Source organism: Bombina bombina, chromosome 1, assembly GCF_027579735.1.
Source record: "Bombina bombina isolate aBomBom1 chromosome 1, aBomBom1.pri, whole genome shotgun sequence".
NCBI classification, from domain to species: domain Eukaryota; kingdom Metazoa; phylum Chordata; class Amphibia; order Anura; family Bombinatoridae; genus Bombina; species Bombina bombina.
In genome coordinates this window covers 1,349,375,937-1,349,448,025 of record NC_069499.1, presented here as the reverse complement: position 1 = coordinate 1,349,448,025, position 72,089 = coordinate 1,349,375,937, and the positions used below count along the sequence as shown (strand labels likewise).

Genomic DNA, 72,089 nt, shown 5'->3' with positions numbered 1-72,089 from the left:
GTGTTTTTGTGTGTGTTTCTGAGTGTATTTCCGAGTGTTTGTGTGTGCATCTGAGTATGTTTTTAAGTGTGTCTGAGTGTTTGTATGTGTGTGTGCCTGTGTTTTTGTGTGTGTCTGCTTTCTGGGGGGGGTGACACCATAACTTACCGCACTGGGTGACACCAACCCTAGTGACAACACTGTGCAGAAGCGCTAATCACTTTAGGGCACTGGTTTACTGGATTACCTTGGATGAGATAAGGTAAAATAACCATGTTAACTAATCAGCTGATTGTTTCACCCGAGCTCCAGTTCAGATAACCTCAAAATGCGGACTGTTAGGGAGGCCTGAGAATAGGTTTGTAAACCAGTGCTTTAGGGCAATGCCATACAAAAGGACATTTTAAGGGCTATTGTAATTTATTTTAGTGTTGGTTTTGGGTGTTTTTTTATTTCATGGGGCATGTAGATTAGTATAATGGTGGGTTTCTTATTTTGGATAGTGTACTTTGTTATTTTTGTAACTTATATATTTTTTTATTATAACTTATATTAATTTTGTTTTAGCTTGAGGTTTAGTTTAGAGGGGGGGGCTAGTTTTAATGGGGGACAGTTAGTTTAGAGGGGGGGTTAGGTGTTAGTATAGTTCTAGTTTGCGTTGGGGGGTCGCAGTTTAGGCCTTAATCTCCTAACTGTATGGGGATTGATTAGTGTTAGTTAGTATTTAGTAGGCCTTAATCTGTATCGGGGTTCATTAGGTGATTATTGATGATTACTATTTATTAAGCTTAATCCCCTAACCACCCCTCATATCTGTATAGCGGTTGATTAGGTGACTATTGATGGTTACCATTTATTAGGTCTTGAACTCATAACTTTCGCTCATACCTATATGGGGGTTGATTAGGTGCAAAAAAAGTCCAGCAGCACCACAGTAGTTTATCTTTCAAACTTTATTAGTACCTGGAGGTAAGAAGATGACGTTTCGGGCTCAGTAGCCCTTAATCATATGACCCTCATGCTGTATACAACATCCTTAAATACCCCACACCACAGGTGTGTACAATCACATTATCATCTAACTTATACCTGCAAGAATTCTCTAATACTATCGCCACCTAGTGGTGTATATCAGTTAATACATAAAAAAAACTTTTTAAAAAAAGTCTAACAGTGTTACATACTCGTATTTCAACTGCATCTTACATTTCATATCAAAATCACAGAACAATACACAATTTAATATTTACAAAAATAGTAGTGAGGGATAACTCTTCATCTTGGTCCTTCATATCTAGGAAGGGAAATTATTGTAGAATCTGCAAAATCACAAAAAGATATTAAAATCAATTTCACGGTTCATTCCTTTTGGATGCAGACAATCTAGCCTATAAATCCACATAGATTCTCTCTTTTTTAAGATCAGTTCTCTGTCTCCACCTCTTCGTGGGACAGGGACATGATCTATAATTTGGAATTTCAACTGTGCAATTGAATGACCAAAAGTCAAAAAATGATTGGAGACAGGGGGATTAAAATCTTTACACCTAATGTTGGATTTATGCTGTATGATTCTGTCCCTCACCCTTTGGGTGGTCTCTCCAATATAAATCCACCCACATAGGCATTTAATCAAGTAGATTGCATAATCTGTATTACAGGTATAGAAGCCATTAATTTTAAATACTTTACCAGTTAGAGGATGTGTAAAGTTACGGCCCTTAGCCATGTTATTACAATTAATTGACTTAGTGTGTATTCCCTTTTTATAATAGACATTATGTCTCAATTCTATTGCAAGAAATATGAGTGCATCTTGAATAAATGCTCGCTAGATATTATAGTGCTCACGGTGGAGTATTTACAAAAAGATCTTAATAGACTGTTTAGGACTGTTTAGGAATATTAAATTGAAATCCTTTTTTTCCAGTAATGAATTGCAGATGAGTTAAACATCCGAAAATTTGGGTTAAAAAACAAAAGTAATTTTACACCTAACAGCTATAATCATTGTGCGGATACCTATATAGATTTGGTATGTAAGGATATTGATAAATTGAGAGATAATGTCTATTATAAAAAGGGAATACACACTAAGCCAATTAATAGAAACAACCTTGCAAAAGCAGAGAGAGAGGCCTTAATAACATTAAAGGATAAAAATGACACAATATATAAGCAGGCGGACAAGGGTGGTGCCTTAGTGGTACTTAACAAAGGGTATTATGTAGATGAAATAAGATCACAATTATGCAATACAGAAGTATATCAGCTATTGAATTTTAATCCAACATGGGCAATACAGAGAGAAATTACTAGTTGTTTGGAAAATGCTATTAAAAATGGGTTAATTGTTAATGAAACTAAAAAGTTTTTGTTTGTAGAAAATGGGATAATACCCGTTTTTTTATACTTTACCAAAAGTACATAAAAAACTAGACAAGCCACCAGGGAGGCCCATTGTGGCCAGCACAGAGTCTATCTTTTCCAATATATCTATATACTTGGATAAAATCCTAAGGGGATTTGTTGAACAGTCCACTTCCTATATAAAGGATACTGGAGATTTCTTGGATAAAATACAGAACCTTATGGCACCAGATAGATGCATATTGTATAGTCTTGATGTGGTCAGTCTATATACCTCTATTGAACATGAAGGCGGATTGGGCGCTGTAAGAAATGTTCTGGCAACTAGTGGTGTATATACTGTCCAACAGCAAGAATTTTTGCTGAACCTTTTGAGTATAATCTTGTATTGTAACTACTTTCTCTTTGAGGACAATTTTTATATGCAGGTTAAAGGTACTGCAATGGGATCCAATGTCGCTCCTACCTATGCGAATTTATTTATGTCAACATTTGAGGAGAAGTTTGTTTATCAGAATAAGATGTTTCTTCTATATGGCGCCACCTGGTGGCGTTATATAGACAACGTCTTTGGAATATGGTGGGGCGACAATGGATCCCTATTGGAGTTTGTGGAGGATTTGAATAGAGCCACAAGATGTATTAAATTTACCCTTACTTGGGATGAGCAATCTATCAGTTTTCTAGATACCCTGGTATATAAGGAAGGTGGTGGCCTTAAAACAGATTTATACAGGAAGACTACAGACAAGAACAGTTTACTACACTATACAAGTGCACACCCACTCTCTCTAATTAAATATTTGCCTAGAAGTCAGATGACTAGGGTAAAAAGAATTGTATCAGATGAACAGCTTATTGGAACTAGATTGGAAGAGATGGGAGAGAAATTTAGAGAAAGGGGCTATCCGGTTGATCTTATCAACAATGAAATAAAGAGAGCTAAGCAAGATACCAGTGGTAATAAAAAGAGAGGGGACAATAGAGAGGATAGAATTATCTTTGTTTCAGAGTACAGTAATCAAAGTCATAAAATACAAAGAATTGTAAATAAATACTGGTTCTTGTTAAGAGATTGCCATCAAGATAGTAAGGTTTTTGCTAATGGACCAATGCCAGCATATAGGAAAGGTACCAGTATCAAAGATAAACTTGTAAGAGCAGATGTAGGGAGTAAGAAATTGAAACAAAGCTTTATCTCTGGAAAGAATTTGGGTTGTTATCCCTGTTTAGGGTGTGGCAATTGTAATAACATGGCTAAGGGCCGTAACTTTACACATCCTCTAACTGGTAAAGTATTTAAAATTAATGGCTTCTAGAACTGTAATACAGATTATGCAATCTACTTGATTAAATGCCCATGTGGGTGGATTTATATTGGAGAGACCACCCAAAGGGTGAGGGACAGAATCATACAGCATAAGTCCAACATTAGGTGTAAAGATTTTAATGCCCCTGTCTCCAATCATTTTTTGACTTTTGGTCATTCAATTGCACAGTTGAAATTCCAAATTATAGATCATGTCCCTGTCCCACGAAGAGGTGGAGACAGAGAATTGATCTTAAAAAAGAGAGAATCTATGTGGATTAATAGGCTAGATTGTCTGCATCCAAAAGGAATGAACCGTGAAATTGATTTTAATATCTTTTTGTGATTTTGCAGATTCTACAATAATTTCCCTTCCTAGATATGAAGGACCAAGATGAAGAGTTATCCCTCACTACTATTTTTGTAAATATTAAATTGTGTATTGTTCTGTGATTTTGATATGAAATGTAAGATGCAGTTGAAATACGAGTATGTAACACTGTTAGACTTTTTTAAAAAGTTTTTTTGATGTATTAACTGATATACACCACTAGGTGGCGATAGTATTAGAGAATTGTTGCAGGTATAAGTTAGATGATAATGTGATTGTACACACCTGTGTGGGGTATTTAAGGATGTTGTATACAGCATGAGGGTCATATGATTAAGGGCTACTGAGCCCAAAACGTCATCTTCTTACCTTCAGGTACTAATAAAGTTTGAAAGATAAACTACTGTGGTGCTGCTGGACTTTTTTTTGCTTCTGATGTATGGGAGTCTTTGAGCAGTGGCTCCTCCAGCTTTGCACACCAAATTTATATAACTGGTGCTTGAGTCGTTTTGAGACGGTTGATTAGGTGATTAGGTTAGGGCAGCTTAGGGGTTAATAGTGCATTTATCTACAATTTTTAAAATATTATGCATTCTTATGTACAATGCATATTCTTTTAACTATTGTATATGAATTAATATGCACTTATTTTTTCTTGTGTTTTTAATTTTAATCATAAATATATATGTTACAAAAGGCATTAGTATTACAATCGTTTTATTACATAACAGGCATACAGTTACGTAATACTAAAATTATAATGCAATTTTCTTTTATAACATGAATATCTATTTTCCAACTTGTCAACTCAATGCAGGAGATTCAAGCCAAGCTGGGACCCAACAGGATCACTCACCATGTGTTGTGTGCTGTCCCTGTTTGCGAGGTAGGCCTTATCTAGAGTTGCAGCAGAAGGCATATTAAATGCGTCTCTCATGGTCTCCAAGAAAACCGATTGGTACTGAGTGAGTAGAGTGCTAATCTACTCTAACGATTCAAAGTGGCCTCCTTGCCAAACATATTTAGAATATTGGGCTGTACCCGTTTGATCCTGAATGAGTTTAGGTGTACCCTTTAGCCTCTGAATATTACAGTTATCGATCAGAGGGTAATTTCTCTCCACAAGCAGGTATATCATAAGCAAGCTTCTGTAGCTGTAGTTAGTAACATACAAGGTAGGGAAAGTTCTTGCAGTGTCTTGCGGGATATCACTGCTCAGTAATGAGAGGAGCACACAGGTACCCTGCCGGGTGTTAGACTGTAGGCCGCAATCCTAGTGTTCTTCCGGTAGGCTGGATCTGGTTTAGAATCCAACAATAGTGGTATCATTTAAGAGGGCATTCTCTGCTGTAGAATATGTAGTAACCAGTTTTACTCGATGGAGCATTGGAGAGAAGATTATAGGGCCTATTTATCAAAGCGTCAACTATGTTGCATTCGCCGGTGTCAATATACTTGCCTGTCAGTATATTTATGAAAATCTTAGTAGTGCTATCCAAATAATATATCAGCTTATGGCAGGGTTATGACACAATACAACCAATAATTTTCCTTAAAAATAGAAACCCTTAATAAACATGCATCTACTAGAAACCATAAAATTAATATAAATACCTGAACTCTTTTATTTAGTTAATATCCATGAACATTTTTGAAATATATTTGCAATAAAAGAAATATGAAATAAATTTATATGCGCTTGAAAACTATTTAAATATGCTATGCAAAGTTTATACACGCTTATCTTTAGAACCAACCTTATTTATAAATAGCATTTAACATCCAAGCAATACAATTCTAAACTGTGCTCTTAAACAATAGGATAATATATATATCCTGCTATTTAACTGCAATTTATCCTAATACATAATTAACTTACAATATCAGAACTTGCACAGATGAGTTACTTAACAAATCAGATACAGGTTTAAACAATATATATAGGCTGTGAAATATTAACTTGAAAAACACAGTGCTTCTTTAAATCTATTAACTGTAAAGGCTATGCATATGACTTATCTTACAATAAAACTTTTGTATACATCATAGAATAAACAGCAATCCAGTTTCCAATGTTTCGCAACAGATCCAATTTCACCTCAGAAATTTCAAAATTCGGGGATAATGCATATGGAGTCCAATAGTAGGTGTGTGCTTTAATAATAACCACGGCAGTTATTCCCTTCAGGATCAGCCAACAACAACCTCCTGTTCAGTCTCTATGCTGGTGTTTAAATCATCTGATCTCACCCCTCCCCGTTTTTGATTTTTATCAGTCATTGGTGAATGTTGGAAATGCCCACGGCCTTGTCCCTTGTCATTGGAATATCTTATATTTAACAGCCAAAAAGGCTTTCTGGCTGTAGTTCTCTCATGGCAACACCGGATGGCAGCAGTCATACAAACAAACAAATTCACCTTTACATCTTTCTAAACATTTTTAAACAACTTAATTACTTTTATTAAATGATTAGTTAATCAGACCATAACTTTTTATAGCAATTATTCATAATATTTGTTTTGGATAAGTTATATCTTTTTTTTTTTTTAAATTTAAGTTTTTTTATTGAGGTTTGATATACAATAAAATATAAACAAAACATCAACCACTGCAATGACACAGAAATAAGAATCACAACAGATGTCTTGAGAGAAGTATTATACAATCATACTTATTACATCACAGGATAATTGAAAGTGTGTAGAAAATGAACCTCACATTTTTTCTTTTTTTCTTATTGTGATAGGGCCACTCATGGACCCCTAATGGAGAACCTCTTTCTTATTAATTTTTAATTAGGATACATTAGGGTTGCGATATAGTTGTCAGTATTGGCTTCTGATAGCTTAGAGGTATAACTTATGAAGTAAACAATTAGACAATTAAGGTGCGGTATACACAAGAAAGACCACATATTTAAATCTCCCTGCTAGGGAGGTATATTATGTATGGGGGGGGGGGGGGAGGAGGTGATTACGTAGATATGATAAACTGAAAGAAGCAGTCCCTACAAAAAAAAGAAAAAAAAAAAAAAAAGGAGAGGAAAACACTGTGCCTTGATTGAGAAGGAAAGGATATAAATGTTTAAATACTACTCTATGACATGACCGTGTGGAAAGATTCCTGATCAACTAAATTATTAGCGAGTGTATAAAAAGGTAGCATTAGTTGCATAGTGTTTTTACATTATACCGTGTAAGGTAGAACCTTAATATCTAGGCTCAGAGATCTGGTGTGGTGTTCATATCTCACTGTAAGACATAGTAAGAGAGGGGACAATGTCTGGCATCAAAATTGAAGGACCAACCTGCGCTAAAAGGGGTACTTTAGGATATTTATATTATAGGCTACAGGATTTGCTACTGAGCGGAGCTTTTGTTGAATAGGGGTTGAGAGATGTTTATCTTATACAACACAGCTGTCACCCCTAAATTCTACTACATAAAATACTGAGGCCCAAGGTAACTATGTACTGGTTTAATTAATCTGGGTAATGAATGATAAGATTAAAAAAGATACAACCAATATTATAAAAAAAAGGTGGTGCAAGACATACTGCAGTTTTACTGAGAGTTAGAAGCGATGTATAACTAATAGAGGGAAGAATATCCCAGGACATTGGCAACTCTAATAAAAACCACAAATAGAAGTACCCTGCCTCGGCCGCAGGCAGTGCACCCCCAATCAAGAAAGGCATTAATGGGACCCATAACTGTAATATAACCTTATTCTCTGCAAGTATGTTAGAGGATAGAAACAGCTATTCTTATAAATAGGTAATCTATAGAATTATGTACATGAAAACTAGAGGTCAGTACCACCACCGCATCCCTATTAACATAACAGTGCAAACATAAATTGGTTGTTATATAAATGTGAGAAATGGGAAGTAGTCTGACGCAAATCTGTAGCATGAGGCTCAACATATATATGCTCATACATGTCCAGGAGTTAAAAAACTCATGTGTATCTCATATAGAAACTCTGAGTAATATATTGCTGGGAAATATTTGCTCCACAAAAGATATATGTCCTAAGCTTGCAAGGTAAATGCAGTGAGTTGCCAACCTTTAAAATAAACATAGAACTGTGCATACATTATACTGCAATACGATTCCCAAGCCTTTAGCTATTAAACCTGCAGGGACGTTGAGAGCATAAAACTTAGCGTATACAATGTGAACAGCAAACAATTTAAACAGTAATTTCCCTCTCGTGTCTAGTGAGATAGTATAACTCGCTGTGTATATAGGCACACATACAGTATGTTAAGATCTAAGTCTCATAATCTAATTCATAGGGACATAACATTTATACTAAATTGAACTGTAGATAAGGCAATAAACTGGTTAGACTAAACATTATAAACTGCGTATATTAAGCATGAAGGAGAGTCTTTAGTAGGAAGCTCAAGTCTATAACTTTTGTGAGATCAAAAGTGTAAACCCCAAAGTCGACATTAGTTGGTATGTCCACAGTAGTTGCCACACTATCTGATTAAGTGAGCCTCCGTTGACTATGTACTTCAGGATATTCACCCCACATCCAGTGGCCAAAGTGAGGAAGTCATGATCGGGGCCCCATGTTGAAAAGATAGAGTTGCTGGGACGTTTATCTCGGACTCTGCCGCAGAAACCTTACTCCCCCTTCCTAATACCGGGATACAGCGATGAGGGATGTGAAGTACCTCCGCTTCTGATTGGGGACTTGTCCTTGCCGTGAGTGCCGTGTTCACAGGGTGTCGCACTGCAGTACAGCGGTCCGCTGTATTTGGCGCCCAGGGGGCAATGCTAATGCTGATAATAGTCGAGCACTTATCTGTGGATTGACCAGCAGTATCCCAGCTTGTTATACACAGTGTTGTCGCTGGCAGTGGCTCCCCCTCAGCAATGTTTAGAGCAGTAAAAGTGTAGGCATCTTGTTCTATTTGTTTTGCAGCTTCTGCTTGCCGGGGCGCTAACGCAAACGACTGTTCAAGACTCTCATAGCAGCCATCTAAAAAGTTATATATTTCCTCCATAACGGTCTCCGGAGTGTCCATATTTCGATAATATGATAGTCACCTATACCAAGGGATATAGTAGTAAAGTGTAGGTAGTCTTCTTCTTCTTCTCTACCACTATGTAGGCCACAAGATGTCTGCTCCAAGTATCAATCCTCATGCACAAACACATCAGGGTTATGAGATCTCCTCACTCGCACCTGGTTTACCATGAAATCTGTTATGTATGTCTTCTGGAGTGCCTAGTCTGCGATAATGTCTACTTATTTTTTGAGCTGGGTCGGTCGTTAAACTTGCATTTTATCTCAGTATATCAGGAGCTTTTAGGCTGCGCGACCGATCAGCTTCAGAGTTGGCTCCTCCCCCCCGGATACGTTATATCTTAATGAATTTTCTGATAATTTTGATATGAAACATCAAATACATCTAACATTATATTAAAATAATTTATATTTCATTTAGCCTAACAGAAAATTTATATTTCATAGTCATATCACATCAAAGTATCTTCATCTCACTATATTTTAAAAGATGTATTTAAAACTTTATAAACATTTATTGCACATTCATATGATATGACTTATTTCATCTCACGCAGGCATTCCATCTGAAATAAAGTAATAAGTGTCATTAATTATTTCTTTCCAGGTCCACAAGTATTTATTTATATTCTTAAAAACACAGAGGCTAAGTAAGATCTTTTATGTTTTCAAAACATATATATATATATATATATATATATATATATATATATATATATATATATATATATATATATATAATATGCCATATTTATGTTTCTAATAAGCCCAGGATGTATGAACCTTCTTCATGCAGATCTGAGATTATATGTCTGAAAAATATAAACACTACAGAGGTTATTAAACATTTTTGACTGACTAAAACAGTTACCCCCCAAGCTTAGCAAATACCCATGTAATAATAATTGAGAATTAGACAATTTGCCAAATTTCTATATTTAATACATTCTGTGGCATGCATTTAAACAGAGAGAAAAAAAAAATGTTTATTTGCTGCCTGCTTTCGTGAGCTTCAAAGTCACACCTCAGCATCTGTCTTTTGTTTCCCAAGGCCTTCACTGCCCCACATGGGGTCAATCCACGAGTAGTTGTAAAAGTCTTAAAACAGCATATTTTCTGTCTAGCTAGCAGTGCAAATGTGTATTTGATGTTTAGGGATAACTAACACCTATGTGCATAAAAGCTGTTTCCCTATGATTTTGATCAGTTCCAAAAGGGTATTTCAGACATTTCGTCTCCATATATTTTGTGTGGTGTCACCTATCTGACAATCTATCCTCTTAATTTGCCTTTTATGACTCATCCTGTCTCAAACTGTAAGTTGATTATAGCAAATTTGGTATGGGCCTCATGTTCCATTGTCCCCCCCTGTGTGTTCAGCATAATTTTACATAATGAGTGTGGGAGATCTCTTAGAAATAATCCTTTGTTCTACAGACCATGTGCACATCCACAGATTTATTAAATAAAGATAAATATACTTCTATATATTATTTAATAATATTTCAAATACCTTGACATAAATCCCCCTTTCAAATTCAAAAATATGTAGGATACATGTATTTGAATTGGATCAAAGTTAGTGGTATTTGGTGAGGATGTTGACCGTACACATCATGGACAGTCTTCTATGTAGATAGTCTGTCAATTTTGAGCCTTCATGTTCATCAGCTTGTCATCTTTAAACTACAGTCGGTCTTTAGTTCATTTTGGGATATGACACTTCATTCTCCCTCTATGATTTGTAGTTGGGATCTTGGATGACACGCTCACAATTGATTGATATGGACCCATTTATCTATGAAACTTTCATTTTTGGGGATCCGTATTTTATAGGCCACTGGAGATATTTTGTCAGTAATGACAAAAGGACCTTTCCATGAGGGAAGAAATTTCTTCTCCCTAACCTGATCTCTTCCAAAGTTATAAAGATAAACTTTATCATTTATTTCATATTCCTTTTTGGATGTTTTGAGATCATAATAGGTTTTAGTGGCAGTTGCGGCTCTTTCTAAATTCCTTTGAGCAAATGCAAAGGCATGTTGCAGGTGTTTTCTTAAGTTCTCCACATATTGATGTGTATTGGCAAGTTTTGGTCTGATGTACGGTACAGCAGATGCTGAGGTAGAACCATTCTTCTACCAGTCATCAGCTCAAAAGGTGACATTTTGGTAGCACTACTTGGAGTTGCTCTTAATGCCATTAAGACTAGAGGTAGTTTTACATCCCAGTCTTTACCTGTTTCACTCACAAACTTTTTGAGGATTTTAACAATGGACTGGTTGTAACGCTCTACACCACCACTTGAGGCAGCTCTATAAGCAATATGGAGCTTTCTTTTAACCCCTAGTATTTTCCACATTTTGGTCATCACTTCGCTAGTGAAGTGGGTCCCCCGATCTGATTCGATTCTTTGGGGCAAACCAAATCTGGAAAATACATGGTTGATGAGCAACGCTGCACATGTTTCAGCACTGTTGTTAGGTGCACTAATGCACTCTACCCATTTAGTGAACAGGCATGTCACGGTTAACATGTATTTGTTACCTCTTGATGATCTTGTTACTGGGCCAATAAAATCAATTTGTATATCTAACCATGGCATTACCATCCCCCTTTTCTGCAATGGCGCTCTATGCGTTGGTGCAGTGGGTTGGAACTGTGGGCAGATTAAACACCCTTGACAGTAGGTTTGAACATCTTTCAACATGTGTGGCCAAAAAGCGTAGTCACGTAATATTTCATATGTGAGTTTGGCACCACGATGATCAGATGTGGGAGCATCATGGGCATGTTGAATCATTAGACCTCTGAACTTGGTGGGTACTACCCACTGCTGGATGCCAGTTTTGGAGGTTCTAATTAACAAACCATCCTGTAACTTGAATTGTGATCTAGATTTTATTAAGATTCTAAGATCTTCTTTGCCAATACAATCATCTTTTGAGATGGGGTTGCTTTCAGGATCTTCTATGTGTTTATAGAAGATGCCTACAATGGGGTCTTCTTTTTGACTAGTGATCAGGTCCTCACTAGGAGAATCCTGACTCCATTGTACCAAGTTAGGCTCACTCTGTTGTTTTGCCTGGTTTCTGGTAATGGCTTCTGCCTGAATTGCACCCATTAAGTGGTCAACATTAAGGAGTTCTCCAGTTATGGCTCCTTGTTTGGCTAATGAATCCGCAAGGTCATTGCCTTCCTTATCCAGGCCTAGAACTCTGGAATGACCCTTGGTCTTTTTCCAGTGTATGGTTAAATCATTGGATACCACCAGATTATCAATCTCGCAGAACAACTTGCCATGCTTGACTGGTTTGTTATTGCTTTTCTGCATGCCATTTCTTTTCCAAGTTGGCAGGTATTCAACAAAACTGTCACGCACATAATTTGAGTCAGTTATGATCACAAATTCATGAATACCATGTTCAATAGCCATTTCAATGGTTTTGAAAACAGCAGTTAGTTCTGCAACGTGACTGGATCTTGGTCCAATGTTGAAACCTATAGATATATTTGGGAATCTATTTGCCCCAGTTATACCAATGCCAGCGACTAATCTGCGCTCATTATCAATAGTGGCATGGTAAGAACAACCATCAACATACACCCAAGGTAATGTTTGACAATGGTCCTCATTGTACATTTTATATGGGGAAAGCAATTGTTCATCCAGAAAATCATCTTCTGATAATTCTTCCCCAGGATCTCTAGCAGTACAGTCGTGGAGCTCAGCAAGCCCTTGTGTGACTGGATTCTTTTTATTCTGCTTGTAGCGAATCTCTAATGGCCAGCCTTGTAAGGAAAGAGTCCAGGCTGTTATGCGGCTATTTGACAAATTCCCATCTCTTATTCTTTCACTTTGCAAATATAGCAAAGGCTGGTGGGCCGTTTCTACAATAATTTTCTCGCCCTGTATATAGCTGCGGAAATTTTGTAGAGCCCATACAGTAGATAAGAGGGCTTTTTCGCAATCGTTAAACTTTATTTCTACTGGGGATAGATTTTTGCTCGCATAAGCAATGGCTTTGTTCAAATTATCATGCTTTTGGTATAAAACAGCACTCATGCTTATATCTGTGTAACCTGTCTCTAAGAAGAAAGGTTTACCACTTTCAGGGTACGCTAAGCAAGGTGCTTGAGTGAGTTTTCTCTTCAGCTCTCTGATGGCTGTCTCTTGAGACTCACTCCAGTGCCATTTCACATCTTTCTTTAGAAGAAGTAGTAGTGGTTTAGCTAATTCCACATCATTATCAATGAATTTGCGAGAATAGTTTGTCATACCCAGGAATGATCTCAATTCCTTTAAGTTAGCTGGGTTTTTAGAATTCACTATAGCTTCCACCTTTTTCTTCTGGGGATTTAATCCTTCAGAGGTAACTTCATGTCCCAAGAAGTTTACACGAGTGCGGCACCATTGAGCTTTTTGTAGGGATAATTTGACACCTGCCCTTTTAAGTTGGCTGAGGACGTGTTTAAGCTCTGCGACATGTTTTTCAAAGTCTGTGTTTCTGATTAAAATATCATCAACATAAGATAAGGTCCCCCTTTCCAGTGCATCAGGCATAGCCTATGCATGAATACAGCAAATTCATGTCCAGAATTTATGTATCCAAAAGGAAGTCTTTGAAATGCATATTGAACCTTTTGGAAGGAGAATGCCAGCTTATACTGGTCCTCCTCATGTACCTTGATGGTCCAATATCCCTGTGCACAATCAATGGCAGTGAATATTTTGGATCCCTGCATTTGTGCTAGGCATTGGTCAATATATGGCACAGGCCAGCCAGACATGTATATTCGTTTGTTTAGCTGTCTTAAATCAGCACACAAACGCCATTGTCCATTGGGCTTGAGAACACCTAGAATAGGATTATTATATGAGCTGTGCACCTGTCTGATAATACCTCTTTTTTCCAAATTCCTTATGATCTCTGCAAGAGAATCATACGAGGCTAGGGGAAGTCTGTATTGTTTGAAAAATACAGGTGGTGCATCGGGATCTGTTTGTATTCTTGCAATGTGCAAGTCTGTAGTACCACAGTCATAAGAATCCTTAGCAAAAATATCCTTGTACTCTATCAGGAGTTCTCGCAGCTTTTGGCGTTCATCATCGCTGGAACAGCCATTAGCTAAGGATATTTGCTCTATTTTCTGAAATCCTGGAAATCCTGTTGTTCTATTAATTGTCCTTCAGTTAAGTATCCTTCAAGTATTAGCCCAATTACATTATTCTGGAATCCAAATGTGTAATAACTTGATTCCAGTGCATATCCTATGGTAGTTCCCTTGGATAATGTTATATCCTGTGGGGTCATGTTATGCACAACAATATGTATTGGAACAGTTCCAATATTCACCATAGGAGTGTAAGTCACTGTGACACCCAGATTTTGTATTCTATGGGAGAGGCAAATCAGTGTTTCAGAAGTTTTTAATTTCTGACCTCTCTTTACCTGTAAGGGTAAAAGAAATTTATCAGCCCCAGCAGGAATTATGACATTGCTAGATACCTGCATATTCACAGCATATGGCAATTGCTGGTTTGATTTCAGGGCTGCATTTTTATGCTGAAATACTTCAGGGTCCCCCTTTAACCTGCTCCAAAGGCAAGAATTAATCAAATCTATTTGTATGGCATATCTATGTAAGATATCATTGCCAATGTATATTTGATTATGGGGAGTATTTAAAACTAAAAACAGGTGCTTCACTGACTTATTACCAATAGAGATAGATAATAAGCACTTAGCTGTGATGTTATAGCTTTCAGACCTGTCATCCAGGCCGTTGACACAGTGGTCTTGGGGAGAAAGATATTTAATCACTTTAGGTTCAGCTATTTGCGCTAATAAACCTTCGCTTATATAGCTAGCTTCCTGTTTTAAGTTATTTTAGCATACTTGGTTTTACCAAGGTCATGTACTTGTATAGGGATAAATAGATCCTCTTTAACTCTCTCAATCCCTGTGAGGTATTGAGCGTGGCCTCCCCCCTTAGGGATTTTATGATCCCCCTTGTGGAGTGATATGGTTAATACATCGCCATCTAGGGAAATATTCGCTATCTTTCCAGGCGATATTTTAAAAGTATTACCATCAGAGCCACTAAAAGGAGTCTGATCATCTATTTGTAGAATAGTGATTTCAGGTACAGAGTTATTCCTGAAATGAATCTCCACAGCATCTGGTTTCTCTTCCACCACGTGACAGCTGTGTCGGGTGCGAGATATACCAGATTTTTCATAATTTATAGGCCGTTTAACTTGTGACCAAATTACATTATTTATGCAATCAATTATGGTGCTTAATCGCTTCAGGAGATCACTACCAATAATTAAACAATCAGTTGGCAGATCCACCATAATGACAGGGTGTCTTATGTCCCTGTTCCCCAATTTAAATTTTAACCAGGCAGTACCGTAGACTTTTAGGGAGTCACCCCCAAAACCTATTAGAGAACCGTCAAATTCTCTTGTTTTAGGTTTGTGGGGTGTTAGCTCATTTAGCTGTGTGTAGTACTTGTGGGATAAGATAGTTGCCTGTGACCCAGTGTCAATTAATCCCCTGATAGGGTTGGAGACTGAATCTTGCAGCTCAACTAATATATAATACCTTCCTGCAGTTTCTACCATTTCACACATAAAGTTGGCGTTATCATACATTTGTGGGCTTCGCCACGTGTTACCTGAGTTTTCCATGCTTTCCGATGCAGAAGAAGCTTCATACCTACCGGTCTCCTCTATGACAGCTTCAGCTGGATTCTTGTGTACTGCATCTGTGGAGATAAGGTTAAGAGAGTGCTGCAAAGGAAGAGGTTTGTTAATTTTTCCCGGATGAGGTTGCCTGTCATCACAGCTAAATTGTCCGTTTTCGGTCTGTGGGGAGAGAACATGATTAGTATCATTGATATTTATTATTACATTTTGTATATCTCTCCCCTCCCCTTCAGGTGATACTGCAGTATTTATGACTGTGCCTGTGGTCCACTGCTGACCACTGGCTGTACCCCTAAAAAAGTATTGTTCGGTTGCTGAGCCGTAGATTTTTGACTCATATTAGCGATTTGTTTGCTCAACCGATTTAACTGGGTAAACAGCATATCTACCTGATTGTACAAGTTACCTCTACCCCTGGGCCTATCTCCTGGTGCCCCATAATAATGATTCCTGGACCATTGGATTCCCTCAGAATCAGGGCCGCTATTTCTATTCTGGCGTGGTTGCCCCTGGGGTTCAGCTTGTTCAGCATTAGTACTTTGGGGAGCATTATATACCTGGGGTGTCTGGTTACCCTGAGAATATCTTCGCCATCTATTGCATCTACCCTTGCGCGGATACCAATTATTTGGTGAGTATTCTCTTTGTGAGTAATTATTCACCTGATTATGTCCCCCACTTTGGTTATAGTCTCCCTGCTCCTCAACCTGTGTAGGGGAGGGGGCAGAGTTAGACCTCTGTAGAGATGGCCTGTTTTGACTGGCCACCTCTGCATAAGTTTTCTTTTTAGACTCCAAATTGAGGGGGCTAGGTGATACCCTAGTTTCTGCTACAATTTTGGGTTTTGACTCCTTTTTCACCCCCTGTTCACTGGATTGCTGAATAGAGTATAATTTTGTACTCTCTTTGATCAGCCATTCAAATGAGCAGTCCTCATCAAAATCTCTAGCTAAGTTGATTTTGATGGGTGTAGGCAGTGCTTCAAAAAATAAATTTACAAATTCTGAGCCACCGTCAAAATTTGGGATTATCTTCAGCCTTACTGTACGCATTTTTCAATACAGAAAGGAATTCGATTGGACTCTGATTCCGCACGACACTTTAAACCATATACCCGCTATTTTCGCGGCAGTTTTAGTGCGATGTGCCCGATTTCTTTTCTGCATTGCGTTGTTACCCCATTCCAGGAATGAATATTCTATATCCTTTAGTGAAGCAAAGAATTTGTGATGCTTACTGTCAAATACCCAGGGCAGAAATTTAATTTTCAATTTCTCACTTGTAACATTCATTATAGCTAACAGCATTTTCAAAAGCCTCTAATGATCAATCATAGATGTTGTTCCCCTTATTGGAGAATATAGGTACTGCGCGTTGTACGAAGGTGATTATTTTATGGGAATCATAGACTTTATCAGACTTATTTTGTCTGTTTCTCTGTTAGAGTTTCCCTCCCCCCGCGCCAGCTGCGCTATAACAGTCCTCTGGATTGTTATCATGAGGTGGACTGCCTATTTGGGAAATCTATTTCTGACCCATTAGGGGTCATTTGTCTATACTGTTCCATATATTCTGTACCTCGTCCTGACGCGTTTGCTAAAGGAGTAGCATTATCTGCATTATTCTCACTGTTGATATAAGGGTTTTCATTATGGCGATATGACCTTTTTAAATCGCTTATTCCTCTATGGGCTTTGCGCAAGCTGTTTAATTTAAATCTTGTATCTGTGCGAGTAAGTCGATGTTATGCTTATCTAAGGAGGTTAGTTTTGGGCAAATTCTTCATTTTATTTTTGGCTATTTTTAAATCCTCTTCGTGTTGCGTTGAGGAACGAATACTATTTTACTAGCTCCTGTATTTTGCCAATCGTTTGTCTGTGACACAAACACGAAATTTCGTCAATGATGCTATATTAAAAGGGGCCAAGATTTTAGTATTAGTTCCTCTCGCTTTTTGGGAGTTTGCATTGATAATATTTTTAGCTCTAATTTCAAGCAAATCCACAAAATCATTAATTTACCAGCAATATTAACTTCCCTTTAATGTAACTTAAGATATCTTTCTAAAGGACCTGGACCTTTAGTAATGGGTAATTGTAATGGGGACCAATTTTCATTCGCTATGTATAGAATTAAATGAGTCACTTCTGGCTACAGACATTATTATATTGGTTAAGTATTCAGTTAAATTAAAACGCTAATACAATTTTTGCCAATAAAAAGAGAGAAAAAAAATTTATATTAAAAAAAAAATAGTATTAATTTTTGAAATATGCAAAAATTAATATTTCGAAATATTAAAAATTAATATTTTTGATTAACTTTGAAATATGAAAAATTAATATTTTTGATGAATTTTTAATATGGAAAAAAATAATATTTTTATTAGATTTTCAAAAATTAATCTTTAATAATATTTCAAGATATTAATATCAATCTCGAAATATGAAAATCAATATTTCAACTCTTCAAAAATTATATCTTCAAAATATTAATATCGAAATATGAAATTTTATTTTTTTTCTCTTTTATAATAATTTCTATTTACCTACAAAATACATTATATCAAATATGATGGAATATTAATAAATCTCAAGAACCAGTGCCTCCAATTATTATGTCAGTATATTTATGAAAATCTTAGTAGTGCTATCCAAATAATATATCAGCTTATGGCACGGGTTATGACACAATCAACCAATAATTTTCCTTAAAAATAGAAACCCTTAATAAACATGCATCTACTAGAAACCATACAATTAATATAAATACCTGAACTCTTTTATTTAGTTAATATCCATGAACATTTTTGAAATATATTTGCAATAAAAGATATATGAAAAAATTTTATATGCGCTTGAAAACTATTTAAATATGCCTATGCAAAGTTTATACACGCTTATCTTTAGAACCAACCCTTATTTATAAATAGCGATTTAACATCCAAGCAATACAATTCTAAACTGTGCTCTTAAACAATAGGATAATATATATATCCTGCTATTTAACTGCAATTTATCCTAATACATAATTAACTTACAATATCAGAACTTGCACAGATGAGTTACTTAACAAATCAGATACAGGTTTAAACAATATATATAGGCTGCGAAATATTAACTTGAAAAACACAGTGCTTCTTTAAATCTTTTAACTGTAAAGGCTATGCATATGACTTATCTTACAATAAAACTTTTGTATACATCACCGAAAAACAGCAATCCAGTTTCCAATGTTTCGCAACAGATCCAATTTCACCTCAGAAATTTCAAAATTCGGGGATAATGCATATGGAGTCCAATAGTAGGTGTGTGCTTTAATAATAACCACGGCAGTTATTCCCTTCAGGATCAGCCAACAACAACCTCCTGTTCAGTCTCTATGCTGGTGTTTAAATCATCTGATCTCACCCCTCCCCGTTTTTGATTTTTATCAGTCATTTGTGAATGTTGGAAACGCCCACTGCCTTGTCCCTTGTCATTGGAATATCTTATATTTAACAGCCAAAAAGGCTTTCTGGCTGTAGTTCTCTCATGGCAACACCGGGTGGCAGCAGTCATACAAACAAACAAATTCCCTTTACATCTTTCTAACATTTTTAAACAACTTAATTACTTTTATAAAATGATTATTTAATCAGACCATAACTTTTTATAGCAATTATTCATACTATTTGTTTTGGATAAGTTATATCTTGAATGAATTTTCTGATCATTTTGATATGAAACATCAAAATACCATCTAACATTGTATTAAAATAATTTATATTTCATTTAGCCTAACAGAAAATTTATATTTCATTGTCATATCACATCAAGTCTCTTCATCTCACTATATTTTAAAAGATGTATTTAAAACTTTATAAACATTTATTGCACATTCATATGATATGACTTATTTCATCTCACGCAGGCATTCCATCTGAAATAAAGTGTCCATTAATTATTTCTTCCAGGTCCACAAGTATTTATTTATATTCTTAAAACCACAGAGGCTAATTAAGATCTTTTATGTTTTCAAAACATATATATATATATATATATATAAAAATATATATATATATAATATGCCATATTTATGTTTCTAATAAGCCCAGGATGTATGAACCTTCTTCATGCAGATCTGAGATTATATGTCTGAAAAATATAAACACTACAGAGGTTATTAAACATTTTTGACTGACTAAAACAGTTACCTCCCAAGCTTAGCAAATACCCATGTAATAATAATCAAGAATTAGACAATTTCCCAAATTTCTATATTTAATACATTCTGGGGCATGCATTTAAACAGAGTGAAAAAAAAAATGTTTATTTGCTGCCTGCTTTCGTGAGCTTCAAAGTCACACCTCAGCATCTGTCTTTTGTTTCCCAAGGCCTTCACTGCCCCACATGGGGTCAATCCACGAGTAGTTGTAAAAGTCTTAAAACAGCATATTTTCTGTCTAGCTAGCAGTGCAGATGTGTATTTGATGTTTAGGGATAACTAACACCTATGTGCATAAAAGCTGTTTCCCTATGATTTTGATCAGTTCCAAAAGGGTATTTCAGACATTTCGTCTCCATATATTTTGTGTGGTGTCACCTATCTGACCATCTATCCTCTTAATTTGCCATTTATGACTCATCCTGTCTCAAACTGTAAGTTGATTATAGCAAATTTGGTATGGGCCTCATGTTCCATTGTCCCCCCCTGTGTGTTCAGCATAATTTTACATAATGAGTGTGAGAGATCTCTTAGAAATAATCCTTTGTTCTACAGACCATGTGCACATCCACAGATTTATTAAATAAAGATAAATATACTTCTATATATTATTTAATAATATTTCAAATACCTTGACATGCCAAACATCGCTGCCGCGGACCTGAATACAATCTCCTTATTTACCAAAAAAGCCGTCAAAAAACGCGCCTCAAGTATGGCGCGAAGAGCATCGGACTGGCATTAACTAACAGTCACCAATGTCGCTGTTATTCAGGTTTTTCCCAACTTTATACTATTTCATTACTGTCCATGAACAAGCACATTTCTCTAAAGCTAATCTTTTATTTTTCAACTGTTAATGTGCAAGAAATAGATTGATTTATACCTCAACAAACAATATCTCATAGAAAGTTATTTTTATATTGATTTGTTATATGATACTTTTACATAAATTAATATGTATTTGTATTTCTAGAAGTCATTTTCTTTCTTAAGACACTGTGAGTCCACGGATCATCAATTACTGTTGGGAATATCACTCCTGGCCAGCAGGAGGAGGCAAAGAGCACCACAGCAAAGCTGTTAAGTATCACTTCTCTTCACACAACCCCCAGTCATTCTCTTTTCCTTCAGTGCAAGGATAAGGTAAAGATATAGGTGTCTATATAAGATTCTTCTATCAAGATTTTTTTTAATTTGAAGCCAGGGAAGGATTGCTCTGATCTTCCATAACAATATGGGTCTAGCTGTACTCCACATTAGTCTCTTCAGCAGGGCTGTGGTAGCTTTAAATCAGTTTTCCCAACACGTTGCTGCCCTCTCTCAGAATGCCAGAGTAGGCTTACTCTGTTAATTTCTTTTATCCTAGATCTCTGTGAGGAGTGGCTTCCTCTCATACCAGGTGAACTGTCTTTTCTGCCTGACAGCCTATAACACAGGTAAGTGATATTTTTTTTCATTGGAGTATCAGGGGACACTGGCCCTTTAAGCAGCTTATAATTCATGCTGCAATATAAAGAAAAAATTGGGATTTTTTTAGTTTGATCCTAGTAGGGATCTATATTTGGCAGATTAGCAGGCTTTGCTGGTGAAGTGAGGATATAGCATATGCTTGGGCACTACAGGGTTAATACCCGGCTCAGTTTATATATCCGACTTCACTTTCTTTTGTTTCTAGGGGGATCCGGTTTGGTGACAATACCTTTCTACCCTGTTTAGGCAGAATCCTGGTCATCTGGGGCAGGTAGACACCTCAGCAGTTAGCTGAAGTGTAGTGGATGCCAACATAGGGGCGTTATATCTGTATTATTGTCGATATCATTTTTGAAAATTTCTTATGCCTTTATAGAGACAGTGTCGAATTTCAAATATATTTTTTTTGTGCTTTTTGACCACTGTTGTTATTTGCAATGGAACAAGGGGGTCTTGCCATCTGTTGAATGCCAGCTTTGTTTTAGCAACCATGTAGAACCCCCCTCTTTCTTTTTGGTTCTTCTGGGATTGAAAGAACTTTATATTTACAAGGATATACTTTTTGATTCTGAGCCACCATTCCTCTAAGGCTGACGCTGTTCAGGTTCTCCTGTCATCAGAATGCTGCAGCTTTCTCCTCAAGCGTCCCAATATTTGTCATCTCACATGGAGTTTATTTGCAGGCAGAAATTGCTGTCCATGAATGGCCTCTGCGGTATCTGTGGCATAGAGCTGCCACTTCCCATGCTTCAGGGGAGATGCAAGAGGAAGTTTAAAGATTCAGAGAGTAAGGTTTCTGATCCAGTTTGGGCTAACCAAGTTGCTCTTCTCAGAAGTCTGAGGAGGAAGACACGTTGGTAGCCTCTGAGGGCGAAATCTCAGATTCTGACAGTATAATTTCTTCTTCTGATGCTGAAGTTGTATCCTTCAGATTTAAGCTGGAACACCACGGGAGTGGGAGAAGCCTGGAATCCCTTTCTCTCCATCTCCAATTTTCAAGAAGATGTTTTCCGGTGGCTGACTCTATCAGGGAGTCGTGGCAGACGGTTCCCAAGGTAGAAGGAGCGATCTCCACTTTGGCTAAGAGAACCACTATTCCCATAGAGGATAGCTGTTTTTTTAAGGAAAAGCTGGAGGCCTTACTAAAAAGGTTGTATGTTCATCAGGGTCTTCAATGGAAACCTGCAGTGTGTATTGCCACTGTGCCACTGTTGTCTGTCTCTATTCAAGTGGGAACTCCCTTTGAGGAGATCAAGGACAGGATTAAAATTAGCCATTTCCTTTATAACTGATGCCTTCTTACAAGTCATTATATTGGGAGCAAAAATTTCTGGTTTTGCTGTTCTAGCTCGCAGAGCCTTATATTTAAAATCCTGGTCTGAGAATGTTTCGTCTAAGTCCAAGCTTTTGGGATCCCTTACAAGGGTAAGACCTTGTTTGGACCTGGCCTGGCAGAAATCATTTCACATTTCACGGGCGGTAAAGGTTCTTCCTGCAGCAAGATAAGAGGAACAGACAGAAAGGCTGTTAGAATAATTTTAGTTCCTTTCGTAACTTCAGAGATAAGCCTTCCCCTCCCTCTTCCGAGCAGGAAAAGTCCAAACCTTCTTAAAATCCCAATCAGTCTTGGAATAAGGGGAAGCAATCAAAGAAGCCATCAGCTGATTCCAATTCAGCATGAAGGGTTTGCCCCCGATCCAGGATTGGATCCAGGTGGGGGCAGACTTTCTCAATTTGCTGTGCTCATTTCGGCAGCACATATACATAAATTGGAACGATACAAAGAAGATGGCCCCTGCGCAAGGATGACATGCAAATTCGTGAAGCGTTCCATAAACATGCTTGGATACGGGATGTTCCAGATCCCTGGGCGGTAGACATTGTATCCCTGGGTTACAAGTTAGAATCAAGACTTTTCCTCCCAGGAGCAGGTTCCTCCTCTCCAGATTATCTGTAAACCAGATAAAAGAGAGGCATTCTTAAAATGTGTACAGGATCCGACCTGGGAGTGATAGTTCCAGTTCCGACTCAGGAACAGGGTCTAGGATTTTATTCAAACCTGTTCATGATTCCCAAGAAAGAGGGAACCTTCAGACCAATTCTAGACTTAAAGTGTCTAATCAAGCTTCTCAGAGTACCGTCCTTCATGATGGAAACTATACGTTCCATTCTTCCCTTGACTGGGAACAGCACAAATTTCTGAGATTTGCCTTTCTGGACAATCACTTTCAGTTTGTAGCTCCTCCATTTGGCCTTGCCACAGCGCCCAGATTCTTCTTAAAGGTTCTGGGTTCCTGGCAGTGATCCGGTCTTGGGGAATTGCAGTGGCGCCTTATCTGGATGACATTCTGGTTCAGGCACCGGCTTTTCAACAAGCAAACTCTCATACGGAGATCTTGTTGTCTTTTCTTCATTCCCATGGATAGAAGGTGATTCTGAGAAAGAGTTCCCTCGTTCCAGCTACAAGGGTAGTATTCTTAGGGACCATAATAGATTCCCTTTTGATGTAGATATTTCTGACAGAGGTCAGAAAGTCCAAGGTTTTCGATTCTTGCCTTGCCCTTCAGTCCTCTCTTCGGCCGTCAGTAGCTCAATGTAAGGAACACCTCTCTCAGGGAACTTGCTTTCACAGACCTTCATGGGTGATTGTGACCATGGATGCCAGTCTGCTAGGCTAGGGAGCAGTCTGGGAGTCGTTTATGGCTCAGAGTCTCTGGTCTCAGGAAGAGTCAGCTCTTCCCATAAACATCCTAGAGCTGAGAGTAATCTTCAATGCTCTTCTGGCTTGGCCCTAGCTAGCTTTAGCCCAGTTTATGAGGTTCCAGTCGGACAACATAACCTCAGAGTTCCTTGGCCATGAAAGAGGTGGCTCAAATTTTTCTGTGGGCGGAGACCCACAACTGCGGTCCACATTCCAGAAGTGGACAATTAGGAAGCAGATTTCTGAGCAGACGGATTTTTCATCCCGGGGAGTGAAAACTCCATCCGGAGGTGTTTTCAAACTTGACCCTCAAGTGGGGGCTACTGGAATTGGATCTGATCGCATCTCATGAGAACACCGGGCTCCCAAAGTTAGGTTCGAGGTCGAGAGATCATCAAGCCTTTCTGATAGATGCTCTGGCAGTTCTTTGGAACTTCAGGTTGGGGTATCTCCTTCCTACGTTTGCTCTCCTTCTGCGAGTCATCGCTTGGATCAAGCAGGAGAAAGCATCAGTGATTCTAATAGCTCCTGCGTGGCCTCGCAGTATCTGGTATGCAGATCTAGTAGAGATGTTGTCTCTACCTCCGTGGAGACTACCTCTGAGGAAGGACCTTCTGCATCAGGGGCCCTTCCTTCAGCCAATCTCGTTTCTCTGAGCTGACTGCTTGGAGATTAAATGCTTGATTTTAGCTAAGCGTGGATTTTTCGAATTGGTCATTGAGTCCATGGTTCAGGCTCGTAAGCCTGTAACTAGAAAGATTTAACTAAGATTTGGCATAAATATCTTTATTGGTATGAGTCTAAAGGATATTCTTGGAGTAAGGTCAGGATCCCAAGGATCTTATCTTTTCTCCAAAAAGCCCTTGAGAAGGGGTTATCTGTTGGTACCCTCAAGGATCAGATTTCTGCTCTATTAATTCTGCTGCACAAGCTTTTGGCGGACGTGCAAGATGTACAATCCTTTTGTTCAGGCCCTGATCAGAATCAAGCCTTTGTTTAGTCAGTTGCTCCATCTTGGAGCCTTAAACCTTGTTCTTAAAGTTTTTACAACAGGCTCAGTTTGTGCCTATGCATTCCATAGATATTAAGTTGTTATCTTGGAAGGTTTTGTTTCATACTGCTATTTCTTCTGCTCGGAGAGTTTCTGAACTCTCAGCTTTGCAGTGTGATTCTCCTTATCTCATATTTCATTCAGATAGGCAGTTCTCCGTACCAAGTTTGGTTTTTCCTCCTGAGGTTGTTTCGGACAGAAATATTAATCAGGAAATTGTTCTTCCTTCTCTCTGTCATAATCTTTCTTCTCATAAAGAACGTTTGTTGCACAACTTAGAAGTTGTGCGGGCTCTTAATTTCTATCTGCAGGCTACAAAGGACTTTTGTCAGTCTTCTGCATTGTTTGATTTTCTGGAAGATGTAAAGGCAGAAAACTACTGCCATTCTCTTTCCGCTCTGGTTAAGAAGTGTTCTTCATATGGCGTATGAGACTGCTGGACAGGCAGTCTCCTGAGAGAATTACAGCTCCACTAGGGCGGTTTCCTCTTCTTGGGCCTTCAAGCATGAGGCTTCTGTAGAACAGATTTGTAAGGCGGCAAACTTGGTCTTCTGCACACTTTTCGAAATTCTATAATTTGATACTTATGCCTCTGCTGAGGCTTTCTTTTGGGAGAAAGGTTCTGCAAGCAGTGGTGCCTTCTGTTTTAGGTTACCTGTCTTGCCCTCCCTTATCATCTGTGTCCTCTAGCTTGGGTATTGATTCCCAACAGTACTTGATTGATCCATGGACTCACCGTGTCTTAAGAAAGAAAACAAATTTATGCTTACCTGATAAATGTATTTATTTCTGACACGGTGAGTCCACGGCCCCTCCATGTTTTTTAGACAGTTTTTTTAATATAAACCTCAGGGCACCTCTGCACCTTGTGTTATTTCCTTTCTTTTATATTCCTTCGGTTGAATGACTGGGGGTTGTGGGAATGAAGTGATACTTAACAGCTTTGCTGTGGGGCTCTTTGCCTCCTCCTGCTGGCCAGGAGTGATATTCCCAACAGTTAATTGATGAATCTGTTGGACTCACCGTGTCAAGAAAGAAAGTAATTTATCAGGTAAGTATACAATTTGTACATATATCCTTGCATATACTTGTGTGTGTGTGTGTGTATATATATATATATATATATATATAAAAATATATTTGTGTGTGTGTTATGTCAGAAATCTTTTGAAAACATATTTACATGTCACTAAGTTCCTTTTTTTGTTCTAAAGAATGTTGTCTGTCATTTATCTGTGTTTATTAATACCACTATATGTATATATTGTACATTTATTATTATTCTGAGCAGGAATAATTGTGAATATAAAATTTCATCAGAGTATCATATGTATTTATTTGCAATCAATGGATATTTTAAAGGGATAGGAAAGTAGAAATGTAAGTTGCATGATTCAGATAGAGCATGTCATTTAAAACACTTTAAAATTCACTTCTATTTTCAAATGTGCTTTGTTCTCTTGGTATCCCATGTTGGAAAAGAATACACACATATCCTACACTAAGGGGAGCTAGCTGCTAATTGGTGCCTGCACACATTTGTCTCTTGTGATTGGCTAAATAGATGTGTTCAGCTTGCTGCTAGTAGTGCAATGCTGTTCCTTCAGCAAAGGATAACAAGAGAATGAAGCAAATTTGATAATAGAAGTAAATTGGTAAGTTGTTTAAAAATGTTCTATCCAAATCATGAAAGGATATTTTGGGTTTCCTGTCCCTTTAAGAGCTTGGGCCAGTTTTCTCTCTGCACCTGTCTAGATGATTTTAATTTCTGCTTTATCTGAATCATGAAAGTTAAAAGTTAGGTGGGCTATCCCTTTGAGCTATCAGTTTAAGATTATATTGAATCAAACATCAATTAATATTTAAACTGTGTGTCCTAATATCCGTACAATGTTTATATTTAATACTAATTTCACAGTGTACATACTTTCAAAGTATAATACACAATGAAACAAATGGGCACTTACAAGTTCTGAATGAGTGATCAATGACACAAGTATCGAGCAATTTGATTCGTTAGTGATAGTTTAATATGTTGTATTTGAATCAGATTGACTGATGTCATAAATCATGTGAGTTATGCATAATTCAATCAAAAGTGGTGGAAAAATTCACTAGTGTGTGGGTTGTTTAGGAGTTTGCGTTATAATTGGTGCGAAAAGTGTTGAGTCAAATATGGCGCGAAGTGGAGAGTGGGACTTGTATTACATGGCTTAAACATATAAAATAGACGTTAGCTATATTATGTTGTGTATTTATTTCATTTTTACCTCTATATCTATTAGTGCAACAAGTTTGGGGCAAAACTTTGCACCAAATTTGTAGAAATAATATTGTCCCCTTGCTTTGTAATGAGAGACAAAGTTGTAACATAATCCATAAGTAGTAATGTATTTTTCATTTTTATCCCTATATCTACTAGTGCACCAAATGTGGAGCAATAATATTGTTCAATTTAGAAAAGGTATACAATTGTAGTAACGTTTCTAATTTACTTTTATTATTATCATATGCTTCATTCTCTTGCAGCATCGAACATAAGCTTTCTGTGTTTTCAGACTCCCCATTGGGTTCTGTGATATCCGCGACCTCAAGGGTGGCGGATTGAAAACTAGGTACGCTGAGTCGGAAAAGACGCGAGCGTAAATGTAGAAATTTTTGATAACTTTGTGAGAGCTTCAAATAGTGTCGATTAGGAGGGCGAATGAACACGATTCCGCTCGAATACCACTGTTTTCAACTCTCATCGATCTGTGTCGGATTGATATCGCGGGATCGTATTTTACGTCACAAATTTCAACATTTGCCGATCTTGACACTTTGATAACTACGGCAGATTAATCTCTCGACAATTACAACACGGAATTCAAGCGTATTTTCAGTTGACGCTTTGATAAATTGGCCCCTCAGTGCAGATTTAGGCTAAGATGTGGAACAGCAGACAGTCTTGCGGACCTATCATGGCCACCACCCAGAAGTTCCGCCTGTGATCTAGTTTTCATACTTTGACTTAGAGGGAACCTGCTCGATTTCCCTCATAAAGAAAGTTTTTTTGAGAAATAAAGCCTTCCTATGAGCTTCTTTTGGAGTAATAAATGTAGCTCTTTCTTGCTTGCTATAATTGTACAGTGATATTGGGATCTGTACCGCTTACTTTTTGGCCTCCCAGGCAGACTCGTAATACTGGCGCAAAGGAAGTCCCATTGAAAAAGGACATTTTGAAAGCTGCAGTAATTACGTTGCGTTAAGGCCAAAAAAGTGTGCGGTGCCCCTAAACCTGCAAGACTCATAATACCAGCGGTAGTGAAAAAGAGCCTTAACGCTGCTTTTTCACTCATACCGCAAAACTTGTAATTTAGTGTTTATTTTTTTTGTAATTTAGATAATTGTATTTTATTAATTTTATTTTATGTTATTGTAATGTTAGGTTTTAGTGTAAGGCAGGTTAGGTTTTATTTTACAGGTAAGTTTGTATTTATTTTAACTAGGTAGTTATTAAATAGTTAATAACTATTTACTAACTAGTCTACCTAGTTAAAATAAATACAAACTTATCTGTGAAATAAAAATAAAACCTAAGCTAGTTACAATGTAACTATTAGTTATATTGTAGCTAACTTAGGTTTTATTTTACAGTTAAGTATGTATTTAGTTTTAAATAGGAATTATTTAGGTAATAATTGTAAGTTTTATTTAGATTTATTTTAATTATATTTAAGTTAGGGGGTGTTAGGGTTAGGGTTAAGGTTAAGTTTAGGGATTAATTTATTTATGTAGCGATGCGGGAGGGCGGCGGTTTAGTGGTTAATAGGTTTATTATAGTGGCGGTGTGGGCGGATGGCAGATTAGGGGTTAATAATATTTAAAGAGTGTTTGCGATGCGGGAGGGCGGCAGTTTAGGGTTAATACGTTTATTATAGTGGCGGCGATGTCGGGGAGCGGTGGAGTAGGGGTTAATACATTTTTTAAGTGGCGGCGATGTCAGGAGTGGGAGATTAGGGGTTAATTAATTTATTATAGTGTTTGATGCGGGAGGGCCTCAGTTTAGGGGTTAATAGGTAGTTTATGGGTGTTAGTGTACTTTTTAACACTTTAGTTATGAGTTTTATGCTACAGCTTTGTAACGTAAAACTCATAACTACTGACTTTAGATGGTGGTACGAATCTTGTGGTTATAGGGTGTACCGCTCACTTTTTAGCCTCCCAGTCAAACTTATAATACCGGCGCTATGGGAGTCCCATTGAAAAAGGACTTTTTTAAAAGTGCAGTACTAACGTTGCGTGACGGACAAAAAGGTGTGCAGTACACCTATACCTGCAAGACTTGTAATAGCGGCGTTAGGGAAAAAGCAGCGTTATGAAGCATAACAATGCTTTTTCACTCATAACGCAAAACTCGTAATCTAGCTGTGTGTAAGGTACTTTTTTATAGAAAATAGATTTTTGGGTGTAGATATTAACCAATATAACAGGTCAGTGGTATAAAAGCCCAATTAAAATAAGTAATCTACCCTCCATATCAGCTAACTTGTTAAAAACTTGAAAATGTAGATGTTTATGTAAAAGTATTCTTGCTCCATTTAGTTTTTTTATCAGTGGAATTAAAATAACTTATGGGGAAGTCCCTGCTTGTGAACTTAGTTTCAGCAGATTTAGTTCCCTAAACGATGATATCTCACTTATGTTTTCAGAACCAATTTAACGCTATGCTATTGTGCGCTTTGTAGGAGAATGTAGTATTACATTTATTTTGTGGTCTGCCATTCTATTGAGAGAGTTGTAAAGCTCTCTTCTTCCTGCCGCAACCACCTACGCAATATCTCCAAAATTCGTCCGTTTCTGAGTGCTCAAACTACTAAACACCTAATCAACTCCCTGGTAATTTCCCAACTTGACTACTGTAATAACCTACTAACTGGCCTCCATCTCTCCCGCCTCTCCCCCCCTTCAATCCATCCTAAATGCTTTTGCCAGACTAATCCACCTCTCCCAATGCTCTGTATCCACTGCACCTCTCTGTGAGCCCCTTTACTGGCTCCCCATTCACAGCAGAGTTAAATTCAAAATTCTCACCCTGATCTACAAAGCCCTTACCAATCCTGCCCCACCCTACCTGTCCTCCCTCATCAACAAATATACTCCAGCCCGCCCCCTAAGATCCAACAATGACCTGCTCCTTGCCTCGTCTACCATCACCTCCTCCCATGCTCCCAACTCTCTGGAACGCACTTCCTAGAGCTGTCAGACTTTCTCCTAACCTGTTCTCCTTTAAACGCTCCCTAAAGACCTTTTTGTTCAGGAAAACTTATCACCCAACTCACTAACAAATTAATTTCACTTAACCAACAGTTGCCCTCATCTAACTTCTCACTAACATTATTCTCACCTTTGCAGTCCCCACCTCCTGTTTCCTATCCTCCTACCCATCTAGATTGTAAATTCCCATGGGAATAGGGCCCTCAATTCCCCCTGTATTTGTCTAAAAAATGTTGTCTTATATTGTATTCTTTCACCGTTGTACTTATATCTTCATACCCATGGACAGCACTGCTGAATCTGTTGTCACTTTATAAATAAAGAATAATAATAATAATAGTAATAATAATATGGTGTGGTTAGTGTGGTGTGACTCTGAGTTACTGCTTGAGAATGAGACATATTCTACATACCTGTTGGATTTTTGGCTCCATAAGACAAGAGACCCCCACACCTCTTGGGAAAGAAATGGAGGAAGTGAAGATTCAAATAAGAGTTGGAGAAGAAAAGAATGGACAATTTCCATATAGAAGGCGAGACTCTATTGTGAATAAAAATATTGTCAATAAAAAATAATAATATATATAAACAATCAAACTTGAATAAACAATACTTTTGAGATGATACAAAATTAAGGTAATTGCATAAATAGGAAAAACCATAATAATGTTAGTATGCAAAAATGGGGGATAATTAAATTGTGCACAATACTCTTCCATAGTAAACACGGGGGGGGGGGGTCACAATAACCAAATATAACTGGTATAACTCTTCAAGTAAAAAAATAAAAGGGGGGCAAGGTAATGGTGGTGAGTATAGTGTAAGAAAGTGCCCTATTACCTTGCTATAAAGGGCTATCTGATCCAGATGGCAATGCTAAAGAAGTGATAGGCACAAGTGGATCAGGTAAAAATAAATAATAGGGGGAGGATGAAAAGGAGGGGTTATGGAGAGCAGAGACCTTTTACACGTTCATCTGTAAGGGTTCTTCAAGGATTGCCAGTATTTAATAATAATAATCAACCTGTAATTATTATAAGATCAAAACAACAGGGTAGGTATAAGATACAACGCTCAAATCTCAAATGCTGTTCCCAAAAGGTAAGTGTACCTCCTAACATCAAACCAAAATAGAAAAAGAACAAGGGGATATGGGAACGCGCTGTACAAAACAGCATATGAGAGGTAAAGAACTATATAAGGAATGTGGATTACACAAGAGTATAATAAAAAAGTTTATATTTGTTTATAATTGTATTACAATAAGCGATGCCGGCATCTGTTGCAAAGTAAAATAGTACAATTAAAATAGGATAAGAATCAACATAAAATATAAAACATCAGTGTGTAGTGCTGTAAGTAACTATAAAAATAATAATATGTTGCAAAGTAACACAATGTTAAAATTTAAACAGAGTCAATGTTACCGTCCTTTCACAATCAGGCCAGTGATTAGAGTGTCTGATCCAGCTGTTTATATGAATGCAGGTATGACTTGGAAAATTCCCTCTGCGTTGTTTTTAAAACAGCGAAAAACTTGCAAGAATCTTCTGGCTTGTATCCAATGACTGTGAGTTTAAATTTCAAAGACACATTCACAGCCGTATTTGCGGGATGTCCGTGCTGTGGACCGGTTCCGGTCAGGAGGTCAAAGTGCAGGAGTAATGATAAGCAACGACAGACTTCGTTTCTTTGAAGTAAAAATGAATCAGACTGCTTTTAACAAATGTGGGTCATGGGTGGGAATTACGCATATAGAGTCAATTCATATATTAAAGAGGCTCAATGCACCGCACCTATATATATTATATATTAATACTACAGAAAGTATTTAATATCTATATTCATCATATATCAAACGACTCACTTTGTTTAATCAGGTTGCACCAAATTATATAGTTCTTTACCTCTCATATGCTGTTTTGTACAGCGCGTTCCCATATCCCCTTGTTCTTTTTGTAATTATTATAAGGTTAGGTGGTTATGGCCCCATGAGTTACAGAAAGTAATAATTTGACAAGGGAATCCTCAGTGATAGGAGATCCCCAGGTCCAAAAGATAAAAAGTAAGATAGTGTTTCTTTTGGAGAGGGAAAGATGACTGCGTTCTTAATACATTTGTAGAGTCATTGTTTATTTGAACTGGACTTCTTTCAAGCAGAAGACATGATACATTCTCTATCCTGAAATTTGTGACATTTTAGAATAGTGTCGCTTGGCGGGCTGTATCAGGAGGCTTTGGTCGCAGGGCTCTGTGCACTCTATCCAGTGACATATGGGACATGTCTCCTAGTAGGGAATTTAATTTGTTTTGCAAGTAGTTAAATATTTGGCCAGGAAGTACTGTGTCAGGCATCCCTCTGCTCCTCAGATTCTGCCTCCTTCCTCTGTTGTTGAATTTGTTGTGTCAAAGCTTCAGATGTTGTCTTCTTCTAGTTGCACAACCCAATTGCCTAAGGCTGTAACGTCCCTCTTTACCTCAGAGAGGCCCACTTTTAATATTTGGCCAACCTGTGTCAAAAATTAATCAAATCTGTTTTAGTTGGCAAGAAGCAAATATTTATTCATGTGATGGGACTATTTTCCTCAAGTGGTGAAATTGGAGCATCTTTGAATCTTTAAAGGGTAAGGTATTATTTGGCAGTTTAGAGTCTGCTGCGGTGGCTTCTTTTGCATTGAAGTATGCATTCATCTTTATGCCTTGGGAACTCAGCATTTTACTAAGCTTGTCTGACTTGGAGTTTCTTTTAGAAGCCATGAGTGCTTGTGGAGATATTCAGTTTTCAGGGAAATAGAGAAAAAAAAGGTGGAGTATTTGAGAGGAGGTAGCACTAAAACTTGTGTGACCATCCACTCTGTATATCGGGTATTGAAAGGTCTCTTCTACAGGCTTGCTGCACCAATAGAGTGGGATAGTTCACTTTTAAGTGTCTTATGTGAAGATAAAGTTGTTTCACTGCCTAAGTGTAGATATTAGCAATGACACTCAGAAGACATATAATTGCTTGTTAATTCAGGAAGAGTCATGAAAATAAACAGCCCTTTAAGGGACAAAACAAATATACTGGTCACTTAGCAGGTGCAGGTGCATCCCTGTATGTAATATATTATCCAATACATTTGAAGTAATTTTTTTATTTTATTATTATTATACTTTATTTATAAAGCGCCACAAATTCTGCAGCGCTGTCCATGGGTACAAATTATAAAAGTACAACGATAAAACAAGTAATGCATTGTAGTGCTGCTTGGAAGACTTTAAAACTCACTACTACCAATAAGCAAGCATAACCCAGGTTCTGAAAAATGGTCTGGCTCCTAAGCTTTACATTCCTGCTTTTTCAAATAAAGATACCAAGTGAATGAAGAAAAATTGATAATAGGAGTAAATTAGAAACGGCTAGAATTACGAGTTTAGCGTTATGGGTTATAGCGCTACTTTTTTTACTACTGCTGCTATTACGAGTCTTGTAGGTACAGCTGTACCGCAAAATTTTTTGGCCTTAACGCAAATTAACTCACGCAATTTGCGTAAAGTCTTTTATCAATGGGACTTCCATAGCGCCGATATTACAAGCTTTTTTCTGGGAGGCCAAAAAGTTAGCGGTACAGCCTTTCCCACAAGATTCGTAACGCATTCTAAAGTAAGTAGTTATGAGTTTTACGCTACAAAGCCGTAGCATAAAAATCATAACTAAAGTGCTAAAAAGTACACTAACACCCATAAACTACCTATTAACCCCTAAACCGAGGCCCCTGAAATAAAATTATTAACCCCTAATCTGCCGCTCCCGACATCCCTGCCACTAGAATAAACATATAAACCCCTAAACCGCCACACTCCCGCCTCGCAAACACTAGTTAAATATTATTAACCCCTAATCTGCTGTACCAAACATCGCTGCAACGTACATTACAGTTATTAACCCCTAATCTGCCGCCCCCAACGTCGACGCAACTATACTAAAGTTATTAACCCCTAAACCTAAGTCTAACCCTAACACCCCCTAACTTAAATATATTTAAAATAAATCTAAATAGAAATAACTATCATTACCTAAATTATTCCTATTTAAAACTAAATACTTACCTATAAAATAAACCCTAAGCTAGCTACAATATAACTAATAGTTACATTGTATCTAGCTTAGGATTTATTTTTATTTTACAGGCAAGTTTTTATTTATTTTAACTAGGTAGAATAGTTAGTAAATAGTTATTAACTATTTACTAACTACCTAGCTAAAATAAATACAAATTTACCTGTAAAATAAAACTTAACCTGAGTTACACTAACACCTACCCTTACACTACAATTAAATAAATTACCTAATTTAAATACAATTACCTAAATTACAAAAACCCCCCACTAAATTACACAAAATAAAAAAAGAAATTATCAGATATTTAAACTAATTACACCTAATTTTTTGCGGGACATTCCCCCAAAGAAATCAGCTTTTTTACCTGTAAAAAACAAACAAACACCCCCCAACAGTAAAACCCACCACCCACACAACCAAACCCCCCAAATAAAAACCTAACTAAAAAACCTAACCTTTCCATTGCCCTGAAAAGGGCGTTTGGATGGGCATTGACCTTTAAATGGGCATTTAGCTCTTTTTCAATTGCCCAAACCCTAATCTAAAACTAAAATCCACCCAATAAACCCTTAAAAAAACCTAACACTAACCCCTGAAGATCCACTTACAGTTTTGAAGAGCCGACATCCATCATCAACGAAGCCGGGAGAAGTCCCTCAGCAAAGCGGCAAGAAGTCCTCAACGAAGCCAGGAAAAGTCTTCATCCAAGCCGCAGAAGTGATCCTCAAGACGGGCAGAAGTCTTCATCCAGACGGCATTTTCTATCTTCATCCATCCGGCGCGAAGCGGCTCCATCTTCAAGACATCCGACGTGGAGCATCGTCTTCTTTCGATGATCGCTGAAGAATGAAGGTTCCTTTAAGTGACGTCATCCAGATGGCGTCCCTTGAATTCCGATTGGCTGATAGAATTCCAATCAGCCAATAGAATGCAAGCTCAATTTTATTGGCTGATTGCATAAGATTTTTTCACCTTTAATTCCGATTGGCTGATTCTATTAGTCAATCGGAATTCAAGGGACGCCATCTTGGATGAAATTGCTTAAAGGAACCTTCATTCGGGAAGAAGACTTCAATTGAAGAGGATGCTCCGTGCCGGATGTCTTGAAGATGGAGTGTTTTTTTAAGGGTTTATTGGGTGGATTTTAGTTTTAGATTAGGGTTTGGGCGATTGATAAAGAGCAAAATGCCCCTTTAAGGGCAATGTCCATACAAATGCCCTTTTCAGGGCAATGGGGAGCTTAGGTTTTTTTAGTTAGGTTTTTATTTGGGGGTTTGGTTGTGTGGGTGGTGGGTTTTAGTTATATTGTAGCTAGTTTAGGGTTTATTTTATAGATAAGTATTTAGTTTTAAATAGGAATTATTTAGGTAATAATTGTAAGTTTTATTTAGATTTATTTGAATTATATTTAAGTTATGGGGTGTTAGGGTTAGAGGTTTAGGGGTTAATAAATTTAGTATAGTGGCGGCGACGTTGGGGGCAGCAGATTAGGGGTTAATAAATGTAGGTAGGTGGCAGTGATGTTGGGGCAGCAGATTAGGGGTTAATAATATTTAACTAGTGTTTGTGATGCGGGAGTGCGGCGGTTTAGGGGTTAATATGTTTATTATAGTGGCGGCGACGTTGGGGGCAGCAGATTAGGGGTTAATAAGTGTAGGTAAGTTGTGGCGACATTGGGGGGCGGGAGATTAGGAGTTAATAAGTATAATGTAGGTGTCGGCAATGTTGGGGGCAGCAGATTAGGGGTTAATAAGTGTAAGATTAGGGGTGTTTAGACTCAGGGTTTATGTTAGGGTGTTAGGTGTAAACATAAATTTAGTTTCCCCATAGGAATCAATGGGGCTGCGTTACAGAGCTTTACGCTGCTTTTTTGCAGGTGTTAGGCTTTTTTTCAGCCGGTTCTCCCCATTGATGTCTATGGGGAAATCGTGCACGAGCACGTAAAACCAGCTTACCGCTGCCTTAAGCAGCACTGGTATTGGAGTGCGGTATGGAGCACAATTTTGCTCTATGCTCACTTCTTGCCTGCTAACGCCGTGTTTATGAAAACCTGTAATACCAGCGCTGTAGGTAAGTGAGCAGTGACAATAACACCGCACCCCTCTTACCGCAAAACTCGTTATCTAGCCGATAGTTACTTAAAATTGCATGCTCTATCTGTATCATTAAAGAAAAAGATGTTGGTTTAGTATCCCTTTAAATAACAATCGGCTAGATTACGAGTTTTGCGTTATGAGTGAAAAAGCAGCGTTATGGCTTTTTTTCACTACCGCTGGTATTACAAGTCTTGCAGGCATAGGTGTACCGCACACATTTTTGGCCGTAACGCAACGTAACTACCGCAGCTTTCAAAAAGTCCTTTTTCAATGAGACTTCCATATCGCTGGTATTACGAGTTTGCCTGGGAGGCCAAAAAGTGAGCGGTACAGCCTATACCGTCAAGATGCATACTGTAAACTGAAAGTCAGTAGTTATGGGTTTTGCGCTACAAAGCTGTAACATAAAACTCATAACTAGAGTGCTAAAAAGTACACTAACACCCATAAACTACCTATTAACCCCTAAAACTCCCACATCGCAAACACTAAAATAAAATTATTAACCCCTAATTTGCCGCTCCCGACATTGCTGCCACTATAATAAACATATTAACCGCTAAACCTGCCGCACTCCTGCATTGTAAACACTAGTTAAATATTATTAACCCCTAATCTGCTGTCCCTAGCATCGCCGCAACCTACATTACTGTTATTAACCCATAATCTGCCGTCCCCAAAATCACCGCCACTATACTAAAGTTATTAAACCCTAAACCTAACCCTAAGTCTAACCCTAACACCCACTAACTTTTTTTTTTTTTGATAATTTTTATTGAGGGAAAGTTTCGGCATACAAGCAAAACAGTGAGTCATTACACGATTACTTACATAAAATAGCAATAACAAGATATCTTATACAGGATACTTAACGAGCTACATAATCTAAAATTAGTGATATCAATGATGCCACGTAAAAAAAATAATTTATGAATGCCTATAATAACCTAAGCCTTCTCTACCAAGATTGGAGGCCACTCTTGGACCCCAGCTCATAGGGGAAAATAAATGATATTTATAGAAGACTATCTTGCATATGGGAGACCACTTATGGATCTCTTTATATTCACCTCATATTTTTCATTTTTATAACGCTGTAACTGTTAACTATGAAAAGGACACAATAAACAAGGTGCAAACACTTATTATATATAGAAGGAGGAATATTGATAAGAATATGCTTACTTTTAACATGAGACCTAGTTATGGTTCTGGAGACCCCTGCTATTGCATGAATAAAGAAGGGGGGTTAAGTTGGAAGGAAATGAACCCAAAAGACTAAATGCTATGTTAGGATATCTTAGGAGCTAGATATACATCCCCACCTTAAGTCAGCGTATCGTGGCTTGTAGCATAGAGTAATTAAAACTAAATATCTAGGTAGTGGTGTCAAAAGGAAGATTTGAATATTATTACTTCTCCAACACATCACTTCACATCTAGTACCCTTAGGGGAAACATAGTAAATATGGCGTGCATCTTAATCATACAGTTGGTAGTTTATATTAGGATAAGTCCAAATGACAGGGGAAAAATCTGCCAGCTTGAAGATCCCTACTTTTGTACAGGTATGGAAAAAGCTATATTGATGACATAGGGACCAATGGAGCTAAATGGCATACATCAATTCCTCAGAAGGTACTATTAAGTCCCTTGACACCAATAGCAAGGTTTAATATGGGTTCCCCAGGGCACAATATTAGGCAATCTAACTAGGCTATGCTGGGTATCTAGATGGAAATACCAATATATAGGCAATGAAATATAGCTTCAGCTACATTTGCTACTCTGAGACTCCCTTGCTACCAATTATAGTCATAGTTATAAAGACTAAGGAAGCTTAGTACTACCATCTGCAGGTAATCAGCATTCTGATTTGGATAAAAAAAACACCTGTGCAACTCTAAGTAGGGATATATTTGCAGGACCAGCCTGCAGAAAAGGCAATTGAATGGGAGTTAGGTAGCATAATATAAAGGGGGCTATAGCCTCAGGGTAAACATGTGTAATGCTCAAATACAAAGAATACTGTGTAACATCAGACTCATAGATTATGATCAGCATAATCTTTCACCACCATTCAGCACCGAACTAAACTTAATTGCAAAAAGATGTAAGTTCACAGGGGATAAACAACATGGGCAAAATTCAATATTAACATAGAGTCAATGCGGTAAAGGCCAGCAGCCGTTATGTGGGGAGCAAGGAGTCACTGCTTAACATAATAATGGGTTTAATATTAACTTAGAATCCTTGTGGTGAAGGCAAGCAGCCGTTGTGTGGGGAGCAAGGAGTCACTGCTTAACATAATAATGGGTTTAATATTAACTTAGAATCCTTGTGGTGAAGGCAAGCAGCCGTTGTGTGGGGAGCAAGGAGTCACTGCTTAACATAATAATGGGTTTAATATTAACTTAGAATCCTTGTGGTGAAGGCAAGCAGCCGTTGTGTGGGGAGCAAGGAGTCACTGCTTGACACAATAATAAGGTTCAAAATCATCCTACCCCTAGCTCCAAAGACAGTATATTTTACTTTATTGTTCCTTTAACGGCAAACTGCCATATCTGTTAGCCTTCAAGCTATGCGTTAGTGCGCATATGGTCACATCATGTCCGGCAAGGGTTATACTCCATTGTAGGGAAACATGTGGGTCTTTAATCTGCAATAAAGCAAGTGTTCCATGAAGAACAGGGAGTCCTTGCTTGAGATGTTAATGGGCTGAAAAAATTATTACACCCCCGGCTCCAAAGTCAGTATGTGTTTACCTGGGCGCTTCATTGACGGCTATCTACCATATCCAAGAGGCCACCAAGTTACCTCTCTGACACAAGACAGGCCAGACTCCTGGGTCCCAGGCGATGTGATAATGATGGTATGGCCTCGTCAGAGTCTGCAAGCTTAGCATTGTATTGCAGAGGGACATATGCAGCCTCATCATGGCTAAGGAGAGGAGTTCAGCACACAGAAAAAGGATCATGCCGATGCGGCCCAGCCTCTGTACCAGGAGCGCTTGTCCAGTGCTTCACAAATACACTCGCATCTGCGGCTCTTCCGGCCGGAGCACCAGTGGAATGCCAGCATAGGCCTGAGATGCGGTGTTAGGAACTACCGCTGTCCGTATCTCCGGCTCTGTATCAAGCCGGACTGCTACTCCCACAGGTCCATACTGTTTTACCTCCGCTGCTGTGCCAAGGGTAGGGTGTAGACGCCGGGGCCCCAATGCGCCAACACCCCTCCCTTCCATTTGACAGGTTTCAGGTAGGGTAGGTTTATGAAGTGAATGGATGCCACCGTGACCAAATATCAGAGCCAGGTCATTTTCCAGAGCTGCATGGTGGTTTTGAAGTAAACTGCGCAGCTCCCCCAGAAAACACAACGGGATCTCCATGGCAAGTATATGATATCAGTCAGCAAGCAAAAGTGAGACAAGCGATAGTTTTCTTAAAAAGAGATATTGTGTCTTGCGTGGAAAAAAAAAAATTGCAGTATTTTGCGGAATTCTACTGCTTCCTAATGACAGAGGCAATTTAATGCCCTGCCGGGGGGTTAGATGACATGGTAGGCCGCAATCCTTAAGTCGTTCCGGGAGGTAGTGTGTGATCTTTGTTCCAAATATAACATTATAGTGCGATAGAGCTTTCCTTGCTGTATGTCCTTAATCCAAAAGGTACAAATAATGGAGTGATAAAGATGGAGTTTTACTCAGTTTGAAACAGAGAGTTAAAGGAGCTGATGATTTTGCAGCCTGTCATGGCCGCTGCCCGGAAGTTCCCCCCAACACCCACTAACTTTAACATAATTAAAATAAATCTAAATAAAAATTACTATAATGAACAAAATAATTCCTATTTAAAACTAAATAATTACCTATAAAATAAACCCTAAGCTATCTACAATATAACTAATAGTTACATTGTAGCTATCTTACGTCTAGATAACGGGCAGAAGTGGTCCTCCAGACAGGCAGAAGTATTCATCCAGACAGCATCTTCTATCATCATCCTTCCGGCGCGGAGCAGGTCCATCTTCAAGACATCCGGCACGGAGCATTCTCTTCCAACGACGACTACCCGACAAATGAAGGTACCTTTAAGTGACGTCATCCAAGATGGCGTCCCTTAGATTCCGATTGGCTGATAAAATTCTATCAGCCAATCGGAATTAAGGTTGAAAAAATCCTATTGGCTGATGCAATCAGCCAATAGTATTGAAGTTCAATCCTATTGGCTGATCCAATCAGCCAATAGGATTGAGCTCACATTCTATTGGCTGCTCCAATCAGTCAATGGAATGCAAGCTCAATCCTATTGGCTGATTGCATGAGGATGGATGTCGGGTCTTCAAAAACTGTAAGTGGATCTTCGGGGGTTAGTGTTAGTTTTTTTTTAAGGTTTTATTTTGTGGGTTTTATTTTTAGCTTAGAGTTTGGGCTGAAAAAGCCCATCCAAATGCCCTTTTCAGGGCAATGGGGAGCTTAGGTTTTTTAGATAGGTTTTTATTTGGGGGGTTTGGTTGTGTGGGTGGTGGATTTTACTGTTGGGGGGTTGTTTGTATATTTTTTACAGGTAAAAAAAATGTTTTTTTTTGGGGCAATGCCCCGCAAAAGGCCCTTTTAAGGGCTATTGGTAGGTTAGTTTAGGCTAGGTTTTTTTTTTTTTTTTTTTTGATAGGGCTATTAGATTAGGTGTAATTAGTTTAAATATTTGATCATTTCTTTTTTATTTTGTGTAATTTAGTGTTTGTTTTTGTAATTTAGTTAATTGTATTTAATTAATGTAATTTATTTAATTGTAGTGTAAGGTTAGGTGTTAGTGTAAGAAAGGTTAGGTTTTATTTCACAGGTAAATTTGTATTTATTTTAGCTAGGTAGCTAGTAAATAGTTAATAACTATTTACTAACTATTCTACCTAGTTAAAATAAATACAAACTTACCTGTGAAATAAAAATAAAACCTAAGATAGCTACAATGTAACTATTAGTTATATTGTAGCTAGCCTAGGGTTTATTTTATAGGTAAGTATTTAGTTTTAAATAGGAATTATTTAGGTATTAATTGTAATTTTTATTTAGATTTATTTTAATTGTATTAAAGTTAGTGGGTGTTAGGGTTAGACTTAGGGTTAGGGGTTAATAACTTTAGTATAGTGGTGCCGACGTTGGGGGCGGCAGATTAGGGGTTAATAAGTGTAGGTAGGTACACTGTCAGAAAAAAGGGTACGGTTGGGGTCCGTTTGTGAACACTTAGGGTACAACTGCTGTGGTTGTACCCTCAATGGATCATAATTACACCTTAAGGAAGTAATATGTACCATTTAGCAGTAAATAAGGTACAAATATGTTTCCAACTCTCAAAGGGTCCATGTCTTTACCATTTAATCCCCCCAAAAAGGTACAATCACGTGTGTGACTAAAAGGTTGAGGGGGATGGGTGCTTCAAGGCTGCTAAACCCTGCAATTCCATATCATTTGTACAGCTCAATTATTCATATTCACATAACTGTCACCCAAAATGAATGCAACATACATGTTGTACAGCAAAATAATTATGTTCAATCGTTGTTGGTAATATGCAAGTGGGCAAAGCAAAAAAAATACTTAAAGAGACAGTCTACACCAGAATTGTTATTGTTTAAAAAGATGGATAATCCCTTTATTATCCATTCCCCAGTTTTGCATAATCAACACAGTTCTATTAATATACTTTATATCTCTGTGATTACCTTGTATCTTATCCTCTGCAGACTGCCCCCTTATCTCAGTGCTTTTGACAGGCATGCAGTTTAGCCAATCAGTGCAGACTCCTAAATAACTACATGGGAGTGAGCATATTGTTATCTATACGACACACATGAACTAGTACTGTCTAACTGTGAAAAACTTTCAAAATGCTCTGAGCTAAGAGGCGGTTTTCAATGGTTTAGAAATCAGTTTGAGCCTAGCTAGGTTTAGATTTTCAAAAATACCACCACGGGAACAAAGCATATTTAGTGATAAAAGTCAATTGGAAAGTTGTTTAAATTTTCATGCCCTATCTGAATCATGACAGTTTAATTTTGACTAGACTGTCCCTTTAATAACCCATATATTCAATGATACTGTGTTGCTGGTTCTAATTAGCAAACAAGCACTTAACATTTTAATGTTTATATTTAGAGCATCAATATGTTAATTCTAAGGCTCCAATTTATCAAAGGTCTTGCGGACCAGATCCGACACTGCGGATCAGGTCCGCAAGACCTCGCTAAATGCGGAGAGCAATACGCTCTCCGCATTTAACATTGCACCAGCAGCTCACAAGAGCTGCTGGTGCAACGCCGCCCCCTGCTGACTCGCGGCCAATCTTCCGCCAGCAGGGAGGTGTCAATCAACCCGATCGTATTTGATCAGGTTGATTTCCGGCGATTCCTGTCCGCCTGCTCAGAGCAGGCAGACAGAGTTATGGAGCAGTGGTCTTTAGACCGCTGCTTCATAAGTTGTGTTTCTGGCGAGTCTGAAGACTCGCCAGAAACACAGCCCTTCAAGCTCCATACGGAGCTTGATAAATGGGCCTGTTAAACATAAAGCAAATGTATTAACTAAAAGTACAATGAAAAAAAAATGTTTTAAACTCTATAAAATAAACAAGAGCTGTTTAAGAAGCAGTTTAAAAAAAATAAAATAAAATTGTAACCGTTCCCCAGTCACATACTTGGACATTGTGTGACATGCCATAGCGCCATCTGTTGGTTGAAAGTTCCTTGACATGTGTAACACAGCTCCATCTATTGGTAGCAGGTTCATCACCAAAGTGTGTACTAGGAAAATAGACTCATTTGCATATGTTTTGCATAGAGTGACAATTCAATGTATGGTTGTGAGTTTTATCGTTTATCCCTCCCCCAAATTCCCCTTCTTTTCGTTAGAGTTATATTTTATTATTACGTTGTTTTCTATATGTTTTCTATATATTTATGTTTTATGTGGAATGTCACCCTAAATTAAATGGGGTGTTTTTAGAGTCTAGTACAGAGTGATATAAATAAAACACATTGAGTAGTTCTTTTTGGAACTGGTAGTTTAGTCTGGCTGTTTCAGGTGGTTCTGTAGCAGTCTTTGGAACTGCTACAGTTAAGTATACAAACTTTTTATTAAAGCTGCAGTGTAGCTATTGTAATACTTCCTGAAAAAGTATGCATATTTGAATGTTATATGTTAAATTTAATGAAACAGTGTTTGTATTATGCTGTGTTGAGTACAAATTTGCCATCATGAGGTACAAAGGGCTTGTCACTGGGGCAGTACCCTTAAAAGGCCAGATTTGTACCATTTGTTATGGGTACAATATGGTACCATAGGACTGAGGTCCAATCTAGTCACCAAAGGTACATATTTGCCTTTGAAAGGTACAATCTGCAAGGGTACCAATTTGTACCCATTTTAAAGGGTACAGCAGGTGTACCTTTGAGGGTACTGCCCCAGTGACAAGCTGTTGTACCCCTAAAGGTACAATTTTTGCACATTTTTTCTGACAGTGTAGCGACGACATTGGGGGGAGCAGATTAGGGGTTAATAAGTGTAGGTAGGTGGCGGCGATGTTGGGGGCAGCAGATTAGGGGTTAATAAGTGTAGGTAGGTGGCAGCGATATTGGGGGTAGCAGATTAGGGGTGTTTAAACTCGGGGTTTATGTTTTATGTTAGGGTGTTAGGTGTAAACATAAATTTTCTTTCCCCATAGGAATCAATGGGGCATCGTTACGGGGCTTTATGCTCCTTTACTGCAGGTCTTAGGCTTTTTTTCAGCCGGCTCTCCCCATTGAAGTCTATGGCGAAAGCGTGCACGAGCACGTAAAACTAGCTCAAAGCAGCGCTGGTATTGGGGTGTGGTATGGAACTCAATTTTGCTCAATGCTGACATATTTCCTGCTAACGCCGTATTTATGAAAACCTGCAATAGCAGGGCTATAGGGAGGTGAGCGGTGACAATAACTTGCAAGTTAGCACCGAGCCTCTCATAACGCAAAACTCGTAATCTAGCCGAAAATTCTTCTAAACTTAGAAATTCTAATACTTGCACACCACATATTTACTGAAGGTGTTAATTTCAATTTCCAATTTTTTGCTATTTAGAATCTGATACTATTAATCATTATTTAAAAGGGCTTCCTATAAGTTTTATATTTAATGGAGGGAGATTTATTCAACAACCATATTAATGAGTCTAGTGGGCATTGGATATTTAGGGGCCCCTAAACCTGCAAGACTTGTAATACTAGCGGGCGTAAAAAAGCAGCGTTAGGACCTGTTAACGCTGCTTTTTCACCTTACCGCAAACTCTAGCTGTTAGGTTTTATTTTTATTTTACAGGTAAGTTTGTATTTATTTTAACTAGGTTGTTAACTATTTACTAGCTACCTAGCTAAAATAAATACAAATTTACCTGTAAAATAAAACCTAACCTGAGTTACACTAACACCTAACCTTACACTACAATTAAATAAATTACTTTAACTAAATACAATAAACTAAATTACAAAAAACAAACAAACACTAAATTAAACAAAATAAAAAAGAAATTATCAAATATTCAAACTAATTACACCTAATCTAATAGCCCTATCAAAATAAAAAAGCCCCCCAAAATTAAAAAAAAACCCTAGCCTAAACTAAACTACCAATAGCCCTTAAAAGGGCCTTTTGCAGGGCATTGCCTCAAAGAAATCAGCTCTTTTACCTGTAAAAAAAATACAAACACCCCCATAACAGTAAAACCCACCACCCACATAACCAAACCCCGCAAATTAAAACCTATCTAAAAAACCTACGGCTAGATTTGGAGTTTGGCGGTAGATGGGCTTCTAACGCTACGCATGGTTTATGTCTAACGCACGGCATTGTTTGACTCCGGTATTTAGAGTTCAAAATAGACCATCTAACGATGCTCCTAACGCGTGTATTTCACACGCGGAATCCTGCCCGCGTTAGACAGTCTCCCATAGAGATCAATGGAAAAGCAAAATAAATAGCTTTTTTCACCTAACACTCGATCTCGCGAGAAATACGCACAGCTCGCGCATACCACATCATGCACAACAATAACACGCCGCAAATGTCACAACAACAATCACTCAACAAAGCACACAAGCATTACACATTCACAAGCGGGGGGATTTTTAATAAAACTTAATACAGGGAATACGCATATACTTTAAGATGCGGAAATACGCTAAATAACAACAAGGAAAAAAAAATATACATACACTAGCAAAATAATCGCATTCAATATCACTATATATTAGGACAAACATACATATACAACACTTCACTAATAACACACCATCGCAAATTCACATTTAAACAGAATACTATTGGTCAATGTTATAGAAAACGAGCACTATGACATCATCGCATTCTACACATTCCACAAATACTAACTCAAAATGAGCATGCGCAAATTCACACACCTAATACACATTGCACAAATAATAATTGCTAATAAAGCACACATGAACACAATTTACAACGCAAATAGGTACATCATTAAACATTTACACAGGGTATATAAGCACCACACAAGCATGGCTTCTTTGACTGTGTTGCTGGTGGGTCTTTGGAGAGTGGAGGTTTAAGATTAGAGAGTTTGTGCATTATTGTGAGTGAGTTAGTGTTAGTGTGAGAGAGTCAGTTGTTAGTGTTATCGTGAGTGAGTTAGTGGGAGTGGGAGTTAGTGGGAGTGGGAGAGAGTCAGTTAGTGGGAGCGTGAGTGAGTTAGTGGTAGTGGGAGTTGTTAGTGAAAGTTAGTGGTAGTGTGAGAGAGTCAGTTAGTGGGAGCGTGAGTTAGTGCTAGTGTGAGTTATTGAGAGTTAGTGGGAGTGTGAGTTAGTGAGAATTAGTAGTAGTGTGAGTTAGTGAGAATTAGTAGTAGTGTGAGTTAGCGAGCGAGTGATTTTTCTGTACACTTAACACATTTACACGCAAACACATTAAATACATACATACACTTATCAATAACACTACATACACTCCATACCCCATACCCCCTCATACTACACTCCATACCCCATTCCCTGTAGTCCCATTCCCTTTCATCCCATTTACTCTTATCCCATACCCCATCCCCATCCCCATCCCATACCCATCCCCTAGTTACATTTAGTTTACATATCCTCCTTTTAGTCTTCTTCTTTTTGTTTATTTAAATACTCCTTACCCTCTTTGTTTTTTTAGATCCCTCTCACACTTTCAGCACTTATTTTGTCTTTTTAGTTCTTTATTTTGAACCCCTTTCATTTCATCACACTCACTTTTTGTTTGATTATTTGGGGTTTAGTTTAGGGAACAGATGGAGGGCAGGCAGGGGAGAGGTAGAGGGGGGAGGAGAGGGAGGGGGAGAGGAACAGGGCAGGAAGGGGGGCAGGAAGCGGGGGTGGAAGCGGTGGGTGGACCCAGCCACTTGGTTCAAGATGAACAAGTGGCTGGGCCCAGTGGCGGACAGAGTAGGGCTTCACAGTCCGGGAAACAGAGGGCATTGTCACAGGGGAAGGCCAAGGCGACTAGGGAGGCGAGGTTTTCGATGGAGGAGAAGGAGGCCCTCGTAGAGGCCTATATGGCCAGGTATAGGAGGCTGCAGCACCAGAAGACCACCCCGACTGAGAAGAGGAAGCTCTGGCATGAGATAAGGAATGCAGTCAATGCAGTGGGTGGCCGGAATAGAGATATGGACTCTATAAAACATCGCTACCGGGACTGTAAGATGGATCTCAAGAAAAAGTTAAGCCTGGAGGCCCGACATGCCGCAGGAACCGGTGGCGGACCTGCCCTGGAAATCGAGTACTGCCGATGGGAGGAAATGTTGCGGCCCAGCATCTCCGAGGTGGATGTAGTCGGTATCGGAGGAATTGATACTGGGAACCTGCCATTCTCATCTGACGGTAAGCTCATTTAAGAATAAATTCACATACGAATGTATTTCAAGGGACACTATACGCAAACCTTTACTTTCATGATTAAGGTAGCGAATACAATTTTACAAAACATTCAAATGTACTTATATTACCTAATTTGAATCATTCTTGAGATATATTTTAATGAAGAAATAGCCATGCACACGGTGAACCAATCACAGGAGGCAGCTATATTCAGCTAACAATCAGCATCTTCTAAGCATATTTAGATATGCTTTTCAGCAAAGAATATCCAGAGAATGAAGCTAATTAGATAAGAAAAGTACATTAGAAAGTTGATTATAAATGTATGCTTCTAAATCATGAAAGATAAAACATTGGGTTTCATGTCCCTTTAAGGATCAGATTAATGCTATTACGCTGTTTACACGCATTCACAATTACTTTGCGGTTACATCAGTATCTAGGCTATAGGTTAGGTGTGCATTTAAACAGACTGAAAACAAACGCTAAAACATTCAGATTGACCAGAGATATCACAAACACGTTTTAGAAAATGCGGAAATCGTATTGATTGTTAGATTTCAAAGTGGATTAATGATTCTGCATTTGTAATTGTATCGTAAGCTAAGTCATTTAAAGCTTCATTTGGAAATATGCTAATATATACATTTATTTCTTTTTCAAATATACAGAGTCTGGGGAGGAGGCAGCACAACAAATACAGCCTCCTCCATCTCCCCGGGATGAGAGTGGTGGGGAGGAATTTCCACTTCGGAGGGAAGAGGCCCCCCGTGACGAAGAGGGCACGGAAGCAGATGAAGAGGCCCCGGAAGCAGAGGAGGAGGCCGCGGAACCAGAGGCCCCTCAAGGACCCGCACACCGCCGTGCACGGGCACCCCGCCGTGCACGGGTACCCCGCCAAGCACAACAAGAGGAAATAGCGGAGGTGCGGGTTCTACTGGACTACATAGACCAGATGCGTAACTCCCGGATACAAAATATTGAAGGCCGAACTCGAATTATTGATGGACAAAACCAAATAATTGAAGGACAAAACCAAATCATAAACATACTTAATAGAATAGAAGAAGGGCAAAACAGAATCGATAATCTACACCAAGAGATGTTTAATTTTTTCCGGGAGGTGCATGCTGGTCTGCCTCCTGGTCCGCCTCCTGCTGCTGGGCCTCCTGCTGCTGGGCCTCCTGCTGCTGGGCCATCTTCTCCTGCCGGCCCATCTTCTCCTGCCGGGCCATCTTCTCCTGCCGGGCCATCTCCTCCTCCTCAGCCATCTTCTCCTCCTTAGCCATCTTCTCCTCCTCAGCCATCTTCTCCTCCTCACCTTAGTCATCCCAGTACGCTTCCTTCCACTCTTCCCACAACATCTCCAAGGAGAACTCGTCAGAGTCGGCAGTTGCCCCTCCCAGAGCCTCAGCCCCGTGGGAAGAGGGGAAGGAAGAGGAAGTAAGTATTTGTTTTCATGTTTAATGTTTTTTTTATTTAATGTGTAATGGATAGGTATGTGATGATGTGGTTTTCATACACTTGTGGACCACACTCTGTATATAATCTACTTCTATGGGACCGGGTCCATGGAGGCAGATTGTTTGCAGAGTGTGGGTTATAAGTGTGTGAAAACTACATCATCACATACCTATCCTTGTTCATGATATTGATTGGTTTCTGTGATGTGATGTCCAAACTGTTTCCCGAATCGCAAACAAAATTACCATTACAATTATCCATGATGGCATATTACTGTTTGAATGCCAATAACACAGCTTAAAGGGACAGTCAGAAAATTATTGATTACAAAGAAAACACTGTATTACGCATTATCAAGTTGGAAACAACAAAACATGGAGAAATACGTGTGACTTATGTGCTTACCCTTGTATCTATGACTATGAAAAATGAACACTTATTTGTTGTTCTGACATAACAACATTTTAGATATCAATGATCAATACATGGTAAATAATATGCTGTATGAGCACAAGGTTTAACATATACAAATGCTATCCAAATGCCCTCTAGTGGTCAAATTGTATAATGATTACATGCACTCTTCAAGCTCTAAGAAATGAGCACACGAACCTCATAGGTTTAGCTAGCAAATTAAAATAAACACAGACAAATGATTAATTGGTGAGAAACCTTTGATATCATTGATATTACAAAATTGACTTTTAGAATAATGCAAAACATTATTTGTTTTCTAAACTGTCCCTTTAACAAAATTACATATGCTAACATATATTTGAAGATTGTTGGTATATCTACATGTACTTGTTCAAATAATAAATATTGAAATCAGATTTATATTGACGTGTTAAATAAAGTCTATTTTCTTAAAGAGACATTATTGTGTTCATTTATTTTCAGAAAGACATTTGTTTTAACAATGAATATGGTTTAAAGTCCTTTTAGGAGTGGGGGGTGAAAATATGCTAACAATAATATATTTGGAGATTAACCAATGTGGAACTCATACATGATACAAAAATAAACATTTGCATTAAAGGGACAGTATACTATATTTTTAACTGAACTGTATGTAATAGACACTACTAGAAACAACAAGATTAACATATACTGATATCAATATTACAAAGCTTTAAACACTTTCAAAGAAAATAGGGTTATCTCTATTGAAAATATAGATGAACCCCCATTACAACCGTAAAACAAGACAATGCCCCATCATTAACATATGAAAAGACCCTTTACACAAACAGGAGAAAGCTGGAGATGGTACTCACATGAAACTCAGAGGCTTGGCGAGGAGTCAGAAAATTACTTACATTTTCTTTGAACAGAAGCAAAATGAAACGTGTATTTGTTAAACAATGGACTATCTAACTAGAGACAAAATAAAAAGTTTTGATTTATAATGTGAGTGTGTAATGAACCTTTAATAGAATATACAACGAAATTACATTTAGAAGAAGTCGCCATCATATATTTAGCATATGATAAAGATAAATGCATATTGATTACTTGATTCTAACACAATAGCGCATATTTATGAATTAGATATCTTTAACATTAAACACAACAGTCATTTTACATTAAAAGGAACATATTGTTGACAAACATATTAAACAACATGGACTATAGAGATTTGCACTTGCCTCGAAATATCTTATGCATGAAAACATTTTGCTTTCGTTCGTTTATTCAACCAGACATCCAGCAAAAGAGAATGTGGTGGTCTTTATCAGCTATGGGTCAACAATGTAACATGATGCAAACAATCCATATTCGCAATGTTTTTAAACTTGGCTTCATTCACAAACGTGTTTAACATGCACAAACAAATATTGCGGGACTACGTAATACAATCAGACGTTTTTTTACCTTTGCATGTGACGTCTTAATTAACATGGCGCTTCCTTGATCACGTAAGAACGCAATCCAATAAAAGGCACATTCCTGATCACGTAAGAACGCAAACAAAAAAAAGGCGCATCCTTGATCGCGTAAAAACGCCATCCAGTAAAAGGTGCATCCTTGATCGCGTAAAAACGCCATCCAATAAAAGGTGCATCCTTGATCGCGTAAAAACGCCATACAATAAAAGGCGCATCCTTGATCGCGTAAAAACGCCATCCAATAAAAGGTGCATCCTTGATCGCGTAAAAACGTCAGTCAATACAAGGAATCATTGGACAGCCTGGCAGGTGACGTCTTAAGCAACATGGCGCATCCGCGATCGCAGAAAAACCGCAGCCAATACAAGGACTCAGTTGACAGCTTGGCATATCACTAAGAAACGTATTTATATTTTTGAAACTAGTATGTGTCTAGATTGATATCTAGGAATGTCATGAAATCATGATTCACCTTTTCGGACTTGACTGTCCCTTTAACTATAGCTATGGTGTATATCTTTAACATTTAAAAGATACACATGAGAAATACATATGCCATTGATGTTTTAAGATATGTTTAGATTGTTTGGGAATAACAATAATGACACATGTATTGATCAAACGGGTCATTTATTCAAGTTGAAATATGGTCAGACTACCTATAGCCATATATGGGAGGAGAAGTATTTTTTAACAATATTTTGAAAAACATATTCCTCATATAAAATATGCGCATTACACACAGAGATTGATTTGGTTACACTTTTACAATAAGATAGAATAGAAAATGAAATACATGTGCTGTCAACATTACAATAAGATTGTTTATTATTAAGATTATATGTCCTTGTTCATGTAAAAAGGACAAAAACGCTTTAGAAATGGAAATTATTATTTATAAAAAGAGGATACACAGAGACAATACTATTTCAATAAAATGAACACTTTACAGGGATTATATCATTGTATCAATCCTCAGATCATTTGTTAAAGGTGCATCAATTCATGCAGAGTTTATAAATACACACATGGATGTGAAATTTGAAATATACATATATAACAATCTTTATATACATATATAAAACAATTACTATGCTAATCATAATCATGCAATGATAAAGATTTTAGATAACAATATAAAGACAAAAATAATAATTACATTGGAGATGTTAATCTTAAAGTCATTTAGAATTGTATTACATATATGATTCAGGAAACAACATTATTTTGGGTATGTCCCTTTAAGGATCAACCAGATAAAATAGAGATTTCAATCAATGACATGAATAAGGAGGACAAAGAATCGTGCAATGACATGTCTTTTATTAGTATGTCAGAAAACAACAACGTTTATAAATAATATGGTAAAGATCAGGAAATGTAGACATATGACAAGGTAACAGAGTGCATCACAGTCCATGAAGAGAGTTGCCAAGGGCCACCATAGCCCCATTGTAGATATATGACAAGGTAACAGAGTGCATCACAGTCCATGAAGAGAGTTGCCAAGGGCCACCATAGCCCCATTGTAGATATATGACAAGGTAACAGAGTGCATCACAGTCCATGAAGAGAGTTGCCAAGGGCCACCATAGCCCCATTGTAGATATATGACAAGGTAACAGAGTGCATCACAGTCCATGAAGAGAGTTGCCAAGGGCCACCATAGCCCCATTGTAGATATATGACAAGGTAACAGAGTGCATCACAGTCCATGAAGAGAGTTGCCAAGGGCCAGCATAGCCCCATTTGAGCCATATAATAAGGTAACAGAGTGCATCACAGTCCATGAAGAGAGTTGCCAAGGGCCAGCATAGCCCCATTTGAGCCATATGACAAGGTAACAGAGTGCATCACAGTCCATGAAGAGAGTTGCCAAGGGCCAGCATAGCCCCATTTGAGCCATATGACAAGGTAACAGAGTGCATCACAGTCCATGAAGAGAGTTGCCAAGGGCCAGCATAGCCCCATTTGAGCCATATGATAAGGTAACAGAGTGCATCACAGTCCATGAAGAGAGTTGCCAAGGGCCAGCATAGCCCCATTTGAGCCATATGACAAGGTAACAGAGTGCATCACAGTCCATGAAGAGAGTTGCCAAGGGCCAGCATAGCCCCATTTGAGCCATATGACAAGGTAACAGAGTGCATCACAGTCCATGAAGAGAGTTGCCAAGGGCCAGCATAGCCCCATTTGAGCCATATGACAAGGTAACAGAGTGCATCACAGTCCATGAAGAGAGTTGCCAAGGGCCAGCATAGCCCCATTTGAGCCATATGATAAGGTAACAGAGTGCATCACAGTCCATGAAGAGAGTTGCCAAGGGCCAGCATAGCCCCATTTGAGCCATATGACAAGGTAACAGAGTGCATCACAGTCCATGAAGAGAGTTGCCAAGGGCCAGCATAGCCCCATTTGAGCCATATGACAAGGTAACAGAGTGCATCACAGTCCATGAAGAGAGTTGCCAAGGGCCAGCATAGCCCCATTTGAGCCATATGACAAGGTAAAAGAGTGCAACAGGCACAACAATAAACTTAAAAAAAGGCCAAATGGCAACAATAACAAAAACATCAACATGTGGACGGAGGATTCTTATCTGCGACCTTGGAGCATCTCCAGATCCTCCACTTACTGGTCATCCTCTTCATCGTCCTGTGCATGTCCAGCTCCAGATTCAGGCCTTGAATTTAATAGCATGATTTGCCGCAGAGTCAAATCCTGAACCCGGAGCTGGGCCTGCATGGTGTCGTTCATCCCTCTCAGGACAGCTGCGTTCCTCAACACGGCCTTCTCTACTCGTGCTATACCTTCTAGCATGAGCCATGCTGAGTCACAGCCTAAAATAAAGAATAAATCAAATATTAAGGATAATTACACAACAGAAGAAAAAATAAGCAAAGATACATTGTCATCATAAAGACAAATCATTCTTTACATCAATTTGTTAAAATTGATTCTTTACACATTAAATATGTTATTCAGACAAACCGAAATCATTAAAGGGACAGTTTACTCAAACATGTTGTCCCCTTTAATTTGTTTTCGATGATCCACTTATACAGCTTGAGTGTATGTAATCTTGTTAAAGGATTTACATTGTACTTACATTAGCAATTTAAATATTTAAATTATACTGTGGTAGGCACACCTATCCTTAAACATTTTGGCGTTGAGGACAAGCTGTGTAAACATATCAACCTGAAGAAATTACATTCCCACTGGGTTAGACAAGAGATAATGTATCAACATTTGTACATAAATTGTTGGATCCAAGTAGTGGTGATTGGTATATGTAGTGATATCAAATTAAAGGGACACTGAACCTAAATATTTAATTGTTGACTGATTCAGATAGAGCATGACATTACAAATATTAAACAATTACACATATTCTTTAAATGTTTGAATTCTCTAGCTAGATTTGGAATGCAAGAATGTAGGTTTATAGGGCAGGCCATATTTGTTTATCAACTTTGGTTGTCCCTGCTGGTTGATGGATACATTCATCCAACAATAAAGAAATGATGTCCACAATTATTTTCTATTTAAAATTAATTCTAGGCATTTCTTTGTTTCAATAAAGATAGCAAGAGAATGAAGAATAATTGATAAGAGTAGTAAATTATAAATTTGATTAACATTGCATGCTCTATTTGAATCACAATAGAAACAATTTGCCTTCAGTGTACCTTTAAGTATCTTATAATGTGGATTTAGAATGATACTTACAGCTGTGCCTGGGAAGGACAATCTGACACCCAGGACAATGAAGGTTGAGACAGGGGGGAGGGATGGGATTGTATTGGGGAGGGATGGGATTGGGTTGGGGAGGGATGAGCTGCTGCTCTGGGGTAGGCCGTACAGCTGGGGAGTGGTGAGTTGGGGTCTGGGCAGCTGTACGGCCCATAATACGGGGAGAGCGGCGAAGGGGGATGAAGGGCTGTTTTTTAGGAGGGACATGAAAGGACAAATGGGAAGGGCTGGCAGGGGTCTGGGCCTGGGCAGGGGTCTGGGCCTGGGCAGGAGTCTGGGCCTGGGCAGGAGTCTGGGCCTGGGCAGGGTTCTGGGCAGGGGTCTGGGCCTGGGCAGGGGTCTGGGCCTGGGAAGGGGCCTTGGCCTGGGCAGGGGTCTGGGACTGGGCAGGGGCGGAAAACAGATGACCAGAGGTGGAGGATCCATCTGAAATAAATAATACAAATATATTAACATCTCATACATCATGAAATCAAATCAACGCATTTAAAATTGATTATGTTTTCAATATACTTAGAAGTGTGTTTGAATTTCTAAACAATTATGAAATGAGGATATGGTATGCATATAGGCACTCAGATGAATATCAATGACTGTCTGTACAATTATAACATTATTATTGTGTTTTGGCCTGGAATATGCATGTGACATAATGATGGCATGAATTATAAATGTTTTTTTTTTTTAAAAAAAACATCCAAGCATATTTTCATGCTGCCTGATATAGAAAGGGGGCAGTAGTGTATTTGAACAGACAAATAATATTCCTTTTTAAAGTGCAAAAGCTGTAGACTTTGAATGTCTTCAATAAAATGATTTCCAATAAAGCAACATGTTGGAAACATGATAGATATATTTCACATACCATCAGACTCCAAGGCAGCCTCTTCCTCCTCCGTCACACATGTTAAATCAATCTCTGTAAAACATAACATGTTGTGTACACGTTATGATCACATATTATAACATATGTTACTGTTGATCAAAGACACACATCAATGTTGCATTAAAGATATACACACCCAAAGTTATGATTTACATCATTTTGATGGAGCATACAAATGACATTAGATTTGTTATTCTCAATGATTCAGATTTTCGATGTATTGTTTGTATTAATTTTAAAATCATAAAAGCATAGTACATAGAACATTTAAGATTTCTCATGTGTGTATCACTTGATGACTGTTGTCAAAAATGAACATGGAAACAAACATATGCTATACATCTTCTGAATAACAAAGGTGTAGACTAAGAAAGTTTTAATTATTAATCTTTCAATATTCAAAGAAAATTAATATATAATCAGAGGAGTAAATTATATGTTTGTTTCAAATGTTATGCTTCATCAGAATCATGCTCATAATATTGATTACCAATACTCCTTCAATGACATATAAATGAGTCAATGGACTTACCAGGAGACCGCAAAGGCGTCTCTGTGTCAGTGCTGGATTCCTCTGGGCTCCCCACACCAACTCTCTCTATGAATGATATATATATTAGTGAACACATTTGGGATAGCACTAAATCACATCTGTAGCGAATTTTAAGAATAATCAACTTGAAAATGAGAAGAATAGAGCAGTCATTAAACAAAAAAATGTTTGATTGAATCAAGGGGATTCTGTTAAAAATGATGTATTGAACATATGTTTAATTTCTGACTATATTAGACATCAAACTCATCTCATACGATGCTATTGCATATCTAAATATACCCATTGATCAATGTTCTTAAAAGAATACACACAAACCACATTTTGAATAACAGCTGTTGACAAATATAAACAAAGACATGTGGCACATCGAGCCATTTGTGCAATGTACAGTAATCTTGTTTAGGACACAACACATATTGATCACAATACAAAACCAAATGGATTAGTACAAATATGTAATCATGGTGCTGTTAGAGTATGCTGATATCTATAAAGTAACTCCAACAGTGAATATGTGAATTATATATCAATATTGTCTAATCCAAAGAATGTAAAGATGAATGAATCTATTGTTTATTAAAGGGACACTGACATGATTTATTTCAATAATTTATTTCACTGTTCAAACTGTTCAAAATGATTTAACATTTCCTCCTATTATAATTTGAATGTTGCTACATTTTAATCTTAAAGGCAGATAAGCAATATTGGATTCAATAAATATTGTTTGTTGAAAGTATCCACCAATCATCAATCAAAACCCAGGTTGGTCAACCAAAATTGAGCTGAAGATAAACGTACATTCTTGATTTTAAAATACATTTAGCAATAGAATATTTCATATATGATTATAGTATTATATTTAAATGTTGATTAATATTGCATGCTCTATCTGAATGACAACATTAATAATTTTAGCTCAGTATCCCTTTAATATAAAATTATATTGATTTGACAATGTTGGTGTTAATGAATTCTCTACTCCATATGTTGATGTAATGAATGGGATTGAGCATGCAATTCCAATCTAATATGTTATTTAAGGATATCCTAAGAATTATTTAATTTTCATCTATTAAAGGGACATGAAGCTCTAAATGTGTAATTGTATACATTTTTAAACTATGTACTACTGTTATCTGAACACATGATTTTAACTTTTGTAAATATGCCAATTTATGCATAGAAAAACAGCCGGATAATACCAGTAATGCATTGTTTAACATAAACCAAAATCAATTAATTTTTCTAAGAACTAAAACAATAGACTGAACCAATGTAGCTCATAAAATGTTTAAACAAAACAATTAAATCACGTTTTAAAAAAATTCTACGTAAAATTTAGTTGTCATATCCCTTAAATGACGTGATCAATTTCAAAAATGGAATCTATATTTTTAAAATCTAAACATATGCAAAATTGTGTGTATTTTTACAAAATGTATACAAATAAGATTAAGCAATACACAAGGGAAGAATATAAATTGGACATTCAAAGAATCTTACATTAAAATTAAGACATCCAGAATAGATGGGATATCTTAAATTCCAAACCAAATCAGAGTAGTCTTACAATGTAATCCTATTTTTTTGTTTTATTTATTCTTATTTGCAAAAAGTTTTAAAATCCATTTTGAAGATACATATAAATATTGAACAATGTGGATTTAGTATGTAATGTTCTGTCCATGTTTCTAAGACAAATGTCAATTAAAATGAGACATACCATACTGTGACAAGCCCTGCCTTGAGGATCCAGCACCAACATCCAGATCTGTAATATATTAAATGAGGATTGGATATCATTAATACAAATCATGCCATGTTTAAAATCTTTACATTATTAGCAAATCAATTAAAAAATATTAATCCTTTGGTAGTCCCATGAGTTAATTTTTTCCTCAATTCTATTCATGATAAATATATCCTGTACTCTTATTTTCAATCAGTTGTGTTGTTTACTGTAGCTTAAATTATTTTTTTGTGTTATTTCATTCTCATCAATTGATGGGCATATGTTATAATTTATTTGGATTCTTCTTTTTTTATTATGTATAATATTGAAAATAAGAATACTGTATTCTTCACATATATAATAATTCACATTTCATTTTGACCAACATGTATAAAGCAATGCCACTTACAGCAAACCCATGTTAACGTGTATGCGCAATTCCATTTTCGCGATCATTGCGCAATGATTCCAAGCGGAATTACGCATCCGTCATTTGACCAACATGTATAAAGCAATGCCACTTACAGCAAACCCATGTTAACGTGTATGTGCAATTCCATTTTCGCGATCATTGCGCAATGATTCCAAGCGGAATTACGCATCCATCATTTGACCAACATGTATAAAGCAATGCCACTTACAGCAAACCCATGTTAACGTGTATGCGCAATTCCATTTTCGCGATCATTGCGCAATGATTCCAAGCGGAATTACGCATCCGTCATTTGAACAACATGTATAAAGCAATGCCACTTACAGCAAACCCATGTTAACGTGTATGCGCAATTCCATTTTCGCGATCATTGCGCAATTATTCCAAGCGGAATTACGCATCCGTCATTTGACCAACATGTATAAAGCAATGCCACTTACAGCTAACCCATGTTAACGTGTATGCGCAATTCCATTTTCGCTCTGTGACGCATATTCTGTAGAGCGCAACATCATTCCTATTTCATGTGTCACTAATCTAAAATCAGATATCTAAACATCATATGTAGTGTATGTTGTGAGATCTGTATAGGTTTAGTATCTGACTATATACACATTTTTTAAAAATAAATCAAATATTAAGATATTATATGAAGTTGGATAGTTACCTGGTTCAGATTCTCTTTCATCTCCTCCCAGGCCACCGGACGGAGAAGCAGCTGCCCTGGCCCCCGCGTCAGGAATTTCAAATCCCGCAGCTGGGAGGGAAGAAGAGGAGGCCGAGGATGGCGAGGATCTAAATCTTTTGGGGACCCGGAGATTGAGGAGCTCGCATAAAGTCACCTCATAAGGGAGTAGGTAGAGTTTCTGCGGGGCCTTTCTTTGGCCCCCTCTTTTACGGGCTTGTACCCAGTCCCTTATGAGGTTGACTTTTTTTGTTAAGCGCAACCTCATATCTCCGAATCTCCTCATGATTTGATCCTGGCTCCTCTGGACGTCACACACCAATCTAACCGCATTGGTGATAGACTCCCAGAGGGCCTTCTTAACAGGCGCATCTGTCGAACTCCTCTTGTTCCCAAACAGCTGGGGATAAAAGTCCTTGACGGCGTGGACCAGTGCAGTGCTCTCCTGCTTGGTGAACCTGGGAGGTTTCATGCCTGCCGAGATGTTTGTAGCTAGATAGATAGAATAATATACCAGTAGGCATTAGAGAACTGACAAAGATGGCAACGTGTAATGGACTTTTATATGGTGAAGTAAACATGAGATGCACCATGGGACAAGTTATCTGTACATCTGATTGGATAAAAGTTTGAAATATTGTTAGAATGTCTGTGAGACCATCCTGACTCAAGTTGTGTTTGTGTGGTGAACTCTGATTGGCCATTCCTTAATGTTTCATATCTTAGCAACTTCCATACACATACCTCCTGGTGGTGCTGTAACTTCATTTTTCATGTAAACTTATTTGTAACTCATGGGCCTGTCATGCGGATATGTGTGACGCAGATTTAATATCCGTGATCCGTTAAATATTAATGATTAAATTCTCTGTAAAATCTAATACTGTCACATTATTAAATGTTGTAGACATTTCTCGGTTTAATAACGGTCTGTTTCTTTAATACAAATACACATTTAATATTGTATGTCTTTATTGTTCATAAAATCCATTTCTTGACTTATTGTGAAGTATTGATATTGCTCTATTAAATGTATTTATAATGCACATTGATTGTGTGCTATTGCGTGACATTAGACTCTAATGTTTAAAGATGCTAATCTGGTGTTTCAAGATGCATTTCCCACGCAATATTTCTGAATGTTCAAATTCAGGTTATAATGTGAGTAACTTGGATAATCTGTTTATAAATGTTAAACTACAGGTTTGTTTGTTATTAGTAAATAAACCTCGAGCTTGTATTTGTCTGAAGTGCTCATATATGTTATTGTGCAATGGCGTCTTTATTTTTAAATAGACATTACAAACAAACAATTGTATCAAATGATCTGTAGAGATATAAAATTGTTTAGACTTTAAAATGCAAATACATTTATCTTATTATTTAGATATCCTCAACAGAAGAAATTTAAATGTACATGGTTGAGCCAATCACATAAGGCATCTCTGTGCATCCACCAATCTTCATCTACTGAGCCTATCTCGATATGCTTTTCAAGCAAAGTATGTCAAGATAAGAAGAGAAGTAAATACACTCTTTAAATCTCTTAAAGGGACACTGTCCAAACAAATTTAGCGTTGGTGATTCAGATTGAGCATGAAATGTTAAGCAACTTTATAATTTAATCCGATTCTCAAATGTTAAGAATTATATTGTTATCTTTCTTAGCAAATCAATAATGATATTTTAGATTACGGACAATTGTTTCCAAAAACCTGGGTTGTCCTTGATGATTGTTGGATAAATTAATCCAACCAAAAAAACCAAGTTCTGTCCAGAGTACTGAAGCAAATAAATGATCTATTTAATGCCTTATTTTTAAAGTAATGATAGCAACATCACAAGGAGCATTCATAATATGAGACAATTTTTAAAGTTGCTTAAAATAGAATACTCATTCAGAATGTATAAATCATTAATTTTTTTAACTGTCTCCCTTTAAGTATATTTTGAGTTCATGTCCCTTTAAAGAAACATTTCACAATAATGCTTGAAAAATCAGAAACCTAAGCACCTTCCTTTTGCTAAATTAGTATAACATATGAGTAAATCTAATTTAGATTAACTTCTGGATTGTTTTACACACTGACTGAAATATATATTGTAAAGGAGGTATTTCGGAGTCTTCAGCTTAGAGGGACATTAAGCTATATGTGATGTATGCATTTTGGATAAGATTATAATATTTGAACAACTTAATATGTTTTGGTATTCAATCATTAGATTGTAATTATATATTCTTGGATTAAATACATATCTACATCGGCTATTTTGATGCTGATTGTTGGTTGCACATAGGTGCCTTATGTAATTGACTAAGATATGTGCATTGATGTATCTTTTTAAAAGTATATTTAAAGACTGAATGTAATTCTATAGTAATTTATAAATATGTTTAAATTCTTTTAAGAATTATTGAAAAATCAATACACAATATACTTTGTGAATGTCCCTTTAAGGACCAAAACATTTTGAATGTTGATTTAACATTGTCAAAAGAAACTAAAGGGGAATGAAAATTATATATATAGATATGTGATGTCTAACCCAAGAGGTAAGATTTTAAAAACTACATAATATTAATAACTATAGTTAAATGACTCCACTAGAAAATTAAATCGATTAACCTGGCATCCAATAACTAGCTTGTGAAAAATATCAAGTTAAATGACCTAACATTTATAAATGTAAAAATTAAAAGAATGTAGAAAATAATGTTTTGAGATACCTAAGGAAGATACAAGATCTTATAAAATTAATTTTACATTCAACAACACTGTCACTTTAATGTAATTGAACCACTTCCCCTTCTTAAAAGTGAAAACAAATAATTTATGTCAAATTTTGACTACATATCCGAAATTATTTTAACATCTAAGAATTTCAAAAGAAAAGCATTGATGGATATCACTCCCCAATTCATTTTAAAAAATATAGTTTAATGTAATATTCTCTGAATCAGTGGATTTTCTAAAATTAATGCATTATTTGATCTTATGCATGTGCTTGTCAAATAGCCAACTACCAGTCATGGGAGTCAAATTGTTTTTTATTGACAGATTATCTGGATATTTATTATAATCTGTTCAAAAGAGTGTATTTAATACTAAAATGTTTATTATTACCATTTAAAAAATTAAAATTTTCTGAAAGAAAAACAAAAAAATATTCCTGGAAGTCATCAGATGACAATCTGAAATAATTTTTTTTTTTTTTAACAAAGTTAATACACACGTTGTCAAATATTCATAAAATACATTTACAATCATCTTGTGTCTATGCTCTAACTTTGTTCAACATTTTATCAAGATATTTATTAATTAAAAATTTTTAAAAAAAAAAACATACACCATTCTATTGTGTAATAAAATAAAAATTTAAATATCTGAATTTCTAATTCTACATAATAATGTATATCACATTTCAATAATATATATGTATGCTGAACATAAATGTAATATTTCATGTCCATTCAAATACCTCTATATCAACTATAATATGTATTCCTTTTTCTGATTGTGATCCCTAAATATCTAATTATGACATAAGTATGACTAATGTATGTAAGCTGCCAATATTCAACATTCTTCCTGTGATTCTTAACTAGCATGCATTGGTACACCAACCTGGATAATGCATGGTCTTTGAAAGTCAATTCAGGGGTAAACAGTTGATCTTCAATAGGTGTCTTATTCATCAGTTCATAAAATAGAGGACTGTGAAATACCATCTAAAAAAGTAAAATCATCTAAGTGTCTGATTGTGATCCCTAAAGATCTAATTATGAACTAAATATGACTAATGTATGTAAGCTACTAATATTCAACATTCTTCCTGTGATTCTTAACTAGCATGCATTGGTACACCAACTTGGATAATGCATGGTCCTTGAAAGTCAATTCAGGGGTAAACAGTTGATCTTCAATAGGTGTGTTATTCATAATTTCCAAAATAGAGGACTGTGAAATACCATCTAAAAATTAGAAAATCATCTAAGTGTCTCCAATAGGATGCCTCCACAGCCTTATTCTATCAAATAGTTGGCACTTACCATGTGAACATGTCTTTGTATGGTTTTCAAGGTCAGCAGATTGGAAAGATAATGCCAGACATGATCCCATTGGTAGACTTCAATTTCAATCTTGGCTTTTTCCACTGTCAGTCTGGGCAATCTTCACTGTCAGGCTTCTAATTCTTCCCTTTCAGTCTTTAGATTAAGTCAGCTCCCTAATGGCAGAAAAAGTTTATTAAAAATTACTACAAGTGTGTGAATCAGTTCTGTACCCCTCTCCCACCCCCCATTTCAGAATAAATTTCTGTCACTAGCTTACTAAGCGTGTGTAGCATCTTGTGTTATGTTCTATCAAGTGTGAAGATGAGTCATATTGAGCAGGACGAACCTCTAATGTGTGACATTGAACCATAGTCATGCTAGAGGATAGTTATGCTAGAGGATCCCTTTCTGAGTATTTACATTTTAAGTAATGTGTAAACTAAATACTAGTTTTGAAAATGTATGCCATATGATGTATTTATACTTACCATCTGATGTCCTCTTTAAAAACCAGGTGGCAAAGACTCGCTACAGGACCCAATGCCCAGAGCATCACCTATATTAATAAATGAAACACTTTTTTAGCATTTGATGAACAATCCTAACATGTTTGCACAATTCTCTACTTGTCATTTCCCTAGAGTTCACATCTATTGACAATACTCCAGTCCCCTCTAGAACAGGATCATCCTCCTCATCTCTGAGGAGGTTTCGGTGCGCAGGGACGCCCTGCAGCATCCCAGCCCGCTGTGCAATATTATGCAGGATGCTACAAGCTACAACGATCTTAGCCACCTTTTTTGGGTTGTACTGGAGGGCTCCTCCTGACCTGTCCAGACACCTAAACCTCATCTTCAGGAGCCCGAACATCCGTTCAACCACCGCCCTGGTTCTCTTATGAGCCCTATTGTAGCGCTCCTCAGACACATCAGTCGGGCTACGCAAGGGGGTAATGAGCCAAGGCCGGCTCATGTACCCAGAATCACCTATAAATTATGAACAGAACATAATTCAAACAGAATCCTCAAAATAGTATTTTGAGTCCAATAAAAAGTATTGTACACGACAATCCACTAACAAATGTTTATTTTAAAATAAAATAATCTAGTTCAATATTATTCTCTATCTTCTCATTTCATCTAAGACATGCTACATATGCGTATTTCTCCTAAATCAAACCTTGTGTAAAATGCAAACTACATGGTTACATTGCATTCTCTATCTGAGCATTTAAGGTAAGACATGCTACATATCTGCATTGAACTAAAAGTAGACATTAGCGGAAAGAGACAATGACATGGTTAAATTGCATTAGCTAATATCTTGCCATTTCAGCTAAGACATGCTACATATGCGTATTTCTCCTAAACCAAACCTTGTGTAAAATGCAAACTACATGGTTACATTGCATTCTGTATCTGAGCATTTAAGGTAAGACATGCTACATATCTGCATTGAACTAAAAGTAGACATTAGCGGAAAGAGACAATGACATGGTTAAATTGCATTAGCTAATATCTTGCCATTTCAGCTAAGACATGCTACATATGCGTATTTCTCCTAAACCAAACCTTGTGTAAAATGCAAACTACATGGTTACATTGCATTCTCTATCTGAGCATTTAAGGTAAGACATGCTACATATCTGCATTGAACGAAAAGTAGACATTAGCGGAAAGAGACAATGACATGGTTAAATTGCATTAGCTAATATCTTGCCATTTCAGCTAAGACATGCTACATATGCGTATTTCTCCTAAACCAGACCTTGTGTAAAATGGAAACGAAATGGTTACATTGCATTCTCTATCTGAGCATTTAAGGTAAGACATGCTACATATCTGCATTGAAATAAAACTAGACATTAGCGGAAAGAGACAATGACATGGTTAAATTGCATCCTATAGTTGAACATTACGCTAACATTTTAAAACTACAGTGGCAATTGTCAAACTAATTAACCATGTTGTGCACAAATACTCACCAACGAGATAACCAGGGGGCATTTGTCTTTCCTCAAACAGGGACGACAGAGAGAGGATGCGGGCATCATGACTAGCCCCTCCAAAATTCGCACACACATGCATAATCCTCATCCGTGCGTCACAAACATACTGCACGTTGAGGCTATGAAAATGTTTGCGATTTCTGAAGGGCAAGTCATCAATTGGAGCACGCAGCGCAATGTGGGTACAATCTATGGCTCCCAAGACATTGGGCAATTCAGCAATATCAAAGAATTCCCGCTTCAGGCGCCTCCAATCACCATCATTCTGTGGGAATCCTATGTATTGCTTACTGATACGTACCATGGCGTCCAGAAAGTTATCAAACACCACAGAGAATGAACCTTGAGCCAGGCCATGCATGTACAGTTCTCCAGATTGAAAACTCCCGGAGGCCAGGACGTATAGACAGCTTAGCATCTTACTCATGGCGGGAACAGCAGTCCTTATTCTTATACGTGGCTCCAAATGAGGTTTAAGAAGATCGTAAAGGCCAATGAGCTGTTCGCGATTGAGCCGATACTTATCATAAACCTCAAAGTCGCTCATGTTTTCCAAGGTGGGTCTCACCCTGTAGACACGAGGACCTCGAACCAGACGACCCCTTCGTCTCAGTCTGAGTCGCCGAGGCTGCCTGATTCGACCAACAGCTAGTTCGCCAATAGCAGCACCAGCAGCGTCTACCATGTCATCGTCATCCATCTTTCAAAACAGCGTAACAAGGTATGCACTTGATCTGATGTGGATCACAAGTGATGCATTGGCCATGTTGTTTGGGGTATTTATAGTACAATTAGTCCAATGGTAGTGAGTTTGTAATGATTGCTAATTGTATTCACTTGTTTGTATGTGAGCGGCGCGAATGCTTTCACAGTGGGCGTTTTTTTTGTTGTTTGCTGAAATGTTGTTTTCCAACAATGAATCTCAATGTGAAAGTGTCAAATATCACACATACAGTGCATGTTTGTAATGTTTGTTCATATGCGCAATCAATATTTCTTAAACGCGATCTAATAGTAACAAGCACACGTCCAGGCTAACATGAATGAAAGTGCATAGTTGTGTATAATGTGCATCGAATGTGATCGATCAATGTTGCTGCAATATTGTTTGTAAACGATAAATTAACATCTGCCATCTGTAGTATTGTGTATATAAGTGATTGCCGAGCTGTCAATATTGTATGCGTCCCTTTCAAATCGCAATAATAATTCCGAACTTCCCGTCTGCCATCTGTAGTATTGTATATATAAGTGATTGCCGAGCTGTCAATATTGTATGTGTCCCTTTAAAATCGCAATAATAATTCCGAACTTCCCGTCTGCCATCTGTAGTATTGTATATATAAGTGATTGCCGAGCTGTCAATATTGTATGCGTCCCATTCAAATCTCAATAATACTGAATAACTTCCGGCTGTCATCTGTAGTATTGTATATATAAGTGATTGCCGAGCTGTCAATATTGTATGCTTCCCATTCAAATGGCACTAATACTGAATAACTTCTGGCTGTCATCTGTAGTATTATATATATAAGTGATTTGCGATCTGACAATATTTATTAATTGTCCCATTCAAATCTCCCTAATAATGCTGTTCCAAACTGTTATTTACGTATATGTTGTATTGTAGTATTGAGTGGTAAAGTTCAGAAAGGGGCGGTACAGTGGTGAATCTGTGATGTGTATGGTTGAATCTTCTAATGACGTCATGATATTATTAACCTGCCTATGTAGTTCTGAAATCCTCATTGTGTTATTGTATTGTGCTACATTGTTATTGTGTGCTGAATAAAATCTAAATGTGTGCTTTGTAGCTGCGTGATGGGTGATGCGTGTTATGTACATATACGTATATATTGTGATTGTGTCCCACATATGCTGACTTCTATATAGCGGTCTGACATTGTTGTTCCTTCCCATAAAGTGACATCTGTAATCTGGTGTAATGATGCTCTTCTTGTACGTAATTCCTAATGGTTTATTGTGATGGAATCATGATGTTAAAAGTACAGTAAAATCCATATGTTCTGTTTTGTGATTCCTAGAGAGAATGTAATGTGTTTTTCCCCCATCATTTGAATGCACATGTATGAGTGAATGTTAAAAGTAATGTATGTGCATCCATGACTGATCATGTGTTAAGCATATGTAGATATGCTGTTGCTGCAAGCATATGAGTTGAATAACTGAAATGCAATAATAAAGGTAAATGAGAATTGTTTCCCATTGTGTAGTGTTTGTGAATCCTGAAAAGTTTACATTATTTTTGTGTCCGTTTAAATGTAATATTTTGATTAAAAAAAGTTTGTTACTAGTGATGTTGATTTGTAGTTGATGTAATATAAAAGTCTTAAACAATTTAATGGTGTTGTGAATATTCAATAATTAAAATCCATAAATCCACCATAGGGAAATAATCATTTCTTGATCTATTTATCATAGCTGGGTCTAACGCATAAAAGCATGTATTTTCTAGCGCTGGTATTTGGAGTTTTTCGGTCTACGCTATTTGCGTGCGTTAGGGAAATGTGGGTTTCGCGTGCACGAGCACGTCTTCCCAATAGAAGTCAATGGAGGCTCTAAAATTTGGTCATTTTTTTTTTCTAAGACTGGTTTTCCTCGTAAAGTGAGTGACGTCATGAGCTTGTGTGAAAAAGTAACTAAATCGTGTTCTTTTTGTAATAAATAAATATTTTTTGTATGTCATGTGGTGTATATTGTTTGTATGCATCGATGAGTGTATATTTGTGATAATCTTATTAGTTAGATGTAGGTATATGAGGGTCTTTTCCCGTGTGTCAATGTAAGTCAATGGGAAAATGGATTTGTGTATTTTTTTTTCTAACACCCGAGATCTCGCAACTTTGATCATTTGTATTTTGAAGAAAAATTATTAAATCTAAAAAATAAACATAGTGTAGTGTTTGTATGAGTGTAAGTGTAGTTTGTGTAATATTTGTTTTGTGATTCGTGAATGTTTATTTTGTCGGTATATGTTTACTACTGGGTCTGAGGTGTCGGTAGAAATTTGAGCGTTGAGTGATTTTTGAGTGTCGGTAACTGAACTCTAAATACCGGAGTCCGTAAGAAACCCGCGTTAGGAGCCTCTAACGCTGGTTTTCACGGCTAACGCCAAACTCCAAATCTAGGCCCTAAGCTCCCAATTGCCCTGAAAAGGGAATTTTGATGGGCATTGCCCTTAAAAGGGCATTTAGCTCTTTTTCAGCCCAAACCCTAAGCTCAAAATAAAGCCCACCCAATAAACCCTTAATAAAACCTAACACTAACCCCCAAAGATCCACTTACAGTTTTTGTAGACCCGACATCCATCCTCAACAAAGCAGCAGAATTCCTCAGCGAAGCCGGCAGAAGTCTTCATCCAAGCCGGCAGAAGTCTTCATCCAAGCCGGCAGAAGTCTTCATCCAGACGGCATCTTCTATCTTCATCTATCCGGCGCAGAGCGGCTCCATCTTCAAGACATCCGGCATGGAGCATCCTCTTCTTCTGACGGCTAACGAAGAATGAACGTTCCTTTAAGGGATGTCATCCAAGATGGCGTCCATTGAATTCTGATTGGCTGATAGAATTCTATCAGTCAATCGGAATTAAAGGTGAAAAATTCCTATTGGCTGATGCAATCAGCCAATAAGATTGAGCTTCAATCCTATTGGCTGATCCAATCAATCAGCCAATAGGAATATTGATCCAATTGCATTAGCCAATAGCAATTCTGAATTCTATCAGCCAATTGGAATTCAAGGGACGTCATCATGGATGACGTCCCTTAAAGGAACCTTCATTCTTTGTTAGCCATTGGAAGAAGTGGATGCTCCGCACCGGATGTCTTGAAGACGGATCCGCGCCGGATGGTTGAAGATAGAAGATGCCATCTGGATGAAGACTTCTGCCAGCTTGGATGAAGACTTCGGCCCGCTTGGATGAAGACTCCTACCGGCTTCGCTGAGGACTTCTGCCGCTTTTTTGAGGATGGATGTCGGGTCTTCAAAAACTGTAAGTGAATCTTCGGGGGTTAGTGTTTTTTTTTTTTAAGGGTTTATTGGGTGGGTTTTATTTTTAGCTTAGGGTTTGGGCTGAAAAAGAGCTAAATGCCCTGTTAAGAGCAATGCCCATCCAAATGCCCTTTTCAGGGCAATGGGGAGCTTAGGTTTTTTAGATTCTTTTTTATTTGAGGGTTTGGTTGTGTCGGTGGTGGATTTTACTGTTGGGGGGTTGTTTGTATTTTTTTTTATAGGTAAAAGAGCTGATTTTTTTGGGGGCAATGCCAAGCAAAAGGCAGTTTTAAGGGTTATTGGTAGTTTAGTTTAGGCTAGGGTTTTTTTTTATTTTGATAGGGCTATTGGATTAGGTGTATTTAGTTTAAATATTTGATAATTTCTTTTTTATTTTGTGAAATTTAGTGTTTGTTTGTTTTTGTAATTTATTTAATTGTAGTGTAAGGTTAGGTGTTAGTGTAAGACAGGTTAGGTTTTATTTTACAGGTAAATTTGTATTTATTTTAGCTAGGTAGTTAGTAAATAGTTAATAACTATTTACTAACTATTCTACCTAGTTAAAATAAATACAAACTTACCTGTGAAATAAAAATAAAACCTAAGATAGCTACAATGTAACTATTAGTTATATTGTAGCTAGCTTAGGGTTTATTTTATAGGTAAGTATTTGGTTTTAAATAGGAATTATTTAGGTATTAATTGTAATTTTTATTTAGATTTATTTTAATTATATTAAAGTTAGTGGGTGTTAGGGTTAGACTTAGAGTTAGGGGTTAATAACTTTAGTATAATGGTGCCGACGTTGGGGGCGGCAGATTAAGGGTTAATAAGTGTAGGTAGGTAGCAACGACATTGGGGGCAGCAGATTAGGGGTAATAAGTGTAGGTAGTTGGCGGTGACGTTGGGGGCAGCAGATTAGGGGTTAATAAGTGTTGGTAGGTGGCGGCAATATTGGGGGTAGCAGATTAGGGGTGTTTATGTTTTATGTTAGGGTGTTAGGTGTAAACATAAATTTTCTTTCCCCATAGGAATAAATGGGGCTGCGTTTACGGAGCTTTACGCTCCTTTATTGCAGGCTTTTTTTTCAGCCGGCTCTCCCCATTGAAGTCTATGGGGAAATCGTGCATGAGCATGTAAAACTAGCTCAAAGCAGCGCTGGTATTTGAGTGCGGTATGGAGCTCAATTTTGCTCATCGCTGACATATTTCCTGCTAACACCGGGTTTATGAAAACCTGTAATAGCAAGGCTATAGGGAGGTGAGCGGTGATAATAACTTGCAAGTTAGCACCGAGCCGCTCATAACGCAAAACTCGTAATCTAGCCAAAAATTCTTCTAAACTTAGAAATTCTAATACTTACACACCACATATTTACTGAAGGTGTTCATTTCAATTTCCAATTTTTTGCTATTTAGAATCTGAGGGCTTCCCATAAGTTTTATATTTAATGGAGGGAGATTTATTCACAACCATATTAATGAGTCTAGTGGGCATTGGATATTTAGGGGCCGATTTATCAATGTCTGTCTGACATGATACGATGTAGCGTATCATGTCCGACAGAAATCGCTAATTGCCGACAGCATGCGCTGTCGGCTTTTATCATTGCACAAGCAGTTCACCAGAACTGCTTGTGCAATGCTGCCCCCTGCAGATTTGTGGCCAATCGGCTGCTAGCAGGGGGTGTCAATTAGCCCGATCGTATAGGATCGGGCGGATTGAAGACTGCAGCCTCAGAGGCAGCGGACCAGTTATGGAGCAGCGGTCTTTAGACCGCTGCTTCATAACTGTTTTTTCTGGCGAGCCTAAAGGCTCGTGCGGAAACAGGGGAATCAAGCTCCATTCAGAGCTTGTTAATTCGACCCCTTAATGTCTTTTCTTTCTTTTATTACAGATGACCACTAGTTTTGAATGAAACTACACCACCGTTAATATGGCCACAACATCAGCATTTGTTGTATCTCAAAGGGAAAAGCTTATGTAGTCTTTTAGGTGTATAGTACCATCTTAATAGAATTTTGGAATTTATTTCTAAAATTATTAAGGAGACTGAAGATTTTATTGTGTTGGGAAAAATAGATTGAGCCAATAGTGGTAAAATAATGACACCTAAATCATTTTCCCAACTATCAATGTAACCTTAGAGGTGTCCTGGAAGCGGAGTGGACAAAATATTATATATTGTAGATAACATGTGGCTAATAAGAGGAGTGAGAATACATAAAGCTTCACAGTTGGTTAAAGCTCTTACAATGTTTCTCCTATGTTATGGGTGGAAATAAAATGGTGCATACGTCTGCAGGTATTATTGTTGCGTTTTAATTATTTCTCCTTCTGTCATTTTGTACATGGGTGTGTATCTAGGATAAATATTCATAAGTACATTTTTAGCTTTAGTACCAATGTCTATTTCACCATTCAGTATTAAAAATGTGAGGGGTTCTTTGGAAAGTGGAAAAAAATTATAACTAAAACCATCTGGACCTGGGGTTATCCTTGATGGGAGATCTTGAAGAACAGTTTTTATTTCTTCAGTTGATATTGGGGCATCTCATTTTTCTTTTTGTACTGGTGTGATTATTCTGTTCTGTGCTAGATATTGCTCAATTTTATGTTGTAGGGATGTATTATTTGTATCAACATGCTGAGGAATTTTTAGGTTATATAAATTATAAAAATATTTGCGAAACACATTGACAATTGCTGGGTATAAAAGCGTTGCACCCCCTTTATCATCTTTAATATGCAATTTATTAAAATTATTAGTACTCTGCTTTAATCATCCGGCTAGCGTTCATCCTTTTTTATTATTACCTTCATATTATAATTGCTTTTTAGATTTCGGCAATTTCCTCTTAGCAGTTCTTTCTTCTAATAAAAGTAACTCTGAAAGGTTTTGTTTGTGACATTCTTCTAATTTTTCTATATGGTTTGCAATGCTAATCTTTTAGGTTAGGGGCTTTATGAAAAACTATTCTACGTCTATCCCTTAAAATTTCTTCCAATCCCTGATCTCTTTTTAAGATATCACAGTTTTTTATTATCACAATTTATATTGATACATTTTTTTG

The 72,089-nt window shown here is 37.4% G+C and overlaps 1 pseudogene; it reads left to right on the top strand.

Annotated features, from left to right (window-relative positions):
• The first annotated feature begins 23,166 nt into the window (after positions 1–23,166).
• On the top strand, positions 23,167–23,267 carry LOC128646403 (uncharacterized; annotated as a pseudogene).
• The last annotated feature ends 48,822 nt before the right edge of the window (positions 23,268–72,089 follow it).